At 50.0% G+C, this 70,985-nt stretch overlaps 2 protein-coding genes and 3 long non-coding RNA genes across 7 annotated transcripts; 3 read left to right on the forward strand and 2 right to left on the reverse strand.

The window, feature by feature from the left end:
• The first annotated feature begins 11,733 nt into the window (after positions 1-11,733).
• On the forward strand, positions 11,734-15,037 carry LOC146180705 (uncharacterized). Its single transcript, XM_084576107.1, has 2 exons — positions 11,734-13,109; positions 13,794-15,037. The coding sequence occupies exons 1-2, from the start codon at positions 11,985-11,987 to the stop codon at positions 15,003-15,005; spliced, it is 2,337 nt and encodes a 778-aa protein (XP_084432233.1). The 5' UTR covers positions 11,734-11,984; the 3' UTR covers positions 15,006-15,037.
• Positions 15,038-15,219: 182 nt separating this feature from the next.
• LOC146180706 (uncharacterized) lies at positions 15,220-20,270 on the forward strand. Of its 2 annotated transcripts, XM_084576106.1 has the most exons (5): positions 15,220-15,461; positions 16,296-18,463; positions 18,530-18,890; positions 18,960-19,449; positions 19,518-20,270. In XM_084576106.1, exons 2-5 carry the CDS (start codon positions 16,634-16,636, stop codon positions 20,146-20,148), a joined length of 3,312 nt encoding a protein of 1,103 aa, XP_084432232.1. In that variant the 5' UTR covers positions 15,220-15,461; positions 16,296-16,633; the 3' UTR covers positions 20,149-20,270. The 2 variants fall into 2 exon arrangements, with proteins under 2 accessions (XP_084432232.1, XP_084432231.1); XM_084576105.1 differs by lacking the exon at positions 15,220-15,461 and having other exon boundaries at positions 15,618-18,463.
• A 4,071-nt stretch (positions 20,271-24,341) lies between these two features.
• On the reverse strand, positions 24,342-27,747 carry LOC146180707 (uncharacterized). Its single transcript, XR_014700107.1, has 3 exons — positions 26,816-27,747; positions 24,797-24,877; positions 24,342-24,727 (listed from the first exon to the last, which is right to left on the reverse strand). It is a non-coding gene; the product is annotated as an uncharacterized LOC146180707 (long non-coding RNA).
• Positions 27,748-31,386: 3,639 nt separating this feature from the next.
• On the reverse strand, positions 31,387-34,875 carry LOC146180708 (uncharacterized). 2 transcript variants are annotated; one of them, XR_014700109.1, is made up of 4 exons: positions 34,380-34,875; positions 33,177-33,545; positions 32,526-32,603; positions 31,387-32,433 (listed from the first exon to the last, which is right to left on the reverse strand). It is a non-coding gene; the product is annotated as an uncharacterized LOC146180708 (long non-coding RNA). The 2 variants fall into 2 exon arrangements; XR_014700108.1 differs by lacking the exon at positions 34,380-34,875 and having other exon boundaries at positions 33,177-34,367.
• Positions 34,876-66,518: 31,643 nt separating this feature from the next.
• LOC146180709 (uncharacterized) lies at positions 66,519-69,143 on the forward strand. The gene is made up of 3 exons (XR_014700393.1): positions 66,519-66,901; positions 67,822-67,906; positions 68,520-69,143. It is a non-coding gene; the product is annotated as an uncharacterized LOC146180709 (long non-coding RNA).
• The last annotated feature ends 1,842 nt before the right edge of the window (positions 69,144-70,985 follow it).

Consider the following 70,985-nt stretch of genomic DNA (forward strand, 5'->3'; position numbering starts at 1 on the left):
ATATCGCATCCTATACCGCTGCGGACCTCCTAACACGCTTGTGCCAGTGCGCCGGGCCAAAGCGGCGGATCCCTATCGTTAATGCGTGGCCTCGCACATTTCTATTTTCTGGGCGATTTCCCGTACGCCCTTACGTTAACCTACTCTAGGCAACGCCGGCGACTTGCTGCTGGCACAAACGTTTCCCCGCGCATAATCCTCAATCTATGCCTAACTACCGCACGCGCTATCTGGATGTCTTTGTGGTCCGAGATGAGATCCGCACTGCAAGACTCGTCGTACATCAACCAACCAGACTGCCAGTCGTGTTGACTGTCCCACAACAGGGCCATCACACACTTCAGGTTCAACCAAGCAACTATCCATCCCGCTACCCATTAGTGTACACGGTGCAAGTGTACACGTGCGCAATTATAATTACAGCTATCAACCACGGGGAAACAATTCATCTAGGCATCTGCTAATAGGGGGCTGCGAACCTTACATAGCACCACGTATTGCGAGCGAGCTCGCCCGACTTCTAAGCGTTACAGCTAAGGGGGTGTTTCCAACATCTCTATATATCCTAACCTTAAGGATCTCTACCCTTTCACCCACCAAGGCTGACACAACTGAACGTGTGAGGAATCTGGCCGTTTCATGTACGACGAGAAATGCATTTCGCATCTTAACTAGCACCGGGGAGGCTGCTCACCGACATCTCTCGTGAGCAACCCAACGCGTTCGCGCGCGCGATCATAACAATCTCAGCGACGACGCCGAACCTAATACTTACCGACGGGCGTCCCGAGGCAGCCATGGCACACGACCAGCATACACAGTGTACTAGATGAGTTACCTCTATCGCAGCACGACCGATGGTAGGCATGAGATGATGACGATGCAAGTAGGACAGAATGCAAGCAGCGCAGCGCAGCATGCAAAGGGGGGATAGAGAAAAGATAGTAGAGAAAGATGTTCCTGTACTGTGACATTCGTCGCGTAGCTCGAACGAAAGGGGGGTAGGGGTAGGGGAGACAGAGAGAAAGATGTTCCTGTACTGTGACATACGTCGCGTAGCTCGGAACGAAAGAAGAGATAGAAGAGAGGTGGGAGCGCGCGCAGGGACAAACACAGACACACACATGCAAGCAAGCAACATGCAAAGCAGGGCAGCATGCAAAGGGGGGATAGAGAAAAGATAGTAGAGAAAGATGTTCCTGTACTGTGACATTCGTCGCGTAGCTCGGAACGAAAGGGGGGTAGGGGTAGGGGAGACAGAGAGAAAGATGTTCCTGTACTGTGACATACGTCGCGTAGCTCGGAACGAAAGAAGAGATAGAAGAGAGGTGGGAGCGCGCGCAGGGACAAACACAGACACACACATGCAAGCAAGCAACATGCAAAGCAGGGCAGCATGCAAAGGGGGGATAGAGAAAAGATAGTAGAGAAAGATGTTCCTGTACTGTGACATTCGTCGCGTAGCTCGGAACGAAAGGGGGGTAGGGGTAGGGGAGACAGAGAGAAAGATGTTCCTGTACTGTGACATACGTCGCGTAGCTCGGAACGAAAGAAGAGATAGAAGAGAGGTGGGAGCGCGCGCAGGGACAAACACAGACACACACATGCAAGCAAGCAACATGCAAAGCAGGGCAGCATGCAAAGGGGGGATAGAGAAAAGATAGTAGAGAAAGATGTTCCTGTACTGTGACATTCGTCGCGTAGCTCGGAACGAAAGGGGGGTAGGGGTAGGGGAGACAGAGAGAAAGATGTTCCTGTACTGTGACATACGTCGCGTAGCTCGGAACGAAAGAAGAGATAGAAGAGAGGTGGGAGCGCGCGCAGGGACAAACACAGACACACACATGCAAGCAAGCAACATGCAAAGCAGGGCAGCATGCAAAGGGGGGATAGAGAAAAGATAGTAGAGAAAGATGTTCCTGTACTGTGACATTCGTCGCGTAGCTCGGAACGAAAGGGGGGTAGGGGTAGGGGAGACAGAGAGAAAGATGTTCCTGTACTGTGACATACGTCGCGTAGCTCGGAACGAAAGAAGAGATAGAAGAGAGGTGGGAGCGCGCGCAGGGACAAACACAGTCACACACATGCAAGCAAGCAACATGCAAAGCAGGGCAGCATGCAAAGGGGGGATAGAGAAAAGATAGTAGAGAAAGATGTTCCTGTACTGTGACATTCGTCGCGTAGCTCGGAACGAAAGGGGGGTAGGGGTAGGGGAGACAGAGAGAAAGATGTTCCTGTACTGTGACATACGTCGCGTAGCTCGGAACGAAAGAAGAGATAGAAGAGAGGTGGGAGCGCGCGCAGGGACAAACACAGTCACACACATGCAAGCAAGCAACATGCAAAGCAGGGCAGCATGCAAAGGGGGGATAGAGAAAAGATAGTAGAGAAAGATGTTCCTGTACTGTGACATTCGTCGCGTAGCTCGGAACGAAAGGGGGGTAGGGGTAGGGGAGACAGAGAGAAAGATGTTCCTGTACTGTGACATACGTCGCGTAGCTCGGAACGAAAGAAGAGATAGAAGAGAGGTGGGAGCGCGCGCAGGGACAAACACAGTCACACACATGCAAGCAAGCAACATGCAAAGCAGGGCAGCATGCAAAGGGGGGATAGAGAAAAGATAGTAGAGAAAGATGTTCCTGTACTGTGACATTCGTCGCGTAGCTCGGAACGAAAGGGGGGTAGGGGTAGGGGAGACAGAGAGAAAGATGTTCCTGTACTGTGACATACGTCGCGTAGCTCGGAACGAAAGAAGAGATAGAAGAGAGGTGGGAGCGCGCGCAGGGACAAACACAGTCACACACATGCAAGCAAGCAACATGCAAAGCAGGGCAGCATGCAAAGGGGGGATAGAGAAAAGATAGTAGAGAAAGATGTTCCTGTACTGTGACATTCGTCGCGTAGCTCGGAACGAAAGGGGGGTAGGGGTAGGGGAGACAGAGAGAAAGATGTTCCTGTACTGTGACATACGTCGCGTAGCTCGGAACGAAAGAAGAGATAGAAGAGAGGTGGGAGCGCGCGCAGGACAACACACAGGAGAAGTGCAATGTGCAAGAAATAGAGGTTAAGGAAGTGAGCAGGTAGGATGAGGTGAAAATGCATGCAGGGTGGGTGCTGGAGTAGAGGTAACAATGATAACACTCACCATATATGATGCCCGTATGCGATGACCACCCGTAGGAACGCCGTCGGTAAGCCAGCTGGTAGGTGAAAGAGACGAGTATGGACCTAGCGAACGAGTACGGACCTAGCTAACAAGTACGGACCTAGCGAACGAGTACGGACCTAGCTAACGAGTACGGACCTAGCGAACGAGTACGGACCTAGCGAACGAGTACGGACCTAGCGAACGAGTACGGACCTAGCGAACGAGTACGGACCTAGCTAACGAGTACGGACCTAGCGAACGAGTACGGACCTAGCGAACGAGTACGAACCTAGCGAACGAGTACGAACCTAGCTAACGAGTACGGATGCCGAGGAACCAGCGAACGACGAGACCGGGCGGTACCGCCCGGAGATGCCGGAGGCGTGGTGGCCGTCAACGGAGCAGTGGTCCGGGCGCACGCGGCGCAGCGAGTGGCGACACGGGGCTTGAACTCCTTTTTATATAGGCAAATGTCTTTCACCCTCCCCCTAGACACCTGTGTCTTCAACATTGCAAGACTACGCAGCGGCGACCCCTCCTCCGCATGTGGCAGCTGCACCGACACGCCCACTGCGCAACCTTATAAGAGCGCGCGCTTGCCTCAACAATGCATTGTCCAACCTCCGGAATTCGAGCTCGCCGAAACGTTCCCGCCCCCTCGTACTATGGATCCACCGGAGTCATCGACTTTGCCAAATCTATCGGACACGAAACGTCGCCGTACCATGGATCCACCGAAGTCCTCGACTTCGGCAAATCTATCGGACACGAAGCGTCGCCGTACCATGGAATCACCGGAGTCCTCGACGACTTCGGCACATACATCGGACACGAAACCTCGCCGTCCAAACACAGCGGGTTCACCGAGCAAGAAGCGCCGTCATAAGGCCGTCGCCGAGCTTTCGCCAACTATCGCATCCACGGGCAAGATCAAGAAACGCCGCTCTTCTACGGAGTCGTCTAAAAACAAGAAACGCCGCTCTCCCACAGACTCGTCGAAAAGCAAGACCAAGCGTCATAAGGCAGCGGCCGATGGGTCCTGTGCTAGGATTCGGCCATACAAAGAGCCAGCTACCGCGTCGGCTAACCACGACTACGGCGCTTCAGCAGCGGCAAAGGACACGCCCGACTTCGCGAGCCCAACATCCTCTGGCTCGAATGCTCAGCCTGCGAACGACCCTGCAGAGCCTAGCCACGGCGCACACGAGATCTACGACGCCGAAGGGCCTAGCCACGGCGCACACGAGATCGACATAGCCCACAGGCCAGCGAGCTCCTCTACGACGGCCGCGAAAGCCTCTTGTCAATGGGTGCAATACGACGAGCTGAGAACGACTGCGCAGCAACAAGACGATCCGTGCCCATTACTGAGTGACTTCTTTCCGTCATCGCAAACGTACTCGGCCACGCAAGCGACAACGGCTTCACAGAAATCCGGGGAACCGCCGAGCACCAGAACTAAGGTATCCGACGGCGACGACTGGCAAGTGTTTTCAGCATTAGCCGAAATGATCGGCGCTGTTTTCGACGACGTCGGCGGCAGCGCCGAGTCGTCTTATTCCACCATCGCACCCGTCGTCTTCGAGCCCGAAGCAACGGCAGCTGTCGTCCAACCTGCGAGGAGCCCCTCCGCAACAGCTGCCGCGCAACCTGCGGCCCGTCGGCTTTCGCAATCTAGCAGAAGGTTTCGACCCGTTCCCATTGATTTGACTACTACTACCTTGCCCATGTGTGTATTTCCGTCCCCAGTGGAAGCTGCTCCGCCAGTAGGTGAGGAAAGTGCGGAATCGAAGGCAACAAATTGGAACTTTAAAAGGTTAGCCCGCAAAATAGCTTCGCAAAATCCTGACGCGCGACGCGGCTACCAAGCTTTAGTGACGAAGTGCACTAACGAGAGGTGCTGCCTAGTTTCCTCGTGGGAGGTTGTATCGTCCGTGAATACCATCTTAAAGGACGCGGCGTGCATACAGGGCACCGGCCCGCTCTCGAATAGGGTGGAACCACTCCAAAATTCCAGCTTCCAAAGTGTTTCTCTCGCGCTCGTGTTTTACGACGTGAAAAGGGGCCCACAAGACGCGAACCGTAATCGGGCGGAGAGAGCGGTGATTTCTCTAGTGCAAAATCACGCGCACTGCTTCGATGCAGTGAAAATTTTGTACAGGAACCCCTCAAATAGGCTCCAGTCATCGGCACTGAAAACATTCATATACAGCAAATGTATGCACATTCAAGCACTGCACGTTGAACTTGGCGACGGCATGATCGACGAAATGCCGGTGGACGTTTCTCTCGAATGGGCAAAGTGGGACCATTTGTTCGTAACCAGCCCGGGCGTGATGCGCGTGAACAATGTCCTCGCGTACTTTGTGCACCACGCGCAAAAGACGTATACCGTGCAGATGGGCGAGGCGGAATTTGTCGGCCGCGTTCTCCCGCGACCCCGCACATTTAGCAGCAAAGCGCTGCTTAAGCAGATGCACTACGAAGTCAAAGCTGTCAAAGTCCCCCTATATTCTGACAGCATTCGCGAATGTCTCGGGGGCGTTACGCTTGAGCGTATATGTTCAGTAGAATTTGTAATGCCCGGCGAAGATCCTACGTGCATTCATGCGCTCGCCGCTAACGACAGAATACGCGATTTGTGCGGCAATTACACCGCCTGTATAGAACGCGTAATTCTAACAGGAATCATCCGCACCGAATATGGAGCCTACACCCCCAAGTACGAAAATGTACACTTGTACTCCTTGCATTTCAACAACTTCATCTATCGTTTTCTCAAGTCCCTAACTAACCTGTTCACCTCGCGTATGCGACCTACCCCTCTGCCAACCACTAGAGACGAGTACAAGGATGGCTATAAGCAATTTGCCGAAAGCGAGGTTAAGGCTGTTTTAGCCACAAGGCGGGAATTCTACGGGCCGTTCTTCTACCGTTCCCGCAATCCGCTCTTAGACAACGAGAGATCTCCGAAACAAGAATGGCAGAAAGGCGTGCTACTGCGCGAACTGTTTGTGGGCGAGGAAAAGTGTTATGCTGTACTGGAGTTTCGGGGGGAGTGTGGCGCACCGTTTTCTTATACGTTGCAAATGGAGCAGCCCAACTACAACACCATGCAGAAGGCTGGCATGATCAGCGTTGCATACATGGTGCGTCATTTTTCTCCTCCGGGCTTCGCAACAGTAACAATAGAGCTACCTTGTTCCAACGCCAAGGAGTCGCATAGGGCCTGCCTGATGCTAGCTAAAATGTGCGGGGAGCTGTACGTTAAACACAGTTCGTTTGCGTACAGCGACGGCGAGCAGTCTTTGTATTATGCGGCGAGCAGAAATGCAAAGTTGTGCGGCTGGCAATTCCCGTCCATTGGCAGAGTACCCACGAGTTTCGTTGAACATGTGCATCTCACCAGAGCCCACTTCGAGGAGCAACATTTGTTGTTAAGAAACTCTACCGTCATTTAGTCCGACAACGTAGAGAATGATTTGGTAAAGGATCATCTCCGAGCAAACACAGAGAAAATGGAATCATTGATATCTCTATATTTAAAGTGTCTTGTGAGATCGCCACTACATTTCAACTTTGAAAACATGTTTATACATTACAAAAAAAAAAGACTACATATGGAGTTGTATCGTAAGAACCTCTTAACTATTGTTGGCAAACTTGTGCCCTGGGCAACTTTTGATGACCACGCAACGGCGCTCTATGACCTAAAGTCATTTTTGTCGTAATCATTTTTGTATTGTGCGTTGCTTCTGACTATGCAATAAAGACATTGATTTCTGACCAACTGCCGAGTGCTGCCATTCATTAGGAGAGCAAATGAGTTCTCTTCCGCGGAGTAATAATAAGGTTCGTGATCCGATATCCGGGATATTAGTTACAGGCCTAATGAGATAGGTCAAGGATAGTAGAACCACTGACGCGGGGTAGACGCTCTTTTCCTGACATGGATCCGGTTTGGAATTTCTTCCTCGCCTTATTACATAACCAGTATAGGATAAAGACACGCCACAGAAGGACATGGGACGGCACGGCAAAGCTCCAGAAAAGGTTGCCATGGGAGCGCGGCACTACTGCTGACAGTTAATTCGCCTTCACAGCGGTGGATTGCAGAGCAAACTATTACGATGCGGGAAGTCGACGCCAGTAAAGCACTGCACACACAGCGCACAAAGGATCAAACGTAAACTAATGCTAAATAGCACATTAACGCCACGGTCTTGCCGCGTGTCGGTTGCAATATCCCGTACCGAACATGTAATCCGACAATTAAACACGGAGACACAGCACGCGAGCGGTAGACACAACACACACGCGCGCGCGCACGTTGGACACAAGACGCATTTTCTTTTTAGTTGTTTGGTAGGAAGCAGTGCTGGACGGATGTGGTTTGCTCGAGCAAACTGGGAAGGGCCCTTGGGGGCGGGTTATTTACGCACCCCCAGATGATGTCCGCCTGAGTGGCGGGTCCTCCGTTGTTAAAATTTGGACATGCGGGGCCGTATTCCCTGTTAGGAATTAGTGATAGAGCAAACTGGGAAAGTGGCAAAACCACCACTGCTTTCTATGGGCGGAGTCGTCACTTACGGAGTCGTGCTTACTGTCAATGACTGCAACATGTCCGACATGCGTACGTGCGGCTATACCATCGTTGCCCCTTTCAGTCCCGCTTTGCTGTTTAGCTACCTCCTGACCATTTACTTCGCGTGCTTCAGATTCAAAGTCGTCCACAGCTCGCCCTCCTCCTCTTCTTCTTCTTGAGCTTGCGGCACTTGCGCGCATGCTTGCGGCACCTGGTACAACGGCAATCATATTCCTCGTCCGAAGAGGATGAGCTACTGCTGCTACTACTACTACTACTACTCGAGGAAGACGGCGTGAACGAGGCCGTAGATTCGGTCGAAGCCGACGCGTCCGATTCGTAGCTCAGGTAGTCATCGGGCACGACAAATTCTTCGTCCTCCGTGTTCCAGTCGGAAAGCTCGGCAGCGTCCTCGTCGCGCCAACGCTTGGCCGGTGGACTTTCCACGTCGTCCTCGTCGCGCCAACGCTTGGCCGGTGGACTTTCCACGTCGTCCTCGTCGCGCCAACGCTTGGCTGGTGAGTCGTCGCGCCTAGCCGGTTCCTCCTCGTCCTCGTCCTCTTCGTCGTCTATGCGATACACCCCACGCCAACGCTTGGGGCGCTTGTCGCGCAACCCGTACGGATCATCGTCATCGCCTGCTTCGTCCCGGTGCTCTTCTCCGTCGCCAGAAACTTCGGCTTCGAAACTAATAAAGTCTCGACCTCGCATGTTCACCGCAATCTCCTCATGTTTTGATTCCGAGGCTGACTGGTCTTTCGCGTAACTCATTACCCGACAAAGTAATGGTAAATGTACGTCACAACAGATATGAACGTGGACACGACTAGGGCACCGACTGCAATGCGTTCCTTATTTCTTTGCAATATTTCGCACAGCCCACAAAAGTGCTGGCGGAGCGAGGCGAGGGTAGAAGACGAACCACTCTCTTTTCGGGCGGCAACAGCGGAAGCTACGGCTGCTGCCAAGGAATGACTGCGACCGCCCTGCGCGGTCCCGCCTCCCAGTGACGGGCGGCCACCGTAATGACTGTAAATGTAGGTGGAAGCCGGCAAAGTATTGGGATAGGAGATTACGGTAGGCATGGGCGTATTCGTAAAGTTCGCCTCCACGCAGCCACCACCCGACGCGGCACCGGTACCGGGCGGAGGCCAAGTGTATAGCCTGTGACGCGTCATTTTGCCCTGCGACGGCTAAAAGAATACAACGCAAATGCAACAAACATATTTCTTTATTCTATCTCTTGTGCGAACTTGTTGATGCGAATCTGGTGTTGGTCCGACAAATTCTCTGCCGGGTGTTTGGCGTCAAGTACGCCAAAGAGACAGCACATCCCTCTTGTAACTTCCTCTTTAAGTTCTGTCAGGTGTTTCCTTTTGTGTCTCGATTTATGTTTTAATATTATCGATAAAAATATTGAGTTTAGTAATTAAGTGAAAATTTTTCTCATTCAAGCTTCATGAGGAGTTCACCGCAATGACAGGCATAAATTTCGTATCGAAGTTGTTGACATTTATAAATAACTACGAAGCACGGTGCTTGGAGCTGGCCAAGGGCCGACGGTGTGCCAAAGAAACAGCCTCCGAGATAGGAGCACGTCTCGAAAAATTGGAAGGAGGCACAAAAAATGTATTTATAACTTTTTCATGTTCATAGTCTTGCTCAGTGCTATAACAGAATTTTGGTTGACTGATTGCTTCGCAGTTGGTGCTCTACGCATATTGCCGATGCTTCCGAAGGAGCAGCCCAGATTTCTGAAAGGGCCGATAAGTGTACTGTTTCATTTCCCTTCGATAGTTTACTCATAAAATTGGCACTAATGTTGACTCATGGTATTTGCGCAGGACACCTACGCCGCTCTTTCTTTGGAGACTTCGCAGCTGCATGAAGCAAAAGAAATCGTCGCCACTTTTGAGGCACTCAATATGGATGCCATTGACCAGACGGTATTGCAGCTGTTAAAGAAATATATTGGATTTTTGATATTAAGTACAGCAGCCACAACAATAACACATTTGCTGTTTTATAACATTTTTGTGGCCTTTAAACATCCACCAGGACCCTGTCAGTACTGCGCCCCATATCGTGCATTGAAGAGGGCTTGAAGAAGACTGCATAATGTAGATTTGGAGGGAAAATAAAAGTTCAGTCCGTTCTGCGCTATTTGAGTATATTTTTTCCTGGCTTTTAAACAGTGCAAATGTTAGTTCCTGATCAACATCCATGAACCAAACTTCTGGCCCCCTGTTCTTATGACAATGAGCAATAATTTGATGACAGTTGATTGGAGTCTCTTGTGTAAAAGAAGGCAACTTTTTTTAATTTTTCAGTTTGCGTGACGTGAAAACACCTTCTGCAGATACCACATCCATGGCATTTCAGCTAGGGCTATATAGGAGTGCAAATTTCCCTTTTCTGTTTAGAATATCACATGGGGATATTTAGCAAAAATGTCATGAATAATGTTTTTACGTGTAAAATTAATACGCATGTTGTGCTTGCGAAATAGAAGCCCGGGATGAGATGATGAAATATTTTATGCGAACAAAATTTATATGTACAGCCGCTGGAGATGCACCTATTAAGAAGTGTGCGCATAAATTGATTCGTGAGCGTGCTGCATTTATCCAGCAGTGCGAAATAGAGCAAGACATTTGCTCCTCACCAAGTGCAAAGCACCGAATATGAATATATTGTAGTTATAAGTTTGGCTTGGTACAAAATGTGCATCAGCAGACTTGTTTGTGCATATTAATGGGCTACAATTACATGACTCTGGCTTAAATTCAAAATGTAATACTGATTTTACCGATTTTAAACATATTCATTGTTATTACTTGCAGAGCAAAAGGTGCCCTCCCTGTCCATGTAGTTCAGCTCAAGAGGCAGTTCTGACGTGAGCAGCAGGAATTTTCAAAGTTTTATATGTATACATATTACTAGCTCAATGAGTTACTGCCCTTTTAGCAACTGCAGTTAGTAACGACAGGGTTAGTAACTTTTACTAACTTACCCGTTACTAACTGCACTTACTAACTCAATCGGTTGCTACCCTGTTAGTAACTGAAGTTAGCAACGGGAAGGTTAGTAACAGTTACTAACCTTCCCATTGCTAACTGCACTTAGTAACAAGGTAGTAACATATGTGACAAGCAGTTGCTACCCTAAAGTTAGTAAAAATACTACATTTTTTCTAAGAGTGTTGGATCCGGTTTGGAATTTCTTCCTCGCCTTATTACATAACCAGTATAGGATAAAGACACGCCACAGAAGGACATGGGACGGCACGGCAAAGCTCCAGAAAAGGTTGCCATGGGAGCGCGGCACTACTGCTGACAGTTAATCCGCCTTCACAGCGGTGGAGCAAACTATTACGATGCGGGAAGTCGACGCCAGTAAAGCACTGCACACACAGCGCACAAAGGATCAAACGTAAACTAATGCTAAATAGCACATTAACACCACGGTCTTGCCGCGTGTCGGTTGCAATATCCAGTACCGAACATGTAATCCGACAATTAAACACGGAGACACAGCACGCGAGCGGTAGACACAACACACACGCGCGCGCGCACGTTGGACACAAGACGCATTTTCTTTTAAGTTGTGTGGTATGAAGCAGTGCTGGACGGATGTGGTTTGCTCGAGCAAACTGGGAAGGGCCCTTGGGGGGCGGGTTATTTACTCACCCCCAGATGATGTGCGCCTTAGTGGCGGGTCCTCCGTTGTTAAATTTTCGACATGCGGGGCCGTATTCCCTGTTAGGAATTAGTGATAGAGCAAACTGGGAAAGTGGCAAAACCACCACTGCTTTGGGTGGGCGGAGTCGTGTCCGCAGTCCCGCCTACATGCTCATGGTTACACTGTCGGAAAGTTTCTGATACATGGCAGCTGTGTTTACTGCAACCCCCTCTCCACCAACAACTTCGCTGTATACTACGGAGAGGAGAATCCCTCTAGAAGTTATCTATGTCGCGTCGCAGAAATGGGACAGTGACGGAGGAGTGAATTGCGTGGAGGTGAAAAGGACAGTGAGTGGTGAGGAGGGCGCTCACCTTTATAAGCTGGCGCATCAATGCGTTCGCCGGCCGCAGTTTGATTCCGTATAACAGACGCGATAAGACGGGTACCACAGTTTCACTTTTTCGAACCACGTCACCCAACGCATACTTATTGCCGTAGTGGTACACGCGGAGTGGATATAAGAAGGCACTCGTCGTCGCGTAGGGAGTTGCTGCTTGTCGCCCGAGCATGGCCGACGACTCGCAACCCCTTGGGAACTATTCGGTAATGTTCGATTATTCACTGCCATGCTCTGTGTCCGAAACTTTGAAAGTTCCGGAGCCGTTTTACGCTGTGAGCAATTTGCCCCCGACCACCAGCCAAGAATGTAGCCACAATAATGTATTTCACGCACCCCCGACCGCCTACACCCCCCTTAATAATATGTCTTGTGCAACAGTAGTGTCCCCGACCGCCGACACCTCCCTTAATAATATGTTTTGTGCAACAGTAGTGTCCCCGACCGACAACCAAATTTCTGCGCCCGGTGCGCAATATGGAACATTCGTATACCACTCGGGCGGCGGCGTGTTCACGGCCGTTCACGGCGTTCTAATGACGCCACAACTGGGTCAGCAGTTGCAGCAAGCGGCTTGTGCACCACCACCATCGCACGCCCCGGAGACATCGGCGCCGCAGCAAGCGGCGCAGGCCCCGGAGACGACGACCGCGCCCGAAGTTTCGGCGCAGCAGCCAGGCGAGCTCGATATACAGAGTCTGTTGCGGCAGCAAAAAGAGATGCAGGCTCTGATGTTGCAGCAGCAGTGCCAGATACAGGCGCTGTTGCAGCAGCAGGCGCTGTATCAACCTCAAATCGAAATTTTTGCCGCCCAACAGCCTCAGTATTTCGTCCAACCCGAGCTGTCGTCGCAAGCCCTACCCGCGTCTCTGGGGGAGCCGATGTCGCAACCCACCACGCCCGAGGAGCCGCTGTCGCAGTCCACGCAGCCTATGGACCCGCTGCCCATCGCTATGCCGCACGCCGACCTTGCCACGGACCCGCTGATGCTGCAAGCTGAGCAGGACCGGCTGATGGTGCAAGCTGAGCAGGACCCGCTGCCCATCGCTATGCCGCACGCCGACCTTGCCACGGACCCGCTGATGCTGCAAGCTGAGCAGGACCGGCTGATGGTGCAAGCTGAGCAGGACCCGCTGCCCATCGCTATGCCGTACGCCGAGCATCCCACGGACCCGCTGATGCTGCAAGATAAGCAGGACCCGCTGGTGTCGTACGGTGAGTTCCAGAATTCGCTGCCGCAGCAGCACCAGCAGCTAGAGCCACTACACTGGCAAACGGAGGAGATCATGATGCGGGTGAGCGCTCTTTTTATTCGTTCCTTTGGGATTGCGCGAATCCCATGTTTATTCAGGAGCACTACATCTTTATTGTTTCCACATGACAAGTGTGTATGTGTTTCATTTCAATATATATTTCCATGTGATGTGTTTCATTTCCATATTTATTTCCTTGTCAATATATATTTCCATGTGATGTGTTTCATTTCCATATGTATTTCCATGTGATGTGTTTCGTTTCCATATTTATTTCCTTGTGGTGTGTTCTATTTCAATATTTATTTCCATGTGATGTGTTTTATTTCAATATTTATTCCATGTGTGTGTGCAATTGAGGCGCGGATAGCCTTGCTCTTAGCATCGATGCAGGCGACCCTTGTAGGTAGCACGTATCGCCGTTGTCTTGTAGGAGATAGCAATTCCTTATAGATATTGAAGTGCAGGACAGATTTGTTGCCGTTGTTGCCTTGTATTCACGTAGGCATGACTTGTGGGAATGGAATAGACGCTGGCTCTTGCCTTGTATTGCTTAGACACTGGCCGTAGTCTTGGACAGATGCTGTTGCTTTGTGGGAATGGACGATGGCTCGCGGGAGACATAGACGTGGGCTCTTGCCACGTAGGATTGTTGTCTTGTACTATCCATGGGCGTCCTGACGTGCTTTCAGCATAGTCACCGATACATGGTATTGTTGCTTGCAGTGTCTGCAGAGCGGCAATTTGCTGGACTTCGTTGAATACATCTTCGGGATGTCTCCAGAACAGCAACGCGATGACAATAATGGCGGCCAACGCAGCCCGGCTTCCCCGCCGTCGCCGACAGGAAGGGAGGCCGACGTGATAGCACTGGAGCGCTTGGTGGCTGCTGCGGATGCCCCTAGCGGTTCGACGGACCAATCACGGGCGACGGGCACCGAGCTCTCCGGTAGGACACGAACGGCCCTCGCCACTATCTGCATACAAGCCGACGCCGCCGCTTCCAGCGCCGCAAAGCCCGTTTCATCTCCGCTTGAACAGCCGGCAGCCGCTGCAGACGTCGTCGCTGGTAACCATGGGCCTGTCGCCTGGGGAAAATTTCGTGCCGATTGCCAGCACGGCAGGGGAAACGCGTCGCCGACGTTTGAAGGAATCTTCCCTGGCGGGGGACCATTTGCCGATAAAGAAACGGAAAGTGAGGTACGTTTCCCATTTTCCGGAGGGCTCGCGGACTTTCGTCCCAGACTTGGAGATTCCAGGGGTTCCGCTTTGCCCAGAAACGCCTCTTTCATCTGTTCCCCATCGGTAAGGGCGGCCAGGGATGTCCTGTGCAACTCCGACTACGAAAACGTCACTGACGACGAACTATTTGTCGAATGCCACAGTGTCGCAGCAGCAGCTTCGGACACTACGAACAGCATCTGCAGTGACAGCGGCAGTGGTAGCACCCGAAATGCACCTGCAAAAGACGGCAGCTCCCGTGCCGCCTCGCCTAACAGTACAGAGGTATGTTCCCCCCCAAGCAGTACAAGTCATAGCAATGGTGCCAGTCGCAATATTCGTGGCACCGGATCATTTACTGGGCGTTCTAAACACCCCGGCCATCTCAAGAATCTCAAGCGCAGCAGCCATCCCAAGGAAAACGGGTCTTCCAGGCACAGCGGGTCTTCCAAGCACAGCAGGTCTTCCAAGCACAGCGGGTCTTCCAAGCACAGCGGGTCTTCCAGGCACAGCGGGTATTCCAGGCACAGCGGGTCTTATAAGCACAGCGGGTCTTCCAGGCACAGCGGGTCTTCCAGGCACAGCGGGTCTTCCAGGCACAGCGGGTCTTCCAGGCACAGCGGGTCTTCCAGGCACAGCGGGTCTTCCAGGCACAGCGGGTCTTCCAGGCACAGCGGGTCTTCCAAGCACAGCAAGTCTTCCAAGCACGGCGGCTAATCAGATAGACACAAGAACAGGAATAGACTAATAGAATCAGGACAACCTTAGACTGCAATCAAGCAAAGGATCTACACCGGCCATCCCAAGCGCGGCGGCTCCCCCGGCCATCGCAAGAATCTCAAGCGCCCCCCAAGCAGTACAAGTCATGGCAATGGTGCCAGTCGCAATATTCGTGGCACCGCATCATTTACCGGGCATTCTAAGCACCCGGGCATCTCAAGCACATTTCCAGGCGCAGCCGCTACACCGGCCATCCCAAGCGCGGCGGCTCCTCCGGCCATCGCAAGAATCTCAAGCGCAGCAGCCATCCCAAAGACACCGGGTGTTCCAAGAACAGCGGGTCTTCCAAGCACGGCGGCGAATCAGACAGACACAAGAATAGGAATAGACTAATAGCATCAGGACAACCGTAGACTGCAATCAAGCAAAGGATCAAGCAGGGTTTCGGAAACGGTACTCTACTATCGATCATATCCATACCATCAATCAGGTGATAGAGAAATGCTCGGTATATAACCAGCCCTTATACATAGCATTCATTGATTACGAAAAAGCATTTGACTCAGTTGAAACCTCGGTGGTGATGCAGGCATTGCGATATAAGGGGGTAGACGAGCTGTACGTGAAATTGTTGGAAGATATATATAGTGGCTGCACAGCAACCATAGTTCTCTGCATAAAGAAAGTAACCAAATTCCCATTAAAGAAAGGTGTTAGGCAAGAAGACACAATCTCCCCAGTACTATTCACAGCTTGTTTAGAGGACATTGCCTTGCTAAGCAACTCGGGAGATGAACTGCAAATAATGATTGATGACCTAGACAGAAAAAGTAGAAAGGTAGGCTTGAAAATCAATATGCAGAAGACTAAGGTAATGTTCAACAGCCTCGAGAAGGAACAGCAGTTTACATTAGGTAGCGCAATAATGGAATTAGTAGGCGAATATGTCTACTTAGGACAGGTAGTAACCGCTGATCCGGACCATGAAAAAGAAATAACAAGAATAAGATTGGGATGGAGCGTATTGGCAAGCACTCGCAGGTTATGACTAGCAGCTTACCGGTATGGCTCAAGAGGAATGTATACAACAGTTGCATCTTGCCTGTACTCACCTATGGGGCTGAAACGTGGAGGCTAACCAAGAGAGTTCTACTTAGGTTGAGGACAACCCAGACAGCTACGGAACAAAAAATGGTAGGGGTAACATTAAGAGACAGTGTACATAGTAAAGTATAAGTTATGTTTGAAACAATGTGTCTTCCATTTTGTTTGCTCGCTTCCCTACAGCTGCTCCCGCAGAGTTGGGTACCGACCAGCGGCAAGTGGCGAGCGAGTGGCCCTCTTTTTATTGGGTACCGACCAGCGGCAAGCGGCGAGCGAGTGGCCCTCTTTCTAGGGAACATCCCCGCCAGAAAATCCAATTGCGCACTCTCGGTCGAAGGGGAGGAGGGTGTAGTTGTGTTAGCCAGTCGCAGCGGCTGCTCGAACAGGGGGAAGATTGTGAGAGCGAGAAGAGCGGTGGCGCACGGAGGCTGCAACAATTCTCCGGTGCGTAGTAGTCGGCTGCTCGACGCAGCTTGGATGGGTGTTTGTGTGTGCGCGTGTGTGGCTGCCTGAACGACGCCATGGAAAGGATGGAAATTGAGCGACTAGTGGGTGAGCAACTGTTGGCTATAAGCACGCAAAAACAACAGCACGCGAAAAGTGTCCGTGACAGTAAAAACGGGGGTGATGCTCCCGGAAGAAATGGCGTCGGTAACAGCGCCGCCCCTGGCTGTAGCAATTTTGCTGGCGCCGCTGCCGCCGCCACTGCCGCCATGAGTACTCGTGACGGGGCCGAGCAACGGCAGCAGCAGCGCGAGCAGAAACGAGAAAACGAGAAAGGGCGCGCTAGCGGCGCTGTGGCGGCGGCGGATGGCATGCTTCTAACCTCGCTAGGACTGCGCGCCACCGCCACCGAAGAAATACTCTTCGACGAGGACATTGTATCGTTAGGCGAAGAAACTACGAGTGCCGCTACTGCCATTGCCATGACGCCAGACGAGGAGCCGTGTGACAGTATTACTGAACGCGCCGCAGTATCCGAAGGCAAACAGCTCGTCGTGCGAATTAACGACATTGGACAGACGCCCCCCAAGCAGTCGTGTCGCGTATCTAGCCTTAAGCGCACATCCATGAGCATGAACAGAGTACCGCTGGTGACGCCGCCACGACAAGGAAACGCGGACCTACGCGGAGTATTAGTAACTACTTCTCCTGAAAAGAGAAGGACTCGCCTAATGCGGACGATAGACGCGGTAGCGCGAGGCAAGATCGGCGCCCAACAACACAAAGGCGACGCAACGGCGAGCGCCATAATCGATCCGGTTGTTCTGCCTTTCAAGAAACAGCGCATTGCACGCTTGTCACCTTCGAAGCAGCTGCCGCAGCAACGCTTCCAAGTGCACAAGATATTGACTATGTCGACAGCTCGGCGGCGGCCTTCGCCGTCCCCGCCGTCAGAGGAGTTGGTCGAGAAAGCATCCGCACTGGAAGAGCAACGCCAGGAACAGCAAGCCGAGCAGCAACAGCAACAACCTCGGCAGCAGCAGCAGCAGCAGCAGCAGCAGCCGCAACAATCTCAGCGACAGCAGCAGCAGCAGCAGCAGCAGCAGCAGCAGCAGCAGCAGCAGCAGCAGCAGCAGCAGCAGTCACAACAGCAACAACCTCGTCAGCAGCAGCAGTCACAACAATCTCAGCGACAGCCTCAGCCCCGACAGCCCGAGCCCGCACAATTCACCCAAGATGACATTTGTTGCGGTCAAGTCATACCGCCTACACCACCCATCAATAATACAAGCGACGAGCTGCCCGCGGCACCCGAGCCGTCGTCGCCCCCAAAAGCACGGCGGCCCGAACGCCCGGCGCGTAAACGACGGTTGCTCGGGGTGGGAACGCCGGAGGCGATAGATGAATATTTTCGCACTGATGAATTGGAATCCATGTCGTCACAAGACGACGAGGAGGACTACGAAGCGGTCACTACTACAACCACGAGCGACGACGGCAGTGCAGCTAGCGACGGTTCCGGGATCGGCGCGGGGAAACGGAGACGCAGAGCTAGAATGCTTTCCCAGAGACGACGAAAGAAGCTCGAGCAACAGAGGCAACGGGTCCGGTTCGCCGATGCTTCCACATCCCACGCCGACAAAGCCATGACGCAAGCTCTGCGCTCAATGATGAGTCACAGCTGGCGCGACGCGTACACGGGCGAGCTGCGCGACATGTTGCCGCAACCCAAAGTGTGCGCCCTAGGCGAATATGTGAATCCTGACACACAGCGCAGCGTGCCTGTGCCGCCTCACGACACCATGCTGGCGCTTCTCGTGTTTGCCACCAGCATGCTTTCCTGTGCCAACGTCAACATCGAGGGATCCGGCCCCGAATTGTACGAACACATATTTGCCTACGCCGTGGTAAGTTTGGTGTTTGCGCTTTCAACCAACGATCATTGTTATATATATGTGTGTTTGTATTTCCAGAGCCGGGGAATCAGGAACAGACGAGCCGCCATGGATGCACTGCGTAACTGGTTCGACGGAGCTTTTGCACATGGCGAACCGGGATACACGTTTCTCGACCCACACAACGCTCACCCCATTGTGCAGGCCAACCATCGTACTCCCACCTTGCTCGTGGCAAACCAGTTTCCTGGCGAGCACTGGAGATACGTGTATGCTTTGCGCGTGCGGCAGGACATGGGCTTTGCCTTGGGCCGTGTCTTACTGCTCCCCTTTCTGACGGGAGACGCGTGCGTGGCGTCTCTCGTCGGGGACATGGATGCCAAGTGGATGCCCGGCGTCTCGAGGGCTTTGCACTATGGGCTGCGCATGTGGCTTGCCTGTAAGAAGGGAGCCGAGTGCATGTACTATTTGATGCGCACCTGTATCGAGCAGCGCGCCTACCAAGCAGTGGAACCGGCGTCGGTGGTGCTCGACGACGGCACGGTGCTGAGGCCTACCCAGGCAGAGGAGCCCCAGCAGCAGATCGGTCGGGACGGACCTTTGCCCACGTTTGCAGAGGCACCCTATTACGACTTGCACCCGAGCGATTGCGTTGCCTGGCACGAGCTCTTCAATACCAACGACTTTGCTGCTACCAACGAACGTTGCAACACTCGCTTCATGAACCCCGCACTATTTCTACCTGCATGCAGCACTGGCGTGGGGACCAGCGGCCTGCCGGGACTGCAGCGGATCCTGGTTTCGGTCTTCTACAGCGCCATCGAATACTTTGCCACGGCGGCGTCGGTGGGAGACACTCGCTGCTGCTTCGTATTCTGGGGCGCGCGACACCAAGTACGAGCGCTGCACGATTCGTGCCGGATCTTGCTGCGCTACCACACCTTGGCAGAATCGAGCACGGGAGCTACCCCTGCCACGGCACATCATCAACCAAAGCGGTAAGTAGGTGAGCGTGTGCGGCATTGATAACTGTAGTGATACCTCTCTCTCTTTCTGTCCCGCACAGTTTCAAGATCACCATGATCGACACCGCAACATCACCCGGCAGTGCACCGTCGTCCCCAGCTCAACAATCCCAGCAGCAGCCGCAGCAACAGCAGCAGCAGCACCTCAATCACCGACAGTCACAGCAATTTCAGCAGCAGACACACGACGCCGAGTCCGTGCTATTGTCAAGTGGCGGACATCACCAGCGTGGCAAAATGCACATTGTGTTCTGCGTAGCGCCCGTGGTCGAGGTGACAAGTGACACGCAAATCCAAGTAGAACCAAAGCTCCCGAAAGGAGTAGAGCCCATGTTTGTCTTTCGCATATTGGATGGGAGTCCAGATGCACACACGGACGTCGTAACCAACAGTATATGTCCCCGTTCACTGTCTAATGCCATAATTTCATGTGAGGCAACACATTTCAAGCGCGGCCTCAACGCGGGCCTTCGCTGTCTCAGTACCCTCTTCCGTCCCGCCACAACTGTCGAAGGCAGTAGCGGGAGTGGTAGTGGAAACGGTCAGGAAGCTCTCTGGGCTGTTGAATGGCTCGAGTCTGTCTGTTCGCAACGAAATGAGGATCCAACATCCTATAGTCGTAAATCCTCACCTAAACCCTCACATAAAAAGTCACGAAAGCCACTTTCGTGAAGTAGCAGCATCGGGAACCACAGCCAGGTCAGTGTACAAATGTTCTCGTCAATAATTTATCACCAGTATAGTGTCCTGCATCCTCGCGACTGCCAATATGACCAATAAAGATTGTATGTGTCCCCTACATTGCCGTTGTTTGCCACGTTGCGCGGTAGCGAAACTTGCATGTACACATAACACGTATATAGAGTAATGTAACGTCTTTATTCAATAACACCATATATTTACACTTTCAATAAGATCACAGAAAGCTTGTATAAGGCGCCTAAAAGGATCTTAAACAATGAAGCTTGTATAAGGAGCTCCTTGTGAACGTAGGCCGCTGTATAATCACCTTAAACAATGCCAAACCGAAGCTTGTATAGGAGCTCTCTGTCGACGTAATGAAAGAAACAGCTTGTATAAGAATGACATTCCCTTCGTACAAGCTGTTCCGAGACACATTGGTGGCATACATACTTTGAGACACTTGGACTACAGCACGTACTTCCAAACTATACTATGAGACACTGGAGTACAGCACATAATTCCAAAATATACTTTGAGACACTGGAATACAGCACATAATTCCAAACTATACTTTGAGACACTGCAATACATGACATAATTGCAAACTATACTTTGAGACACGTGGAATACAGCACCTATGTCCAACTATTGAGCCCAAGTGGTTCTACTGATTTTCTTTTAACGTAAACATAATACTGAAATCGGCATTTTCATCGTCGACTAGTGGGCTAAACGCTTCGTCTTGGTTTACAATATCATACCGAATAGTTTCAAAGTTTCAAAGGTCCACATCCCAATTTTCTTTCATAATATCCATAATAAAGGATTCGCTTATATCTTTCATTACAAACTCTGCGACTTCAGGGGTTTCAAATAGTGGTTCCAAATTGTCAGATTCTGCCAATTTAGATAATGGGTTGCCGCTGCTGCCAAGGCACCAGAACGTAAATGCAGATTGCATATTCGGCAAGGCAACTTCAGTGCAGCCGCGCTCTGGCTTGAACACAAAGGAACGCTCTTTGAAATATACAAGCGTCCACTGAGTGCCAACCAGATCACGCTCAGCATCTGTAATTGCCAGATTGTCGAATACGTCCCAGCACACAGAGCAGACGCCAGCGTCGAACACAGCCGGCGACGCAAAGCAGGCAGCGAGCACATCCTGGACATCGTCGTCGTTGCAGCACGACGGGTTGCCCACTATTCGCTCCAGCGTCGCTTGAGGACTCCCAGCACGTCGTCCAAGGTGGTTTAACATTACGGGCCCATACCGTAGACACAGGGTAGGCGATAACCACTCCTGAAGTCGCAGCGTTCCAAACGGGGTCTTCCGCTGTGACAAGGCATCCCGCAAAAGCTTGTGTGCGCGGGCGGTAGCCACCACAGCTCCCGTAAAAGAATTGCACGTGTCTCGAAGCAATGGCACGAGATACGGTAGGCTGCGGCTCCAGGAAGCCCGTAACAGTTTCAGGGAGTCTTCACCGACGATGCCGACAAAGTCCATTTTGTGTTGTCGCGTTCCAAGGTTCTCGAGTAGGTCCGTGAGACCCCCGGCGGCCAGACACCCGGCGAGTTCAAAGACGCGAAGGTTAGGCTGGGCATCGAGCACGTCGCAAAGGCGAGATACGTGATTTGCCGTCAGCCGCATGTCGCCGAGCCTAACCTCGCTGATGTTTCTCGAGCCGGAGGCTGTCTGGATGGCTTCTAGGCTGCAGATGGTGTTGCAGCCGTCGGGAATCTCACTTTCCATGGCCACGGAGATGGAAATGGCGTAAGACACTTGGGCGCGGCAACGAAGTTCACAGTCGACTGCGTCTCTTGAGATTGAAATGCCCATGAGAGATCCGACGCAGTGCACGGTTTTCCATTCGCCAGAGTGTTTGCAGCTAGGACGGATGATATAGCTATCTTCCTCCTTGCCGTCCGGCCAGATACCGATGTTCTTGGCCGACTGCTGGAAGGTGTATATGGTAGAATATAAGGCCCTGTATACATCCCACGAGAAGCGGAGAGGCGTTCGGTGGGCAACCTCCAACGAGACGAGCGGTGGCGCGATGGAAATAACGCCTCGCTCTTCGAAGTTGTTGCGATGCTCCTCGTTGAAGTTGGCCAAGCTTTCGCATAAGGCCTCGATCTGGCCAGACGGCGTGGTGTTGATGACAGTAATGCGCAAACACTCGGTGCGAGACGAACAGGCTGTCAAAAGACGCGCCCAGTGATCTGGATTGAACCGTGCACTGTCGATGGAGAAGTGTCGCAAGGCTGGCAGGTCCTCTCCGCGGGCAATCCTCTCCACAAGAGCTGGATCTAGCGCGGGTTTTACTTGCAGTTCCAAACTCTCCAACGACAGCAGTCGCGGCAGTGTGTGTTTCCCCGGAGAGAATTACACGCCTTTCAGCCGCAGGGTCTTAATGCAGCCGCTGGAAAGATGGGCTACCGGTGTCTCTTCTAGGTCGGGGACACCGGCCAACTCAAGGCACTGGAGAGAGCCGATAACCCGGAGGTCTTGGGCAATTATGTGATCCAGTGCTCTCGCTAGTGCCTCACTCCCCGCCAGATCCGCGCAGAATCTGTGCAGTCTTCTTTGTCGGCACGCGAATAGATAGCGCCACATTGATGTCAGGCGATCTTCGGTTGTAGGGGAACCTTTACTGGTGGTGCAGTCTTTGAAGACCTGGAGAACGCGGCTCCATGGAGCTTGATTATCACCCAGTTCGAAGGTGTCACAGCAGTGGTGATATCCCACGATGCTTTGCAGCAAGTCTGTGGGCACTTCTAGCTGGTCACCTTCGTTCTCCCACACCATCTTCGACGACGAGCCGCAGATGTAGGTGTCGAAGTATTTGGAAGTGGCATACAGTCCAACGGTGCCACGTTCCGGGTGACAGCGTACTTCCAGGCCTCCAAAGTACAGCAAGTGGTCCACAATTGTTCTGTTCCAGTCCGACGTTACTAACCAGCACCTGTACGGTCCGCCGCACATCACAAAATCGGTAGATTTGACGAATGCAGTTAATCGCTCAAAGAGCAACTTGTCTGCTTTTTGCCCAACCATTGCTGTGGGTGGCGCTAGTACGACGACAGAAGCAGAATTGTACCGTTGTCAGATTAGCCTTCATTATATGTGCTAGTCCTTGCGCTAACGCATCCGACTAATGCAACGCCTCCCGTGACGCCTCCCCGGGAAACTGAATCCTGTGCTTATAGCGAAGGCTCCATAGATGCCCATTGGTCCAAAAAAAAGGCGGCTAATTGGCACCGCCATATTGGGGAGCAACTACGTATGGGTGACGTTGAATGACGTCACGCTACGTATGTTTTTAGCGCGAATTTTAAAGTGGTCTTTTTGTAGAACCCGCATTTTCAAGCCGGTATCTCATGAAGGTTGCCTTTCAGTGCGCACCAACCTTTGCCAGTCAAATGTGCTCGAAGTCCTGCTAGTTATGACCTTGCTAATGTGCAATTCGGAACCCAATGAAAGTGACTCGCAAAGAAGGCAGCATAGAAAGGCAGCAACACTTTCAGACGCTGGCTTACCTTGGCTGGCTAAGAATGCAATCATGCATCATTCGTAGTGGAAACCTTGGTGTACACTCTTAAAAAAAAGGTTGGTGAATTCACTAAGTTACTACTAACCTTTCACTTGTCACATAGATCACTACCTTCTTAGTAACTCGAGGTCGTAAAAATACAGCTAGTGAAATTTACTATCTCAGGAAGGTAGTGAACAGTACTAGCGGCAGTTAGTAGTAGGTTAGTGAACACCAACACCTTCGTGCATTATAGTTTGCCATTGATGGGTAGTGGAATATGCTACCTTCTAGGTAGTACGCACTACTACCGCACCTAGAGATTCTTACTACATAGGACGTAGTGCTTATTACAACATATACCTAGTTCTTATTATGGGTTACCATTGAAAAGGTAGTATAATGTGCAACCTTTTCTTTAGTATAAAATACTACCTGGCCTAGAGGTTCTCACTACATAGGTACTAGTGCTTACTGCGGCAGAAACCTGGTATCAGTTGCTACCTGTATGGAGCCAATATATGCATCGATAGGTAACTTATTTCTGAAAATATTGAATACCGTAATAAAGATTTGGTAAATAAAAATAATTGTATTATTCGTAATATGGGGTGAATTGTAATTGGCTTCAAGTTCGGTGCAACATTGAGCTGATCTACAAACAAGATGCTAACTAATTTTACCTTGTTCGCACCAGTCTTCAAGCAATGATGACGACAAAATTTCGGGACAACAAATACTAACTTTATTCGTATTTAAAGACAGTGTGGCTATGCCCTTTTTAATGGCAGAAATCGCCCTGAGAGCTAATGGGCATAGTGGCGATGAGCTTCTTAGGCTGCATAAATGCTCTAGCACTGCGCAAACGTTTTCGTTGCGCGTTGAATGCTTGACATTTAATATCCAGTAGCTCTCAATGGCATGCGTGAGTCCCACGATGACGTCCAACATTCGATCTTGATATCTTCAAACCCAGCATATATTGCGTCAGCGTCATCAGGGTTCATCCGGACGAGCTCAAAAGCTGGGTAGATGACCTAAATTGGAACATTGAAAGTAATGAAATTAGAACTTCATAAATTAATTTATAACAAATTTATACTTACTGGCCTCACCCGGAAATGTGGCTTTCAATTCTTTCACAACCATGCAGAGGCAAAAGTTCCACCATTCAGTAGCAAAGTGATCTGCAAGTATTACACAATTCACATATATTAAAATCACTTCTTCAATGACAATAAAAGGGAGCAATAAAGACTTAGAACTTATGAAAATCATTTTTTGTTTCTCTCAAATAATGAAGTGCGCAGTTTATTGAACACGCCTAAATTCCACTGAAAAATATTACCTTTATTTCATATATTCCTGTGTTTTCAGATTTACAGGTTGTTTTGTTTTTGCTGAACACAAAACAACATTTATAGAATTATGATACCACACACAGATAAATATTTTTGGGATGGGTATTTTATACAATCATTTCCAGAAAACAACAGATTTTCAGCGCTGACAAATACACATACATAGGACAGGCACTGAATATCTTGTTTTTTTCGAAACACCACAATGAAACTTCTTTCAAAAAAAAAGCATTTTATATGCAGTTCAAAACATTGCTACACCTTGACGTGAACTGGAAATGATTTAGTCATGTAAAAACAATTGCTACGCTAGTTGGTTCATTTCACAAAATGTAATTAAAAAACAATAAATATAGATTCGCAGATATACATTTTGGGATGGATATTTTATAGAATAATTTCCAGAGAAGGAGAGATTCACAGCGCTAACAAATAGACACTCACAAATACACACACATAAGAAAGGCGCTGACTCCATCTTCTGTTTCGAAAGGACACCAAAATGAAACGTCTTAAAAAAAAGAAAAGGTCTGTATGCAGTTCAAAAACTTCCTACAACCTTGTCGCAAACTGGAAATTATTTAGTCAAGTAACACCAGATGCTAAGCTAGTAAGTGCCTTTCACCAAAACAAAGCTTCTCTCAAAAAGATAGATATAAACACACAGATATAAATTTTGGGATGGATATTTTATGCAATCATTTCCAGAAAAGGGAAGGTTCACAGCGCTAAAAAATACATACTCACAAATAGACACACACAGGACAGGCGCTGACTCCAAACTTCTTTTAAAAAACAAAACAAAAATACATACGTTTCATTTTGCTGTCGTTTTGAAAATAAAAAAAGAAAGTTGGAGTCGGCGTCTATTCTTTGTGTGTCTATTAGTGCGTACTTGCTAGCGCTGTGAATCTTTCCTTTTCTGTGAAATGCACAAACTAGCCCAGCAATTGGTTTCACTTGACACACTTGACTAAATCATTTCCAGTTTGTGAGAAGGCTGTAGGAATTTTTTGGACTGCGTACAGATTACAGAAACATATTTCTAAATACCCGCGTAGCTCGAGCAGATGCACTAGGATCCAATAATTATACGCAAAACAAAGCAGAAAAACTCTGCTTTTACGGTCTTGAAGTAAGTTTGTGACCAAGTTATATGTTCCCGACAAATAACAAAAATGTCAGCAAAAGTTTGAATTTACTACAAACCTACAGTTTGCTACAAAAACTTCTAGGACTGCGGGTGCCAAAAAATAACAAAAATGTCCACAAGATTTGGGTTTACTACAAACCTACAAATTACTACAAAAACACGATGGAACTGCGATGTAATCACGTGCGAAAAAACATGATTTAGTTAGACTTGTGCAAACCTTATTCCCAAAAATAAAAAAAAAAGGACACATTGCTTCCTTCGCACGAGGCATAGTTTTTACTGTGTTAGGTTCGTTTTACTTTCAGCGGCGTTTATGCTCAACAAAAACAGCATGTTCACGGGACAAAGAAAGGCGACAACAGAACATGTGCTACTGTCCTCTTAAAACATGTCGTTTTCGTTGAGCTTAATGTTTGTAGCAAATGGCACTACAGCTTACTCTGTTCAATTTCACTTCAACAGAGGTGGCATTATTTCAACGGCATTTACTTCTTGTCAGGATCAGGAAACACTCGGCCACAATTTATTAACAATGGCGATAAATAATTACTTTTGCAATACACAGGTCTTTGCATTCCAAACAGTGAAGGTGAAAACGGGCAACTTACCTCGAAGCGCACGTTTTCTGCACCATCCCTAAATCGCCATCCAGCAAAGCATTTATCAGATCTTCCTGCCGATGCTGCCCGCTGGCTTGAATAACTCTTTCGGTCTTTCCAAATCACTAGACATGGGCGACGAACACAGCGCTTCGGCGTCACTCTTCCCGCCAAAATCAGTATCGGTGGCAGACGGCGAACACGAGTCGAAGCAGAACGAATGAAAATATGCCAGTCTGACAAGTCAATGCTGGCCCAATGCGCGGCAAACGAGCGGCGGCGCTGCTGTCAAAAACGATGGGATCCTGGAGTCGATGTCTGCAAGAGCAACATTTACGTGGTGCTTGATGTGTGGACTTTCCGATGGTGCTCATGAACTTTGATATGTGGACCAGGACACGCAGACATTTACGAAAGTGCGAGACTCGACAACCAATATTCCAGCAGCACAACGATGACGCTCCCGTCCACAGCGCGCAGTTTCGCACAGCGGAAAGCATGCGTAAAGTGAGAGAAGAATATGCCCGAGTATTAGCCATCGCCCCACTGTTCTTTTTATAGCCGCGCGTGAAACCGTTTCATATTTCGGCGTCTACCGTCCGCCGAACTTCGGCCACCTGCAGCGCCGGCACGTTTGGATGCCTGGATCAAATGTCGACGGTACAGCCCCTGCCAGCCGTCCAGCCCACGCGCATTCCTCCCGGCACCTTTTTTTCTTTTTTTTGTGTGTGTGTGCGTGTGTGTGTGCGTGTGTGTCTGTGTGTGCGTGTGTGCGTGTGCGTGCATGTGTGTGCGTGCGTGCGTGCGCGCGCGTGTGTGTGTGTGTGTGTGTTTGTGTGTGTGTGTGTTTACAGGATGTTGATGCTTGGACCATACGTAGAGAAAATGGAATAAATGTTGTTTGCAGGCAACTACATGCGAGGTGGAATGGTATTGATTTCTGGCCGTTGTGCATTTCTGTTGCACTGGTGGAAAGCACAATGTTAAGATGAACAAAACAACATCAGTAGACGCAAAAACCTTGTGCTATGCAACGTGAATACAAATTATTTTCAATTTTGTTAAAAAAAGTGTTGCTTCTAAAATGACGCCATCCGCACTTGAGCGTTTGTCCGTGACTGACTGCAGGTCGTTCCCACAAAGCATCCCAGTTCACTATGCTGCAGGCTTTTCCTGAAAGAGCTAAGTGTCGCTCTGACTTTTTTCGTCACCGCATTACGCTGTCAGGAGCTCGCATGGGGCAAGAAAACTCCAATTCTGTAATGTTTTTTCTTTAGCTTGAAGAGTGCACAAAAACTAGACTTAAAAAAAATAAAACGAACGCCATTAAATGATTGAAAGTAATGTATCTCGTTAATTCCGGAATAAGTTTTAATGTATGACTGGCAAGAACAGCCAAAGCATGACTTTCTGAAAATATTGGTAAAGTTACGCTAGCAAGATACTATGGTAAAGTTGCCCAGGGATTCTAGCACTTAACTCGTCAAAACTACTAACAGAAACTCACTTGTTAGTAATGGGAGCCGTTACTACCTAAAAAAGTTGCGAGTTAGTTCAAGGTTAGTAAAAAGGTAGTACAACCTATTCGAAGTTAGTAACTGCTGCATTTACTAGCTTCTTACTAAACTTTTTTCTAAGAGTGTACGGCAAGTATGGTTTTCATATTCATGGTTTATTACAGCAAACAAACAAATACAGTGATAAAGCACACCAACAACAAATACGCGTCACAGGCAGCTCAAGCAGTAGTTTCTTTAAGCTGACTATTCATCTTAATGGTCACAGTGCGGATAGAAAAAAGCCCTGCAGTTCCACGAACGTTGCCAGGTAGGAAATTGAAAAGCATAGAAGACAGTGCTAGGACAGCTTCAATTGAGGCAAACATAACATGACATAAGTAGGCGCATCAACATGGGTCGCATTCTTTTTGACGACAGATACGCAGACGGTTTGAAGTGCTTGGAACAAACCCACAAGTCTCGCAGCTGCCATGGTGTCTTCTTCTCCAGGCTCATCTTGAAATAAAGCGCTAAGCACTTCAAAAGAACAGCGCGAAGCGTGCAAAGACGGAAAAAGACTTCGCACTGGCCGCACGTCGTAGGAAACGACAAAACCGAGAGAACTGCCGCAGCGGTGCCGCGGGGTGCAAATTTTACAAAACGGTGACAGAGAAGCGACGCGCAAGGGCGACGAAAACTTCGCAATAGGGGCATTTCGAGACTGGCGATAAGAAACCTCTTCGTGAGCTCCCGCGGCCACTGTGGCCGGGTGCCGAAACAAGCCCTGCAAAGTCAAGCTGCAAAAATGATCCGCACACTCATCAACAGGGGGCGTAACAAGAACGTTGAAAAAAATTAAAAATGCGGCGTAATGTTTTGCTGAAATATTTTAGTTCAGTCGTTCAGTCTTGTCCGACTCTTCGTGACCCTGTTTTATAAAACGTGGCATTAAATATTTATTTCTTTACGTTGTTTTATAGCGTTTTTATTTATGTTCTTGAATTTCATCATCTAAATGCTTCGCCCCCCCCCCCCCCCCTAAAGTGGCTGTGCTGCTGTCGCGCTAGACCGTTTTTGGGCCAAGCCTTCGCCACCATCCGCCTTGTGTTCAGCGACGCAGCACGACGAACGCGCTCGGCCTTCTAGTCTTCCGCTAACACAATCTGACTAATGCAAGGCCTCCCCGGAAACTTAATCCTGTTCTCAAGGCGCGCGCTCGGCCCGATAAGTCCACACACTTGGTGGGGGGGGGGGGGGAATATTCGCGTGATCCATAACGATCTGTAAAAGAAACATTGTAACAAGCGTCAGGCGGCACACGTGCGCACACACACACTAATCGCATCCGCAACGATTTGTCTAAATCTGAGCCGTGCATCTACGCACGACGAGCGCGCTCGGCCTTCTAGTCTTCCGGTAACGCAATCTGACTAATGCAACCCCTCCCCGAAAACTTAATCCTGTTCTCAAGGCGCCCTCTCGGCCCGACAAGTCCAAACACGTAGTCGGGGGGCAATATTTGCGTGCTCCATAACGATCTGTAAAAGAAACATTGTAACAAACATCAGGCGGCACACGTGCGCGCACACACACTAATCGCTTCCGCAACGATTTGTCGAAATCTGAGCCGTGCATCTACGCACGACGAACGCGCTCGGCCTTCTAGTCTTCCGGTAACGCAATCTGACTAATGCAACGCCATCCCCGGAAACTTAATCCTGTTCTCAAGGCGCCCTTATTCGCGTGCTCCATAACGATCTGTAAAAGAAACATTGTAACAAGCGTCAGGCGGCACACGTTCGCACACACACACTAATCGCTTCCGCAACGATTTGTCGAAATCTGAGCCGTGCATCTACGCACGACGAGCGCGCTCGGCCTTCTAGTCTTCCGCTAACCCAATCTGACTAATGCAACGCCTGCCCGAAAACTGATTCCTGTTCTCAAGGCGCCCTTATTCGCGTGCTCCATAACGATCTGTAAAAGAAACATGTGGACGCAGCAGAATACGGGAATAAGAGAGCCTATGCCCTGGCACTAGTCGATCACAAGTATCGCTTACAAAATTCAGCGACGATAAACGAAGTACGAACGCCAGAGGAGGCAGAAGAGGTGGCTGTAGCTCTGGCGATTGTCACGACGGACTCTAAATACATTTTTAGCGACTCAAAAACAGCCATTAGAAATTTCGCAAAAGGTAGAATCCATCAACCAGCAGCCAAAATTTTGAATTTTTTTGATTACTCTAAAAACGCACGTTCGATTAAAATTTTGTGGGTCCCCGCACACGCGAGTCATCCTGGAAACGAGGCGGCGCACCAGTATGCCCGAGGATTCGTCGTAGGCCGGGAGGTGCGTTACCCCGAACTAAGATCGGCTCGCGAGAGAGACCCTACTTACAGAGGAATTACGACTTGGTATAAAAACAACAGACTGAAATATCCGGAGCCCCACTATACACTCAACAAATCACAATAAACACTACTTAGAAAACTTCAAACAAATATGTGCTTTAATCCGTATAAGCTAGCACAATGGTATCCAGGCGAATACAGCCCCTCATGTTCACTTTGCGGTGACCAGAGGGCAGATCTCGAACACATCATGTTTAAATGTGAAAGCATGCATCCGCCGGAGGGGCTGCAGATTACCAATTCGGAACAGTGGGAGGCCGCATTGCTTAGCTCTGATCCAAGCCGGCAAAACGCAATCACGGCTTGGGCCAAGGAGGTCGTCGAGCGCCATCGAGCGAAAGACCACCCCTGGGGCGGCTTGAGGAGAAGCGAACTCCCACGAAGAAAGAACTCTCCAAATTCTCCTCAATAAAGTTGTCTCCTCCTCCTCCTCTGCAATAGCGCGCCTGGTAAAGCTTATAAATTTAGCTCGCCGGTCTCGAAATGGCCCTTTTGAGAAGTGTTCGTCGTCCTTGCTACCTTGGTACTTGCGCGTGGCTTCTGTTTAACCGTTGTGTAAAATTTGCACCCCGCCGCACCGCTGCGGCAGTTCTCTCGGTTTTGTCGTTTCCTTCGACGTGCGGCCAGTGCGAAGTCTTTTTCCGTGCTTGCACGCTTTGCGCTGTTCTTTTGAAGCGCTTAGCGCTTTATTTCAAGATGAGCTTGCGGCATGTGAAGAAACGATGCGCCGTGGCACATTGCGACAGCACGGACAGTACCGTCGGTGTCAAGCTGCACCGCTTCCCGCTGGACTTTCACAGGTGAGCTCTTGTCAGTGTCGTCTGCTACAAGGCGTCTGCTCTAGGTATAACTCCGAATGCTTTCGTTGGCCTGTTCGCTGCTGTTTCTGTAACCAGTTTGTGCGCACGTGGCTTCATTTGTTCGGGTATATTTATGTACTACACTACTGGGCACACACTTTAAATGCTGAGCTGTGCCAAAGAGGCCCACCATTTGTCTGATTTATGGTGAGTTTCATGCAGCCGCCTATCACCAGCAATAACTTGATACCGGGCTCTCAGGAGCAACCACGCGCATGCTACTGACCGGAAGGCCAATTTAAAACCAATTGTGCTCCCTGACAAGTCTGAGCACAAAACTGTTTAGTTTTCCAACACTGCGAAGCCAATTTGACCCTCGCAACTGGTAGTATTAAAGTATGGAGCCAATATATGCATCGATAGGTAAATTATTTCTGAAAATATTGAATACCTTAATAAAGATTTGGTAAATAAAAATAATTGTATTATTCGTAATATGGGGTGAATTGTAATTGGCTTCAAGTTCGGTGCAACATTGAGCTGATCTACAAACAAAATGCTAACTAATTTTACCTTGTTCGCACCCGTCTTCAAGCAATGATGACGACAAAATTTCCGGACAACAAATACTCACTTTATTCGTATTTAATGACAGTGTGGCTATGCCCTTTTGAATGGCAGAAATCGCCCTGAGAGCTAATGGACATAGTGGCGATGAGCTTCTTAGGCTGCATAAATGCTCTAGCACTGCGCAAACGTTTTCGTTGCGCGTTGAATGCCTGACATTAAATATCCAGTAGCTCTCAATGGCATGTGTGAGTCCCACGATGACGTCCAGCATTCGACCTTGATATCTTCAACCCCGGCATATATTGCGTCGGCGTCATCAGGGGTCATTCGGACGCGCTCCAATGCTGGGTAGATGTCCAAAAATGCAACATTGAAAGTAACGAAATTAGAACTTCATAAATGAATTTATAACAAATTTTGCACTTACTGGCCTCACCTGGAAATGTGGCTTTCAATTTTGTCACAACCATGCAGAGGCAAAAGTTCCACCATTCAGTAACAAAGTGATCTGCAACTATTACAGAATTGACATATTTTCAAACTACTTCTTCAATGACAATAAAAGGGAGCAATAAAGACTTAGAACTTATGAAATTGATTTTTTGTCTTTCAAATAATGAAGTCCGCAGTTTATTGAACCCGCCTAAATTCCACTGAAAATTATTAGCTTTATTTCATATATTCAGGTGCTTTCAGATTTACAGGCTGTTTTGTTTTTGCTAAACACAAAGCAACATTCATAGAATTATGATACCACACACAGATAAAAATTTTTGGGATGGGTATTTTATACAATCATTTCGAGAAAAGAAGAGATTTACAGCGCTGACAAATACACACACATAGGACAGGCACTGAATATCTTTTTTTTCGAAACACCACAATGATACTTCTTTGAAATGCTCGGCCCCGTCACGAGTACTCATGGCGGCAGTGGCGGCGGCAGCGGCGCCAGCAAAATTGCTACAGCCAGGGGCGGCGCTGTTACCGACGCCATTTCTTCCGGGAGCATCACCCCCGTTTTTACTGTCACGGACACTTTTCGCGTGCTGTTGTTTTTGCGTGCTTATAGCCAACAGTTGCTCACCCACTAGTCGCTCAATTTCCATCCTTTCCATGGCGTCGTTCAGGCAGCCACACACGCGCACACACAAACACCCATCCAAGCTGCGTCGAGCAGCCGACTACTACGCACCGGAGAATTGTTGCAGCCTCCGTGCGCCACCGCTCTTCTCGCTCTCACAATCTTCCCCCTCTTCGAGCAGCCGCTGCGACTGGCTAACACAACTACCCCCTCCTCCCCTTCGACCGAGAGTGCGCAATTGGATTTTCTGGCGGGGATGTTCCCTAGAAAGAGGGCCACTCGCTCGCCGCTTGCCGCTGGTCGGTACCCAATAAAAAGAGGGCCACTCGCTCGCCACTTGCCGCTGGTCGGTACCCAACTCTGCGGGAGCAGCTGTAGGGAAGCGAGCAAACAAAATGGAAGACACATTGTTTCAAACATAACTTATACTTTACTATGTACACTGTCTCTTAATGTTACCCCTACCATTTTTTGTTCCGTAGCTGTCTGGGTTGTCCTCAACCTAAGTAGAACTCTCTTGGTTAGCCTCCACGTTTCAGCCCCATAGGTGAGTACAGGCAAGATGCAACTGTTGTATACATTCCTCTTGAGCCATACCGGTAAGCTGCTAGTCATAACCTGCGAGTGCTTGCCAATACGCTCCATCCCAATCTTATTCTTGTTATTTCTTTTTCATGGTCCGGATCAGCGGTTACTACCTGTCCTAAGTAGACATATTCGCCTACTAATTCCATTATTGCGCTACCTAATGTAAACTGCTGTTCCTTCTCGAGGCTGTTGAACATTACCTTAGTCCTCTGCATATTGATTTTCCAGCCTACCTTTCTACTTTTTCTGTCTAGGTCATCAATCATTATTTGCAGTTCATCTCCCGAGTTGCTTAGCAAGGCAATGTCCTCTAAACAAGCTGTGAATAGTACTGGGGAGATTGTGTCTTCTTGCCTAACACCTTTCTTTAATGGGAATTTGGTTACTTTCTTTATGCAGAGAACTATGGTTGCTGTGCAGCCACTATATATATATTCCAACAATTTCACGTACAGCTCGTCTACCCCCTTATATCGCAATGCCTGCATCACCGCCGAGGTTTCAACTGAGTCAAATGCTTTTTCGTAATCAATGAATGCTATGTATAAGGGCTGGTTATATACCGAGCATTTCTCTATCACCTGATTGATGGTATGGATATGATCGATAGTAGAGTACCGTTTCCGAAACCCTGCTTGATCCTTTGCTTGATTGCAGTCTACGGTTGTCCTGATGCTATTAGTCTATTCCTATTCTTGTGTCTGTCTGATTCGCCGCCGTGCTTGGAAGACCCGCTGTTCTTGGAACACCCGGTGTCTTTGGGATGGCTGCTGCGCTTGAGATTCTTGCGATGGCCGGAGGAGCCGCCGCGCTTGGGATGGCCGGTGTAGCGGCTGCGCCTGGAAATGTGCTTGAGATGCCCGGGTGCTTAGAATGCCCGGTAAATGATGCGGTGCCACGAATATTGCGACTGGCACCATTGCCATGACTTGTACTGCTTGGGGGGCGCTTGAGATTCTTGCGATGGCCGGGGGAGCCGCCGCGCTTGGGATGGCCGGTGTAGATCCTTTGCTTGATTGCAGTCTAAGGTTGTCCTGATTCTATTAGTCTATTCCTGTTCTTGTGTCTATCTGATTAGCCGCCGTGCTTGGAAGACTTGCTGTGCTTGGAAGACCCGCTGTGAATGGAAGACCCGCTGTGCCTGGAAGACCCGCTGTGCCTGGTAGACCCGCTGTGCCTGGAAGACCCGCTGTGCCTGGAAGACCCGCTGTGCCTGGAAGACCCGCTGTGCTTATAAGACCCGCTGTGCCTGGAATACCCGCTGTGCCTGGAAGACCCGCTGTGCTTGGAAGACCCGCTGTGCTTGGAAGACCCGCTGTGCTTGGAAGACCCGCTGTGCCTGGAAGACCCGTTTTCCTTGGGATGGCTGCTGCGCTTGAGATTCTTGAGATGGCCGGGGTGTTTAGAACGCCCGGTAAATGATCCGGTGCCACGAATATTGCGACTGGCACCATTGCTATGACTTGTACTGCTTGGGGGGGAACATACCTCTGTACTGTTAGGCGAGGCGGCACGGGAGCTGCCGTCTTTTGCAGGTGCATTTCGGGTGCTACCACTGCCGCTGTCACTGCAGATGCTGTTCGTAGTGTCCGAAGCTGCTGCTGCGACACTGTGGCATTCGACAAATAGTTCGTCGTCAGTGACGTTTTCGTAGTCGGAGTTGCACAGGACATCCCTGGCCGCCCTTGCCGATGGGGAACAGATGAAAGAGGCGTTTCTGGGCAAAGCGGAACCCCTGGAATCTCCAAGTCTGGGACGAAAGTCCGCGAGCCCTCCGGAAAATGGGAAACGTACCTCACTTTCCGTTTCTTTATCGGCAAATGGTCCCCCGCCAGGCAAGATTCCTTCAAACGTCGGCGACGCGTTTCCCCTGCCGTGCTGGCAATCGGCACGAAATTTTCCCCAGGCGACAGGCCCATGGTTACCAGCGACGACGTCTGCAGCGGCTGCCGGCTGTTCAAGCGGAGATGAAACGGGCTTTGCGGCGCTGGAAGCGGCGGCGTCGGCTTGTATGCAGATAGTGGCGAGGGCCGTTCGTGTCCTACCGGAGAGCTCGGTGCCCGTCGCCCGTGATTGGTCCGTCGAACCGCTAGGGGCATCCGCAGCAGCCACCAAGCGCTCCAGTGCTATCACGTCGGCCTCCCTTCCTGTCGGCGACGGCGGGGAAGCCGGGCTGCGTTGGCCGCCATTATTGTCATCGCGTTGCTGTTCTGGAGACATCCCGAAGATGTATTCAACGAAGTCCAGCAAATTGCCGCTCTGCAGACACTGCAAGCAACAATACCATGTATCGGTGACTATGCTGAAAGCACGTCAGGACGCCCATGGATAGTACAAGACAACAATCCTACGTGGCAAGAGCCCACGTCTATGTCTCCCGCGAGCCATCGTCCATTCCCACAAAGCAACAGCATCTGTCCAAGACTACGGCCAGTGTCTAAGCAATACAAGGCAAGAGCCAGCGTCTATTCCATTCCCACAAGTCATGCCTACGTGAATACAAGGCAACAACGGCAACAAATCTGTCCTGCACTTCAATATCTATAAGGAATTGCTATCTCCTACAAGACAACGGCGATACGTGCTACCTACAAGGGTCGCCTGCATCGATGCTAAGAGCAAGGCTATCCGCGCCTCAATTGCACACACACATGGAATAAATATTGAAATAAAACACATCACATGGAAATAAATATTGAAATAGAACACACCACAAGGAAATAAATATGGAAATGAAACACATCACATGGAAATACATATGGAAATGAAACACATCACATGGAAATATATATTGACAAGGAAATAAATATGGAAATGAAACACATCACATGGAAATATATATTGAAATGAAACACATACACACTTGTCATGTGGAAACAATAAAGATGTAGTGCTCCTGAATAAACATGGGATTCGCGCAATCCCAAAGGAACGAATAAAAAGAGCGCTCACCCGCATCATGATCTCCTCCGTTTGCCAGTGTAGTGGCTCTAGCTGCTGGTGCTGCTGCGGCAGCGAATTCTGGAACTCACCGTACGACACCAGCGGGTCCTGCTTATCTTGCAGCATCAGCGGGTCCGTGGGATGCTCGGCGTACGGCATAGCGATGGGCAGCGGGTCCTGCTCAGCTTGCACCATCAGCCGGTCCTGCTCAGCTTGCAGCATCAGCGGGTCCGTGGCAAGGTCGGCGTGCGGCATAGCGATGGGCAGCGGGTCCTGCTCAGCTTGCACCATCAGCCGGTCCTGCTCAGCTTGCAGCATCAGCGGGTCCGTGGCAAGGTCGGCGTGCGGCATAGCGATGGGCAGCGGGTCCATGGGCTGCGTGGACTGCGACAGCGGCTCCTCGGGCGTGGTGGGTTGCGACATCGGCTCCCCCAGAGACGCGGGTAGGGCTTGCGACGACAGCTCGGGTTGGACGAAATACTGAGGCTGTTGGGCGGCAAAAATTTCGATTTGAGGTTGATACAGCGCCTGCTGCTGCAACAGCGCCTGTATCTGGCACTGCTGCTGCAACATCAGAGCCTGCATCTCTTTTTGCTGCCGCAACAGACTCTGTATATCGAGCTCGCCTGGCTGCTGCGCCGAAACTTCGGGCGCGGTCGTCGTCTCCGGGGCCTGCGCCGCTTGCTGCGGCGCCGATGTCTCCGGGGCGTGCGATGGTGGTGGTGCACAAGCCGCTTGCTGCAACTGCTGACCCAGTTGTGGCGTCATTAGAACGCCGTGAACGGCCGTGAACACGCCGCCGCCCGAGTGGTATACGAATGTTCCATATTGCGCACCGGGCGCAGAAATTTGGTTGTCGGTCGGGGACACTACTGTTGCACAAAACATATTATTAAGGGAGGTGTCGGCGGTCGGGGACACTACTGTTGCACAAGACATATTATTAAGGGGGGTGTAGGCGGTCGGGGGTGCGTGAAATACATTATTGTGGCTACATTCTTGGCTGGTGGTCGGGGGCAAATTGCTCACAGCGTAAAACGGCTCCGGAACTTTCAAAGTTTCGGACACAGAGCATGGCAGTGAATAATCGAACATTACCGAATAGTTCCCAAGGGGTTGCGAGTCGTCGGCCATGCTCGGGCGACAAGCAGCAACTCCCTACGCGACGACGAGTGCCTTCTTATATCCACTCCGCGTGTACCACTACGGCAATAAGTATGCGTTGGGTGACGTGGTTCGAAAAAGTGAAACTGTGGTACCCGTCTTATCGCGTCTGTTATACGGAATCAAACTGCGGCCGGCGAACGCATTGATGCGCCAGCTTATAAAGGTGAGCGCCCTCCTCACCACTCACTGTCCTTTTCACCTCCACGCAATTCACTCCTCCGTCACTGTCCCATTTCTGCGACGCGACATAGATAACTTCTAGAGGGATTCTCCTCTCCGTAGTATACAGCGAAGTTGTTGGTGGAGAGGGGGTTGCAGTAAACACAGCTGCCATGTATCAGAAACTTTCCGACAGTGTAACCATGAGCATGTAGGCGGGACTGCGGACACGACTCCGCCCACCCAAAGCAGTGGTGGTTTTGCCACTTTCCCAGTTTGCTCTATCACTAATTCCTAACAGGGAATACGGCCCCGCATGTCCAAAATTTAACAACGGAGGACCCGCCACTAAGGCGCACATCATCTGGGGGTGAGTAAATAACCCGCCCCCCAAGGGCCCTTCCCAGTTTGCTCGAGCAAACCACATCCGTCCAGCACTGCTTCATACCACACAACTTAAAAGAAAATGCGTCTTGTGTCAAACGTGCGCGCGCGCGTGTGTGTTGTGTCTACCGCTCGCGTGCTGTGTCTCCGTGTTTAATTGTCGGATTACATGTTCGGTACTGGATATTGCAACCGACACGCGGCAAGACCGTGGCGTTAATGTGCTATTTAGCATTAGTTTACGTTTGATCCTTTGTGCGCTGTGTGTGCAGTGCTTTACTGGCGTCGACTTCCCGCATCGTAATAGTTTGCTCTGCAATCCACCGCTGTGAAGGCGAATTAACTGTCAGCAGTAGTGCCGCGCTCCCATGGCAACCTTTTCTGGAGCTTTGCCGTGCCGTCCCATGTCCTTCTGTGGCGTGTCTTTATCCTATACTGGTTATGTAATAAGGCGAGGAAGAAATTCCAAACCGGATCCAACACTCTTAGAAAAAATGTAGTATTTTTACTAACTTTAGGGTAGCAACTGCTTGTCACATATGTTACTACCTTGTTACTAAGTGCAGTTAGCAATGGGAAGGTTAGTAACTGTTACTAACCTTCCCGTTGCTAACTTCAGTTACTAACAGGGTAGCAACCGATTGAGTTAGTAAGTGCAGTTAGTAACGGGTAAGTTAGTAAAAGTTACTAACCCTGTCGTTACTAACTGCAGTTGCTAAAAGGGCAGTAACTCATTGAGCTAGTAATATGTATACATATAAAACTTTTAAAATTCCTGCTGCTCACGTCAGAACTGCCTCTTGAGCTGAACTACATGGACAGGGAGGGCACCTTTTGCTCTGCAAGTAATAACAATGAATATGTTTAAAATCGGTAAAATCAGTATTACATTTTGAATTTAAGCCAGAGTCATGTAATTGTAGCCCATTAATATGCACAAACAAGTCTGCTGATGCACATTTTGTACCAAGCCAAACTTATAACTACAATATATTCATATTCGGTGCTTTGCACTTGGTGAGGAGCAAATGTCTTGCTCTATTTCGCACTGCTGGATAAATGCAGCATGCTCACGAATCAATTTATGCGCACACTTCTTAATAGGTGCATCTCCAGCGGCTGTACATATAAATTTTGTTCGCATAAAATATTTCATCATCTCATCCCGGGCTTCTATTTCGCAAGCACAACATGCGTATTAATTTTACACGTAAAACATTATTCATGACATTTTTGCTAAATATCCCCATGTGATATTCTAAACAGAAAAGGGAAATTTGCACTCCTATATAGCCCTAGCTGAAATGCCATGGATGTGGTATCTGCAGAAGGTGTTTTCACGTCACGCAAACTGAAAAATTAAAAAAAGTTGCCTTCTTTTACACAAGAGACTCCAATCAACTGTCATCAAATTATTGCTCATTGTCATAAGAACAGGGGGCCAGAAGTTTGGTTCATGGATGTTGATCAGGAACTAACATTTGCACTGTTTAAAAGCCAGGAAAAAATATACTCAAATAGCGCAGAACGGACTGAACTTTTATTTTCCCTCCAAATCTACATTATGCAGTCTTCTTCAAGCCCTCTTCAATACACGATATGGGGTGCAGTACTGACAGGGTCCTGGTGGATGTTTGAAGGCCACAAAACTGTTATAAAACAGCAAATGTGTTATTGTTGTGGCTGCTGTACTTAATATCAAAAATCCAATATATTTCTTTAACAGCTGCAATACCGTCTGGTCAATGGCATCCATATTGAGTGCCTCAAAAGTGGCGACGATTTCTTTTGCTTCATGCAGCTGCGAAGTCTCCAAAGAAAGAGCGGCGTAGGTGTCCTGCGCAAATACCATGAGTCAACATTAGTGCCAATTTTATGAGTAAACTATCGAAGGGAAATGAAACAGTACACTTATCGGCCCTTTCAGAAATCTGGGCTGCTCCTTCGGAAGCATCGGCAATATGCGTAGAGCACCAACTGCGAAGCAATCAGTCAACCAAAATTCTGTTATAGCACTGAGCAAGACTATGAACATGAAAAAGTTATAAATACATTTTTTGTGCCTCCTTCCAATTTTTCGAGACGTGCTCCTATCTCGGAGGCTGTTTCTTTGGCACACCGTCGGCCCTTGGCCAGCTCCAAGCACCGTGCTTCGTAGTGATTTATAAATGTCAACAACTTCGATACGAAATTTATGCCTGTCATTGCGGTGAACTCCTCATGAAGCTTGAATGAGAAAAATTTTCACTTAATTACTAAACTCAATATTTTTATCGATAATATTAAAACATAAATCGAGACACAAAAGGAAACACCTGACAGAACTTAAAGAGGAAGTTACAAGAGGGATGTGCTGTCTCTTTGGCGTACTTGACGCCAAACACCCGGCAGAGAATTTGTCGGACCAACACCAGATTCGCATCAACAAGTTCGCACAAGAGATAGAATAAAGAAATATGTTTGTTGCATTTGCGTTGTATTCTTTTAGCCGTCGCAGGGCAAAATGACGCGTCACAGGCTATACACTTGGCCTCCGCCCGGTACCGGTGCCGCGTCGGGTGGTGGCTGCGTGGAGGCGAACTTTACGAATACGCCCATGCCTACCGTAATCTCCTATCCCAATACTTTGCCGGCTTCCACCTACATTTACAGTCATTACGGTGGCCACCCGTCACTGGGAGGCGGGACCGCGCAGGGCGGTCGCAGTCATTCCTTGGCAGCAGCCGTAGCTTCCGCTGTTGCCGCCCGAAAAGAGAGTGGTTCGTCTTCTACCCTCGCCTCGCTCCGCCAGCACTTTTGTGGGCTGTGCGAAATATTGCAAAGAAATAAGGAACGCATTGCAGTCGGTGCCCTAGTCGTGTCCACGTTCATATCTGTTGTGACGTACATTTACCATTACTTTGTCGGGTAATGAGTTACGCGAAAGACCAGTCAGCCTCGGAATCAAAACATGAGGAGATTGCGGTGAACATGCGAGGTCGAGACTTTATTAGTTTCGAAGCCGAAGTTTCTGGCGACGGAGAAGAGCACCGGGACGAAGCAGGCGATGACGATGATCCGTACGGGTTGCGCGACAAGCGCCCCAAGCGTTGGCGTGGGGTGTATCGCATAGACGACGAAGAGGACGAGGACGAGGAGGAACCGGCTAGGCGCGACGACTCACCAGCCAAGCGTTGGCGCGACGAGGACGACGTGGAAAGTCCACCGGCCAAGCGTTGGCGCGACGAGGACGACGTGGAAAGTCCACCGGCCAAGCGTTGGCGCGACGAGGACGCTGCCGAGCTTTCCGACTGGAACACGGAGGACGAAGAATTTGTCGTGCCCGATGACTACCTGAGCTACGAATCGGACGCGTCGGCTTCGACCGAATCTACGGCCTCGTTCACGCCGTCTTCCTCGAGTAGTAGTAGTAGTAGTAGCAGCAGTAGCTCATCCTCTTCGGACGAGGAATATGATTGCCGTTGTACCAGGTGCCGCAAGCATGCGCGCAAGTGCCGCAAGCTCAAGAAGAAGAAGAGGAGGAGGGCGAGCTGTCGCGGCAAGTCATATGGGCAGCAGAGCACGTCGGCGGCGAAAATCGTTGGCTGTGCGAATGTGGTGCATGCGCCAGATTCGCTTGTGTGTCATTCGCGACCAGTCGTGGACGACTTTGAATCTGAAGCACGCGAAGTAAATGGTCAGGAGGTAGCTAAACAGCAAAGCGGGACTGAAAGGGGCAACGATGGTATAGCCGCACGTACGCATGTCGGACATGTTGCAGTCATTGACAGTAAGCACGACTCCGTAAGTGACGACTCCGCCCATAGAAAGTAGTGGTGGTTTTGCCACTTTCCCAGTTTGCTCTATCACTAATTCCTAACAGGGAATACGGCCCCGCATGTCCAAATTTTAACAACGGAGGACCCGCCACTCAGGCGGACATCATCTGGGGGTGCGTAAATAACCCGCCCCCAAGGGCCCTTCCCAGTTTGCTCGAGCAAACCACATCCGTCCAGCACTGCTTCCTACCAAACAACTAAAAAGAAAATGCGTCTTGTGTCCAACGTGCGCGCGCGCGTGTGTGTTGTGTCTACCGCTCGCGTGCTGTGTCTCCGTGTTTAATTGTCGGATTACATGTTCGGTACGGGATATTGCAACCGACACGCGGCAAGACCGTGGCGTTAATGTGCTATTTAGCATTAGTTTACGTTTGATCCTTTGTGCGCTGTGTGTGCAGTGCTTTACTGGCGTCGACTTCCCGCATCGTAATAGTTTGCTCTGTAATCCACCGCTGTGAAGGCGAATTAACTGTCAGCAGTAGTGCCGCGCTCCCATGGCAACCTTTTCTGGAGCTTTGCCGTGCCGTCCCATGTCCTTCTGTGGCGTGTCTTTATCCTATACTGGTTATGTAATAAGGCGAGGAAGAAATTCCAAACCGGATCCATGTCAGGAAAAGAGCGTCTACCCCGCGTCAGTGGTTCTACTATCCTTGACCTATCTCATTAGGCCTGTAACTAATATCCCGGATATCGGATCACGAACCTTATTATTACTCCGCGGAAGAGAACTCATTTGCTCTCCTAATGAATGGCAGCACTCGGCAGTTGGTCAGAAATCAATGTCTTTATTGCATAGTCAGAAGCAACGCACAATACAAAAATGATTACGACAAAAATGACTTTAGGTCATAGAGCGCCGTTGCGTGGTCATCAAAAGTTGCCCAGGGCACAAGTTTGCCAACAATAGTTAAGAGGTTCTTACGATACAACTCCATATGTAGTCTTTTTTTTTTTTGTAATGTATAAACATGTTTTCAAAGTTGAAATGTAGTGGCGATCTCACAAGACACTTTAAATATAGAGATATCAATGATTCCATTTTCTCTGTGTTTGCTCGGAGATGATCCTTTACCAAATCATTCTCTACGTTGTCGGACGAAATGACGGTAGAGTTTCTTAACAACAAATGTTGCTCCTCGAAGTGGGCTCTGGTGAGATGCACATGTTCAACGAAACTCGTGGGTACTCTGCCAATGGACGGGAATTGCCAGCCGCACAACTTTGCATTTCTGCTCGCCGCATAATACAAAGACTGCTCGCCGTCGCTGTACGCAAACGAACTGTGTTTAACGTACAGCTCCCCGCACATTTTAGCTAGCATCAGGCAGGCCCTATGCGACTCCTTGGCGTTGGAACAAGGTAGCTCTATTGTTACTGTTGCGAAGCCCGGAGGAGAAAAATGACGCACCATGTATGCAACGCTGATCATGCCAGCCTTCTGCATGGTGTTGTAGTTGGGCTGCTCCATTTGCAACGTATAAGAAAACGGTGCGCCACACTCCCCCCGAAACTCCAGTACAGCATAACACTTTTCCTCGCCCACAAACAGTTCGCGCAGTAGCACGCCTTTCTGCCATTCTTGTTTCGGAGATCTCTCGTTGTCTAAGAGCGGATTGCGGGAACGGTAGAAGAACGGCCCGTAGAATTCCCGCCTTGTGGCTAAAACAGCCTTAACCTCGCTTTCGGCAAATTGCTTATAGCCATCCTTGTACTCGTCTCTAGTGGTTGGCAGAGGGGTAGGTCGCATACGCGAGGTGAACAGGTTAGTTAGGGACTTGAGAAAACGATAGATGAAGTTGTTGAAATGCAAGGAGTACAAGTGTACATTTTCGTACTTGGGGGTGTAGGCTCCATATTCGGTGCGGATGATTCCTGTTAGAATTACGCGTTCTATACAGGCGGTGTAATTGCCGCACAAATCGCGTATTCTGTCGTTAGCGGCGAGCGCATGAATGCACGTAGGATCTTCGCCGGGCATTACAAATTCTACTGAACATATACGCTCAAGCGTAACGCCCCCGAGACATTCGCGAATGCTGTCAGAATATAGGGGGACTTTGACAGCTTTGACTTCGTAGCGCATCTGCTTAAGCAGCGCTTTGCTGCTAAATGTGCGGGGTCGCGGGAGAACGCGGCCGACAAATTCCGCCTCGCCCATCTGCACGGTATACGTCTTTTGCGCGTGGTGCACAAAGTACGCGAGGACATTGTTCACGCGCATCACGCCCGGGCTGGTTACGAACAAATGGTCCCACTTTGCCCATTCGAGAGAAACGTCCACCGGCATTTCGTCGATCATGCCGTCGCCAAGTTCAACGTGCAGTGCTTGAATGTGCATACATTTGCTGTATATGAATGTTTTCAGTGCCGATGACTGGAGCCTATTTGAGGGGTTCCTGTACAAAATTTTCACTGCATCGAAGCAGTGCGCGTGATTTTGCACTAGAGAAATCACCGCTCTCTCCGCCCGATTACGGTTCGCGTCTTGTGGGCCCCTTTTCACGTCGTAAAACACGAGCGCGAGAGAAACACTTTGGAAGCTGGAATTTTGGAGTGGTTCCACCCTATTCGAGAGCGGGCCGGTGCCCTGTATGCACGCCGCGTCCTTTAAGATGGTATTCACGGACGATACAACCTCCCACGAGGAAACTAGGCAGCACCTCTCGTTAGTGCACTTCGTCACTAAAGCTTGGTAGCCGCGTCGCGCGTCAGGATTTTGCGAAGCTATTTTGCGGGCTAACCTTTTAAAGTTCCAATTTGTTGCCTTCGATTCCGCACTTTCCTCACCTACTGGCGGAGCAGCTTCCACTGGGGACGGAAATACACACATGGGCAAGGTAGTAGTAGTCAAATCAATGGGAACGGGTCGAAACCTTCTGCTAGATTGCGAAAGCCGACGGGCCGCAGGTTGCGCGGCAGCTATTGCGGAGGGGCTCCTCGCAGGTTGGACGACAGCTGCCGTTGCTTCGGGCTCGAAGACGACGGGTGCGATGGTGGAATAAGACGACTCGGCGCTGCCGCCGACGTCGTCGAAAACAGCGCCGATCATTTCGGCTAATGCTGAAAACACTTGCCAGTCGTCGCCGTCGGATACCTTAGTTCTGGTGCTCGGCGGTTCCCCGGATTTCTGTGAAGCCGTTGTCGCTTGCGTGGCCGAGTACGTTTGCGATGACGGAAAGAAGTCACTCAGTAATGGGCACGGATCGTCTTGTTGCTGCGCAGTCGTTCTCAGCTCGTCGTATTGCACCCATTGACAAGAGGCTTTCGCGGCCGTCGTAGAAGAGCTCGCTGGCCTGTGGGCTATGTCGATCTCGTGTGCGCCGTGGCTAGGCCCTTCGGCGTCGTAGATCTCGTGTGCGCCGTGGCTAGGCTCTGCAGGGTCGTTCGCAGGCTGAGCATTCGAGCCAGAGGATGTTGGGCTCGCGAAGTCGGGCGTGTCCTTTGCCGCTGCTGAAGCGCCGTAGTCGTGGTTAGCCGACGCGGTAGCTGGCTCTTTGTATGGCCGAATCCTAGCACAGGACCCATCGGCCGCTGCCTTATGACGCTTGGTCTTGCTTTTCGACGAGTCTGTGGGAGAGCGGCGTTTCTTGTTTTTAGACGACTCCGTAGAAGAGCGGCGTTTCTTGATCTTGCCCGTGGATGCGATAGTTGGCGAAAGCTCGGCGACGGCCTTATGACGGCGCTTCTTGCTCGGTGAACCCGCTGTGTTTGGACGGCGAGGTTTCGTGTCCGATGTATGTGCCGAAGTCGTCGAGGACTCCGGTGATTCCATGGTACGGCGACGCTTCGTGTCCGATAGATTTGCCGAAGTCGAGGACTTCGGTGGATCCATGGTACGGCGACGTTTCGTGTCCGATAGATTTGGCAAAGTCGATGACTCCGGTGGATCCATAGTACGAGGGGGCGGGAACGTTTCGGCGAGCTCGAATTCCGGAGGTTGGACAATGCATTGTTGAGGCAAGCGCGCGCTCTTATAAGGTTGCGCAGTGGGCGTGTCGGTGCAGCTGCCACATGCGGAGGAGGGGTCGCCGCTGCGTAGTCTTGCAATGTTGAAGACACAGGTGTCTAGGGGGAGGGTGAAAGACATTTGCCTATATAAAAAGGAGTTCAAGCCCCGTGTCGCCACTCGCTGCGCCGCGTGCGCCCGGACCACTGCTCCGCTGACGGCCACCACGCCTCCGGCATCTCCGGGCGGTACCGCCCGGTCTCGTCGTTCGCTGGTTCCTCGGTATCCGTACTCGTTAGCTAGGTTCGTACTCGTTCGCTAGGTTCGTACTCGTTCGCTAGGTCCGTACTCGTTCGCTAGGTCCGTACTCGTTAGCTAGGTCCGTACTCGTTCGCTAGGTCCGTACTCGTTCGCTAGGTCCGTACTCGTTCGCTAGGTCCGTACTCGTTCGCTAGGTCCGTACTCGTTAGCTAGGTCCGTACTCGTTCGCTAGGTCCGTACTCGTTAGCTAGGTCCGTACTCGTTCGCTAGGTCCATACTCGTCTCTTTCACCTACCAGCTGGCTTACCGACGGCGTTCCTACGGGTGGTCATCGCATACGGGCATCATATATGGTGAGTGTTATCATTGTTACCTCTACTCCAGCACCCACCCTGCATGCATTTTCACCTCATCCTACCTGCTCACTTCCTTAACCTCTATTCCTTGCACATTGCACTTCTCCTGTGTGTTGTCCTGCGCGCGCTCCCACCTTTCTTCTATCTCTTCTTTCGTTCCGAGCTACGCGACGTATGTCACAGTACAGGAACATCTTTCTCTCTGTCTCCCCTACCCCTACCCCCCTTTCGTTCCGAGCTACGCGACGAATGTCACAGTACAGGAACATCTTTCTCTACTATCTTTTCTCTATCCCCCCTTTGCATGCTGCCCTGCTTTGCATGTTGCTTGCTTGCATGTGTGTGACTGTGTTTGTCCCTGCGCGCGCTCCCACCTCTCTTCTATCTCTTCTTTCGTTCCGAGCTACGCGACGTATGTCACAGTACAGGAACATCTTTCTCTCTGTCTCCCCTACCCCTACCCCCCTTTCGTTCCGAGCTACGCGACGAATGTCACAGTACAGGAACATCTTTCTCTACTATCTTTTCTCTATCCCCCCTTTGCATGCTGCCCTGCTTTGCATGTTGCTTGCTTGCATGTGTGTGACTGTGTTTGTCCCTGCGCGCGCTCCCACCTCTCTTCTATCTCTTCTTTCGTTCCGAGCTAGGCGACGTATGTCACAGTACAGGAACATCTTTCTCTCTGTCTCCCCTACCCCTACCCCCCTTTCGTTCCGAGCTACGCGACGAATGTCACAGTACAGGAACATCTTTCTCTACTATCTTTTCTCTATCCCCCCTTTGCATGCTGCCCTGCTTTGCATGTTGCTTGCTTGCATGTGTGTGACTGTGTTTGTCCCTGCGCGCGCTCCCACCTCTCTTCTATCTCTTCTTTCGTTCCGAGCTACGCGACGTATGTCACAGTACAGGAACATCTTTCTCTCTGTCTCCCCTACCCCTACCCCCCTTTCGTTCCGAGCTACGCGACGAATGTCACAGTACAGGAACATCTTTCTCTACTATCTTTTCTCTATCCCCCCTTTGCATGCTGCCCTGCTTTGCATGTTGCTTGCTTGCATGTGTGTGACTGTGTTTGTCCCTGCGCGCGCTCCCACCTCTCTTCTATCTCTTCTTTCGTTCCGAGCTACGCGACGTATGTCACAGTACAGGAACATCTTTCTCTCTGTCTCCCCTACCCCTACCCCCCTTTCGTTCCGAGCTACGCGACGAATGTCACAGTACAGGAACATCTTTCTCTACTATCTTTTCTCTATCCCCCCTTTGCATGCTGCCCTGCTTTGCATGTTGCTTGCTTGCATGTGTGTGTCTGTGTTTGTCCCTGCGCGCGCTCCCACCTCTCCTCTATCTCTTCTTTCGTTCCGAGCTACGCGACGTATGTCACAGTACAGGAACATCTTTCTCTCTGTCTCCCCTACCCCTACCCCCCTTTCGTTCCGAGCTACGCGACGAATGTCACAGTACAGGAACATCTTTCTCTACTATCTTTTCTCTATCCCCCCTTTGCATGCTGCCCTGCTTTGCATGTTGCTTGCTTGCATGTGTGTGTCTGTGTTTGTCCCTGCGCGCGCTCCCACCTCTCTTCTATCTCTTCTTTCGTTCCGAGCTACGCGACGTATGTCACAGTACAGGAACATCTTTCTCTCTGTCTCCCCTACCCCTACCCCCCTTTCGTTCCGAGCTACGCGACGAATGTCACAGTACAGGAACATCTTTCTCTACTATCTTTTCTCTATCCCCCCTTTGCATGCTGCCCTGCTTTGCATGTTGCTTGCTTGCATGTGTGTGTCTGTGTTTGTCCCTGCGCGCGCTCCCACCTCTCTTCTATCTCTTCTTTCGTTCCGAGCTACGCGACGTATGTCACAGTACAGGAACATCTTTCTCTCTGTCTCCCCTACCCCTACCCCCCTTTCGTTCCGAGCTACGCGACAAATGTCACAGTACAGGAACATCTTTCTCTACTATCTTTTCTCTATCCCCCCTTTGCATGCTGCCCTGCTTTGCATGTTGCTTGCTTGCATGTGTGTGTCTGTGTTTGTCCCTGCGCGCGCTCCCACCTCTCTTCTATCTCTTCTTTCGTTCCGAGCTACGCGACGTATGTCACAGTACAGGAACATCTTTCTCTCTGTCTCCCCTACCCCTACCCCCCTTTCGTTCCGAGCTACGCGACGAATGTCACAGTACAGGAACATCTTTCTCTACTATCTTTTCTCTATCCCCCCTTTGCATGCTGCGCTGCGCTGCTTGCATTCTGTCCTACTTGCATCGTCATCATCTCATGCCTACCATCGGTCGTGCTGCGATAGAGGTAACTCATCTAGTACACTGTGTATGCTGGTCGTGTGCCATGGCTGCCTCGGGACGCCCGTCGGTAAGTATTAGGTTCGGCGTCGTCGCTGAGATTGTTATGATCGCGCGCGCGAACGCGTTGGGTTGCTCACGAGAGATGTCGGTGAGCAGCCTCCCCGGTGCTAGTTAAGATGCGAAATGCATTTCTCGTCGTACATGAAACGGCCAGATTCCTCACACGTTCAGTTGTGTCAGCCTTGGTGGGTGAAAGGGTAGAGATCCTTAAGGTTAGGATATATAGAGATGTTGGAAACACCCCCTTAGCTGTAACGCTTAGAAGTCGGGCGAGCTCGCTCGCAATACGTGGTGCTATGTAAGGTTCGCAGCCCCCTATTAGCAGATGCCTAGATGAATTGTTTCCCCGTGGTTGATAGCTGTAATTATAATTGCGCACGTGTACACTTGCACCGTGTACACTAATGGGTAGCGGGATGGATAGTTGCTTGGTTGAACCTGAAGTGTGTGATGGCCCTGTTGTGGGACAGTCAACACGACTGGCAGTCTGGTTGGTTGATGTACGACGAGTCTTGCAGTGCGGATCTCATCTCGGACCACAAAGACATCCAGATAGCGCGTGCGGTAGTTAGGCATAGATTGAGGATTATGCGCGGGGAAACGTTTGTGCCAGCAGCAAGTCGCCGGCATTGCCTAGAGTAGGTTAACGTAAGGGCGTACGGGAAATCGCCCAGAAAATAGAAATGTGCGAGGCCACGCATTAACGATAGGGATCCGCCGCTTTGGCCCGGCGCACTGGCACAAGCGTGTTAGGAGGTCCGCAGCGGTATAGGACGCGTTATTATAGCTTGCAATAGTGGACCGTCCTCAGGTGTGGGTTGGGCTTTTAGGAATACGCTGTAGCATGTGGTGTCTCCAGCCACGGGGAATAATTGAAGGGGGTGGTGTAGCTGCCGCAGAATTCGCATTGCTCGGCGTGCTATTTGGGGAACCATCTCAATTCACGGTGGAACGACGTCCATCCATTGGCAAATTATGGGCAGTCTTTCCCAGCACGTAAAGCCGGGCAGTGCGGATTGTTAGAGACCTCGCGAGTCGTTTGTGGTCATCGAGGCGACAAACGTCCCGACCGCTCCGGTCGTGCTCGTGTGAAGGGATCTGCGCCCCTTTCACTCTGGCACCTAGGGAGCGGAATATGGATTGGCATTTAATTCGGCACACGTGCGCCTTGCACGCCACAAAATTATTCCAAAGGTAAAGTGAACGTGCGGTGGGACTGTGGTTGTGGACGTTCACTTTACACCCCCTTAAAGGGACACTAAAGACAGCCAAAGATGGTATGAAAATCTAATAAACTACATTTGGTGACACTGTCGCCGCATATTCGGCAGCAAAAAATCGAATATTTGCTGAGATATTGCGATAAGAAGTTGAGGTTTTTTTCTTGTTCCCGCCGATCGAATTCAAACTGTGGCCTCCAACTACGTAGTTGGAGTTGCGTGACGCACACTATGACGTAAGCGGAGACTCCGTGATAGCTAACGAGCCGGCGCGGCCCGCGGCGTCGCATCCCTCAAGGGCTAACTTGGCAACAGCGTACTCGCAATGACGGCTTCAGCCGAAATAAATATAACGATGAAGAGAGTAATTTACCGAGCGATGGGCCCATAAAGGAAAAAAAACATATAGCGCTTGTAATGCACAATACTTTACATGTTTCTCAAGCTTTTGCGCTCCTTCTTGCACTGTGTATAAACAAACCGAGCTCTCGGTCATCGCAACGCTTCGTGACATGTTTACATACAAATAAGATTCAGTTACCAGAAAAATAGTGTCCTCGCTGCTGCGCTTGTCAGTTTTGAAGCTTCGTCGCACTTTTTTCCTTCAAGGTTTGTGCTACAGCTCCGCGTTCAGCGAAAATTACGTCCACGGTAGCAGAACATGACCGAAGTGCCGGCGCCACTACATTTGCCAGCGCTGTGAAATTCCACATGTTAAAATGGATCCAGTGCACAATATAGTGCGCATAGGCATCCAGAACATTAGTTGCAAGACGTGAGAGCAGGCAGCATGCGCCGATGATCAAGAAGTTGTAATATTTAGACCGGCAGCAGAAACACTTTATTGTAAACGCGGTCATGACATAAAAACTAGAAATATTTTCACGATTCTTGTGGCGCGGCGTAGCCGAGCGCTTTTTTTTAATTGTTCTTTGTAGCACGTCCCAATGAAATACTGCATCCCAGCAGTCTAAGAATATGTGTTCAATTGTCTCTGGCTTCTTGCAAAGCAGGCAGTTTGTCGCCCAAGGGACATAGATTCCTTTTTCGTGAAGCCAGGTTTTGACGGGTAGAGTGTTCCAGTGCAACTTAAAAAAGAACGTTTTGGCAGCCAGTCGAACTGGCATCCTCTTCACTCGGTTTAAAATATCCTTGTAAGATGGAACTACCTCGCGCAAATATCCTGTGACAGCACCACGCATGTTTTCACTTGAGGAGACAACAAATCCGGGTAACAGCCTTTGCAGCCGCACTTGCATGACTGTTCTTAAAAAGGTGTCATTTTGGTCGCGAAGAAAAAAAAAAGCGCGATACCACTTGGCGCAGAAACAAATGAATCAAACCGACTCCTCCGCTTTTTAAAGAAAAAAATAAATTCGTTCGCCTCGTCTTTTCCGGTTTTTACCGGTGGAGAACGAAGACGTACCCTATGATTTAATAATGCTTCTGGGTCTCCACAGCTTGTGGAAAACACGGATGCAAGTAAGGCATGAAGACATTAACATTCGCAGTGTACGTGAAAATGTTGTTGAAAGTGCTGTTTATCTACGGGAATGTATCTGCGCGCTCCCCGACCCACCACAGTGGCCAGAAGTTTTGGACGACCTGGTAAAATTGAAGAAATTTTAACCTCACACGCGTCAGCTCAAGGGCAGCTGAAGTGTTTTATTAAGTGTGACAATTTGTTGTTCATGTATACCTCGGAAATAAAGAAAAAAAAAGCGGCGTAGCCGAGCGGTTAGCGCCGAACGTTACAGAGCAAGCAGTAGCGAGTTCGAGTCTTGCCGCTTCTGGCGGATTCCTCGGAAATAAAGAAAAAAAAAAAGCGGCGTAGCCGAGCGGTTAGCGCCGAACGTTACAGAGCAAGCAGTAGCGAGTTCGAGTCTTGCCGCTTCTGGCGGATTCCTCGGAAATAAAGAAAAAAAAAAGCGGCGTAGCCGAGCGGTTAGCGCCGAACGTTACAGAGCAAGCAGTAGCGAGTTCGAGTCTTGCCGCTTCTGGCGGATTCCTCGGAAATAAAGAAAAAAAAAAGCGGCGTAGCCGAGCGGTTAGCGCCGAACGTTACAGAGCAAGCGGTAGCGAGTTCGAGTCTTGCCGCTTCTGGCGGATTTTTTTTTTTTTTTTTTTTACAAAGCAATGTTTTTTAACCTTTTGTAATGTATTTCTGGTGCTTCGTTATGTTTAGTTTTTACTTTTTACCCGAGGCCCTTGTAAGATGGAACTACCTCGCGCAAATATCCTGTGACAGCACCACGCATGTTTTCACTTGAGGAGACAACAGATCCGGGTAACAGCCTTTGCAGCCGCACTTGCATGACTGTTCTTAAAAAGGTGTCATTTTGGTCGCGAAGAAAAAAAAAAGCGCGATACCACTTGGCGCAGAAACAAATGAATCAAACCGACTCCTCCGCTTTTTAAAGAAAAAAATAAATTCGTTCGCCTCGTCTTTTCCGGTTTTTACTGGTGGAGAACGAAGACGTACCCTATGATTTAATAATGCTTCTGGGTCTCCACAGCTTGTGGAAAACACGGATGCAAGTAAGGCATGAAGATATTAACATTCGCAGTGTACGTGAAAATTTTGTTGGAAAGTGCTGTTTATCTATACGGGAATGTATCTGCGCGCTCCCCGACCCACCACAGTGGCCAGAAGTTTTGGATGACCTGGTAAAATTGAAGAAATTTTAACCTCACACGCTTCAGCTCAAGGGCAGCTGAAGTGTTTTATTAAGTGTGACAATTTGTTGTTCATGTATACCTCGGAAATAAAGAAAAAAAGAAAGCGGCGTAGCAGAGCGGTTAGCGCCGAACGTTACAGAGCAAGCAGTAGCGAGTTCGAGTCTTGCCGCTTCTGGCAGATTTTTTTTTTTTTTTTACAAAGCAATGTTTTTTAACCTTTTGTAATGTATTTCTGGTGCTTCGTTATTTTTAGTTTTTACGTTTTACCCGAGGCCCTTGTAAGATGGAACTACCTCGCGCAAATATCCTGTGACAGCACCACCCATGTTTTCACTTGAGGAGACAACAAATCCGGGTAACAGCCTTTGCAGCCGCACTTGCATGACTGTTCTTAAAAAGGTGTCATTTTGGTCGCGAAGAAAAAAAAAAGCGCGATACCACTTGGCGCAGAAACAAATGAATCAAACCGACTCCTCCGCTTTTTAAAGAAAAAAATAAATTCGTTCGCCTCGTCTTTTCCGGTTTTTACCGGTGGAGAACGAAGACGTACCCTATGATTTAATAATGCTTCTGGGTCTCCACAGCTTGTGGAAAACACGGATGCAAGTAAGGCATGAAGATATTAACATTCGCAGTGTACGTGAAAATTTTGTTGGAAAGTGCTGTTTATCTACGGGAATGTATCTGCGCGCTCCCCGACCCACCACAGTGGCCAGAAGTTTTGGATGACCTGGTAAAATTGAAGAAATTTTAACCTCACACGCGTGAGCTCAAGGGCAGCTGAAGTGTTTTATTAAGTGTGACAATTTGTTGTTCATGTATACCTCGGAAATAAAGAAAAAAAAAAAAGCGGCGTAGCCGAGCGGTTAGCGCCGAACGTTACAGAGCAAGCAGTAGCGAGTTCGAGTCTTGCCGCTTCTGGCGGATTCTTTTTTTTTTTTTACAAAGCAATGTTTTTTAACCTTTTGTAATGTATTTCTGGTGCTTCGTTATTTTTAGTTTTTACGTTTTACCCGAGGCCCTTGTAAGATGGAACTACCTCGCGCAAATATCCTGTGACAGCACCACGCATGTTTTCACTTGAGGAGACAACAAATCCGGGTAACAGCCTTTGCAGCCGCACTTGCATGACTGTTCTTAAAAAGGTGTCATTTTGGTCGCGAAGAAAAAAAAAAAGCGCGATACCACTTGGCGCAGAAACAAATGAATCAAACCGACTCCTCCGCTTTTTAAAGAAAAAAATAAATTCGTTCGCCTCGTCTTTTCCGGTTTTTACCGGTGGAGAACGAAGACGTACCCTATGATTTAATAATGCTTCTGGGTCTCCACAGCTTGTGGAAAACACGGATGCAAGTAAGGCATGAAGATATTAACATTCGCAGTGTACGTGAAAATTTTGTTGGAAAGTGCTGTTTATCTACGGGAATGTATCTGCGCGCTCCCCGACCCACCACAGTGGCCAGAAGTTTTGGATGACCTGGTAAAATTGAAGAAATTTTAACCTCACACGCGTGAGCTCAAGGGCAGCTGAAGTGTTTTATTAAGTGTGACAATTTGTTGTTCATGTATACCTCGGAAATAAAGAAAAAAAAAAAAGCGGCGTAGCCGAGCGGTTAGCGCCGAACGTTACAGAGCAAGCAGTAGCGAGTTCGAGTCTTGCCGCTTCTGGCGGATTTTTTTTTTTTTTTTACAAAGCAATGTTTTTTAACCTTTTGTAATGTATTTCTGGTGCTTCGTTATTTTTAGTTTTTACGTTTTACCCGAGGCCCTTTTTTTCGCCGGGCGACGAGCGCAATATATCGACGCTCTCCTTGGTATGAGCGGCAAGTATGCCCCTTTTGTTTACGACGCCTGCAAATTGCACGTTGAAGGTCTTGTTGACGCAGTATATGTTGGTCAGGTGTGCCATGATTTAGTGAACAATTGAACGATAATGCGTTTCTCCTTCGGTACTTAGCATATGTATGCTTTTCGTGGCGTACGTAGCTGCAGTCAAGCGGTCAGGCCGCAGTCGAAGCGGCAACGGCGGCGATATGTTGGCGCAGAAGTGTGAACGAAGAAGTGTGTCGGCGGTAGCGGATTTCGCTCGCTCGTGCCTCCGAATGCTAAAATGGGAACCATCAAGGCGCATCTGCTGCTCCTAGCTCGTAATTCAGGCGCTGCAGGTTCAAACAAACTATCCTAGTGCGCACGAAATGCCTGAGCCGAAACATAACCAAAACTGAAGTGGGCGCCTGTAGCGCCTTCAAGTATATTTTTGTATTTGCCTTGCAACGTTTACGTTGTATTTTCGCCGTCGATTACGTATGATAGAAGCGTGTTATCATCTTTGAGAAAAAACGTACTACCGCATTCAAACATGCAACGTAATTCGCATTTGTCAGCCTCCGGGATCCCTAGCGCGTCACGTGATTTGTAGTTGCGAGCCTCGGCCGTTTGGCTGTGGTGGCGATACCTGTATTTCTGTTATTCTTCTTTACTACCTTATAACAGCTCTGTTTTCAGTAAGAGTGGTCTTTTTGTAATCAGGAACTGGCATTCTATCGATGCAAACCCACTTCCTTTCTCTCTTTAGTGTCCCTTTAAGGATGTTTGAATAAAGAGATTGAAAATTGAACACCTGGTGTCGTTTCTGGACGAGATGCCACAACTTGACGCGCTAAACAATAGCGGCAGCATGTCAGCCTCCGGGGACGTTAGAGCGCCAGACGCTCATTTGTGACAATGATTCCTCCAGACGAAGTGCTGCGGCTTTGTTCGGCCGAGCGCCGAATCACGTTTGGCAGCGAATGGAGCTCGCACTTGGCAGACGCACTCTCAATGTGTGGCTTCTATCACACGGGCAACGGCGGCGGCGTGCGCTGTTCGTTCTGTAATTTGACTCTTGCCGAATGACTGGACGGGATGAACCCCGTTCGCGAATACGCACTGCGCCGCCCGTATTGTCCCGTGGTTACCGGGAGCGTGAGCAGCATGGAAAACGCCATGTGTAAACGTTGGCGTCACATTGCTAGCAAGAGGGCATTTGTGGATCCCGAGATGCGGCGCCGAAGCTTTGGCTCCGTACAATTGTGGAGGGCCTCGCGGACGATCGCACCGTCAAGCTGGAGCGCATGGTGTCGGCGGGATTCTATTACTACGGCTTCCGCAACCACGTGCGTTGCTACAGGTGTGACTTGGACCTAAACGACTGGCGTTCCGAAGAGGACCCGCTCGAGCGGCACGCCCGGCGAAGACGCGGATGCTCGCACGTGCAATCGCACCCGCGCTGGCCGGCACTGCGAGAGGCGCTATATTACAAGCAAAGGGAAGACGACGACGACGAAGAGAACGGAGGCACCCCGCTGCTCGACAACAGCTGGGAGCTGGAACCTCGCGTATCGGGCGCCTGCGAATCGTTGCCCTTGTCCCTGTTGTGTAAAAATTGCATGGATGGCTCGATGGACATGTTATTTCTATCGTGCGCGCACTTGGTTGCCTGTAGTTACTGCGCGTCTAAATTGGGCAGGAGATGTCCGGTGTGCAGGGGAAAAGTGCAGAGTTGCCTGCGAGTATACATTCGTAATGCTGGGAATAAAGAGAGTGACTAGGAAGGGGAATTGCATTACTCTTTATTGAATCTCATAGTGGTGTGGTTGGCTAATCGTCCGACAAGATCTTTCGATTCCTGGAAGGAGCGGAGATGACGGCTTCCTCGTCTTCGTCTTTTTCGCTGTCGCTTGGCACGGAGGACTCAGGTAAGGCGATGCTGCGCTGCTTCTTTGCGGCCGCGGAAGTACCGCTCTTGGCTCGCTTGGCAGTAGCTGCGCCAGAAGAATGCCGTTTGGGCTGGTCGCCAAGCAGGACGGGCGAATGGGCATACACGGTGAAAGCGCGGGCAGTTCTGAAAGTTCCGCGTACGGCCGGGCACGCTGGATCGACGAATGCGCCGTTGCGATAGCATCTCGCGACATAGAGCAGAAGTTGCCTAAACTTGTCGACAACCTCGACCGAGACCCTGGGGCCTATTCCGGGAACCTCGTGCATGTGCCTGGTGTCGGGCATGTCCATGCTTCCGTCGGGGCGCAGCGCGGCTGCCACCTGCTGAACAAAGGCTTGCTGCCACTGGCGCACGATTCTTGCAGTGGGCACGGCATTGTGGGCGGTAACGTAGATGACGGCGTTCCAGACAACGTGTTGGAAGAGCGCTTTGACGAAAGGGTTGTAGAGGTAGCCAGAACAGAGGGAAATCGTGTTCGTAAACAGATCGCGCTCGAACGCGCCCTCGACGTCGCTCTCGGCAACCGCCGCAACATGAGCCGCCGCCGCAACCAGATGCGTGAAAGCCGGCTGTTTGGAAACCGGAACGATGGGCGAAAGGGCGAGTTCTGGCTTGGGCGTTATGTCTGGGTACTCGTTCAGCGGCATCGAGTTGCGCGGCTGCTGTTTACGATGATGAGTCTGTTGTGTCTGCCGCTGCTGCAGTGGCGGTTTGCTCTCGGGTGACATTCCCTGCAGACGCGACATGTTGTGGCTGGTAGCAAACGGCAACGATGGCTCCCCGAGTTAAAAAAACGCCCGCTTAGGGTAAGGTAAAGCGGTATTAGGCAAACAATAGCTGGCTAATGGCGCTGGAAATGGATACCTCGGCGGCCGCCACCTCTCACTGGGCCGTCCGTTGCGACGACTCGGTCGTGCACCTGGACGCAATAGTAGATTTCATTCAAGGCCAGAGCACACTGAGCGAGGCCGAGGCAGCCTTTGCGACGCAAAACGTGTCCATGTCTACGGGCAAGGCGCCCAAAGAGCTGCCCGGTCGCAATTGGTGGTACTCACTAGCGTCGGTGAATTTCGATGCCATCATTTACGGGTGGGAGCGCAAGGGCTGGCAAGAGGTGCAGCGACGGTTGGCCGCCCAATATCCCGAAGACTGGCTGCCGCGCGCCATGCGAATCGTCATCACCACGATGGCCCCCCGCGAACTGTGCACGCGCCTTCTCGCGCCCGGGGAGTCGGCCACCGACAAGGAAACGGAGGCCTTCAAGGCGTTGGCCGACGCGGCTCATCAGGCAGCGCCCGAGTCGCTGTTTTACGTGGTGGACAAAGCAAATGCCTGGACGGCGAACGCCAAGAAAGTGGCGTACGCGTATCTCGTGGACGCAGACGAGCCCACGAACGTGCTCTGCTCGGTGGATTGGCTGATCGCGCGCTCGGGTAACAACCCCGTCTCATTGTCCTCGCCGTTCGCGGTGCACGCGACGCACCTGCAGCACGGGCCGGCCAACTGGTACGAGAACAACGTGGCCGAATTTTGCGCGCGCGCGCTAGCGCCGTACCACAAGAGTTTGGACGGCAACAACACGGACCCTCTGCCCGTCGGAGGCAACAATCCGAGACCTCCGCCCCTGGCGTTTTCCGAGCAGTTGCGTCTCGAACTTTTTCGGGGCGCGCTGCAGCGGGGGCTCGAACTCAACATGGAGCCAACGGAATGCGTGGCGTTTGGCGAAGCGGTGCTCGACCTGCTCGAGGCCGCGGCGCTGTACGCCTCGGCAGCCGCTCGCGCGTCGATAATCGAGTGCGCTAGCGGTGCCGCCAAACAACACGCGGAACAGGCAATGCCGGCGATCCCTTCGCCGATGGGCCGCTTCCGCGGGACCGCCGACAATTGGATGGCGGGGATCGAGGAGCTGATACCGTTCGACGGATTGGGCGCCGTAACGGATCGAGAGGCTGCTCGGTTCCTGGCCGAACGCACGTCGCACCTGTCTGCGCTGCGCTACGTGACCACGAGCGTGGACCTGGTGACCGAGGTTCTGCTCTGGGCGATTGGCGCCGAGGGCGCGTGGTGCGTGTTGGAGGCGAAACACAGGGCAGCGCGCGGCGCCCCCGAGATATCGGTGCCCACCCTGACGGCCGTGGCGCCGGGGTGCGACGTTTGGCTGTTTGTGCAGCGCTTTGCGCCTTACTCGACCACCAAGGACAACACGAGTAAGAACATTATCGAGCCCTGGACGCATACCGTGGCCGCGGCCCAGCAGAGCTCGCCCAAGCGCGTTATGGAATTGCCGACCGCGGTGTTGGACGACGTCAAGAAGTACGTTTCGAACGACGAGTTGACGGCGTTTCAGGGCTGCCGCGACGCGTACGATAAGCTGGTGGAAGAGCTTCGGGCGCTGTGCTTGGACGACCACTTTAAGAAAGAATTCCAAGTGAGCACGGCCACTCACGTGAACGTTGCGGAGCTGAAGGTGGAGGCCGCCGCACAGTTGGTCGTCGGAACGCTCGGCTACAAGAGTCGCGGCAACGCGATAGCCGCGATCCCGCCGACGCCCGGGCCGACGCCGGTGACCGCGCTCTCGGAAATGCTGAGTCCGGACGCGGGCGCTACGCTGGCGTGGCTGTACGTGTCCGCGACGACACCGCCGAATAAGGTGGCGTGCACGTGGCACTTTCGCGCGTCTTGTTTGGGGGGCGTGGTGCTCAAGAAATTGCTGGACGCTCACTTGCAACAGGCCGCAACGCAGCCCGCGGCGCCCCCGACGGGCGTGTGGGACGACGCGCACGAGTGGATGGACGTGGCGCTGCAGCACCTGGCGGATTCGATGGACAACGCGCTGCTCGTGCTGCTGACGGGCAACGTGCAGCCGAACGTGCCGCACGGGCTCGAACAATCGAAGCACCCGGCGGCGCCGTTTCTGCGCGACACCCTATACGCGCGATTGCCCGGACCCATCCTCGAGACCCTGCTAAACGCCCGACTAACGGTGGTATCGCACGTGAGCGACCGCTCGCATTCCGACCCGCGCGGAACCGTGGCGGCCAACTGGAACACGATGATTACCTCGCTGGCAAACGGGCCGGCCGCCTACGACGTGACTTCCGACACGAACAGCGAGTTCAGGCATTCGGCCGCGGCATCGGGGATGGGTCGCGTGCGCAACACAATTAGCGGCGGCGTCGGGGCGGGCTCCAGATGGGAGCAGGCCCGCGCGCGCTACCACGCCGAAAGCGACTCGCTGATTCTGCTCGTTCGACAAGAGAAGCCGCCCGCGTACGTGGTTGTGCGCGACTACGCGCCGGGACAGGGCACGGCCGCGGTGTGCTACCTGGACCGCCACCCCAACGACTACGCAATGCTGGAGCGCGCGTTCAATCGCTGGGAGAAGGACTGGAACGGCGCGGCCGCATCCGCGTGTCATCGCTGGAACCTGCGGCAGTCGAACCGGGGGAACGCGGCAAAGGAAATGCGCGACCAGTTTGCGGATTCCATGGGCATAACGCAGGAAGACCGGCAGCTGTTGGCCATGTACGAGAATGCCGACGGCATGCCGGGCGGGCAGGCGCAAGCGCAGCGGGTGCTTCAATTCCTCGCGGACGCGGTGGTGCTCATCAACAAGAACGTGTGGAACGACAACGGCCCCGAGCTCGTGGCCGTGACAGACCCGATGTGCGAGGGCTCGGCCATAGAGTACAATTTCGGCTCGGGGGGAAGCGACGAGGGCGCCGAAGAAGACGTTGTGCGGCGCGCCGGCGACATGGTGTTCACGGGCCGCGAGGGCAAGCCGCAGGAGTGCGACGAAAACGAGCAGGTCCGGCGCTGGCTGCAGTCGCGCGATCTTTTCGAAGGAGGCAACCGCAACGACGATACGGCGATGCGTTACTGCACGCTCTACTCGTTCGGCTTCAGCGACGGCAACCGGCACCGGCGCCGCACGCGCAATCCCAACGCACCGCCGGCGCCGCGCAATTTCGCCGAGGTTGCGCGGGCGCTGAACGTCAACGAGATCGAAGTCGGGCTGCGCTACGAGCTGCTAACGCGAGCGTTCACTTGCCTCTGGGAGAACGAACACGAGAAAGCTGCGGGCGCCCGAATTCTGAACATGCAGGCGATGATGGCCGGGCTTGTGTCCAACAACGCGGCTTCGACGGAAACGCGAGACAAGTGTGGCGAGCTCTTGTTTGGCGCCGAATGGTGGCGGCGGTGGAACGACCGGCGCGAGCAGAGGCATCGGCACCAGAGCGCGGTGGAAGTGGAAGACGAAGAAGAAGAAGAACGGGGCAAAAGAGGTGGCGCGCGCAAGCGGCCGCGCGACGACTGTGACGGCGGCGACGACGACGACGATGAAGAACGCGCGGTGGCCGAACTCGAGGCCTCGCTGAGCGACCACGAACCCATGACTGCCAGCGAGACGACCGTGTGCAAAGTCAACTCGCTATGGAAGTACATGTGGGGTCTCGGCATAAAAGACGATGAATAAATATCAATAAATATAAACAAATAAAATTCGGTGTATAAAATAAAAAATAAATCTTTGTACCGTAAAAAGTGAAAAAAAAAACAACAACCGTGTGTGTGAACCGCAATTGAGCCATTGTTTTAACGGAGGAGTCTCGCAGTTTTGCATCGAATGCTAACAAGTTCCGCTGAACGCGCACAGGGACTCGTCAAGTTTCAAGAGGCGGCATCAAAGTTTACTGGTGATATTATTGCCCGGCAGGCTATAAGGAAACCAATAAAAGCAAATGCGCACGCATGTTTAAGTTATTATTCTTGTCTTTTGAAGTTTCCTGAGCAGCAGAGAACACAAATCTGTTGAGTTCACCGGTTTATGTGTGCACCGAGCGCGGCTTCATGAGTACGCGGTATACGCTAGAAAGAGTGTCACGCGTCGTCTGCTAGCGCTGCTCCTGGACCCCTCGAGAGGGCGCTGGTTTTCCCTCTGAATTTAATCCTAGCGCCAGCGGAAATTATCTGAGCGCCGACTGATATAATCTAAGCGCCATGTAATTTATTTCGAATGCCAAGCATTTAATCATAACGCCAGCATATTTATTCCAAGCGCCAACTCGAATAATGTCAACGCCAACCAATTTACTCCGGGTGCCAACGCAATTAATACAAGCGCCAGCGAATTTAATTCGGGTGCCAACCAATTTAATCCACATGTGAAATATGAATGTGGTGGAGGGCTCCAAAGCACGAAACATGAATTCCAGAAATAAATAAAAATTGAGATCACATTCCAGACCATGCGACGAGTAAGCGTCACATCTGCATGCACTATTTCGCTTTGTTCTTATATTTTTGCAAAAACCAAGAACCGCGTGCAGCTGAAAAAATATGCAGTTTATGACACGTCTCTTGCAGTCTTAGCTTAGACGCATGACAAGTGAATAAATATACCTGTCATCTTCTAATTGTTTGGTTAGGCAATGCTTATCATGGGTTGTCATATGCACTGAATCTGCATGCTGATGGCAGTGCGGCCTTCACACAACAGCCAGCTTTTTTAAAAATTGCAACCGGTGCAACTCCGACCACCCGCGCCCGCTTCGGCGGCCGCCACAGACGTGGGGGCAATCTCGGCTGCTCACGCGCTCTACAACAACTGCTCAACGACGCCAACTATATCATCGGCGCTCAGGACGAGGCCCGCAGGCTGCTGACGGCGGCGCAGGGAACCCCACCAGGCAGAACCCCCAATGTCAACACGGAGGGGCAGCACGCAGACGCTGCCACTTCTACGCCGCTCGCCCGAGAGCCGCCATCACCACAGCGCACCGGCGCAACCGCCCTTCAGTCCGCCAGCCAGCACCGCGCGGAAACGGCCGCACTGCCGCCGCAGACACCACCAACGGTCTTCACCACCATAGCGATCGAGGCGGGGGAGATGAGTTCAATCCTCTTCCACAGGGCCTTTAAGGAAAATAAATGAAATGAAATGTGCCTGTGTAATGTTCAGTATGTTAAATATCTGATTCCTTTTTCTGAATAGGCAGTACTGCTGTTTTATATTTTGTTGCAAGTTTCTGCAATTAATAATTTACTAAAGTGCCATGTTTGTAAAACTCAACTTGAGGGACATGCACATTTTAAAGCTATGTTGATGAGCTTAGTATCTGTAGACATTATTTGTGCTTCCTGTTCTTGAGTAGCCAAATCGGCTGTGTGCTATGTATGATTGTTGCAAGTTTCTGCATAAAACGATTGTCTTGAAGTAAATGTCTTACATCTGTGAAACTAGCTCCTGTATGTTAAGCTAATGAGTATACTGGAATCAAGCTTGCTGTTAGGCTAATTGAATAAATTCTTGACAAATAAAATAGCGCTAAAAAACAAATGAGGGTAATTTGTAATCCACATGCATATATATAAATCATTCTAATTGCCAGAATAACCACTTTCAGTGCCATTTTCAGGTCACAGCAGCTTATAGCATCTAAATGAGCACTGGTACAGAGCTGATGAATATTACATTTAAGGTCTCATTCAGAGCAAGCGGCTTGAAAAGTGGGAAAAAACTGTGTTGTCCAGTGCAGCCTTTTAGGTATTCGTACTTCTCTGCACCGCACTGCCCTGTGGCAACGAGTAATGTTCAATTTCTCAGTCTTGTGACCTTAAGCTACCATAACCTTTGTGGTACGACGATACCATTGCACATGGTTTAGCCTTTCACAAGATAAATTTATTGAACAGCAAGCATCGATAGCTAGTGGCCATCAATGCGGCGGAATATTTCAGTACTTTGAATGCTGCCTGAAAGTTTCTGAAACATTACAGTAGCTTTGCAGCAATATTGCACTAATGTTGTTATGGGAATGTTGCCTGTGTGCAAATAAAAAGTTGTACCAATATTAAGCAAAGGTTGCAGCCATGTTGCATTAATATCGTCTTCAGAGGTGGCTTAAACATTGACTAAAGGTTGTTGTAACATTGGTGCAATGTTGCTTCAATGTTGTCTTATGCATGTTGCATCAACGTGGCAAAAAGAGGACACTAGCCACGTTAAGGCAATGTTGAAAGCAAACATTGCGGCCATATTGAGGCAACAAAGTGTGCTACTAGGGCGGCCCGGGTTCCTACGGGTACGGCCGCTAGACGTGTACGGCTGGCGCGTTGTGTACGGCCCGGGGTTCTACGAGCACGGCTATTTACGATGGCCGCGTGTATACGGCCTGGGTTCCTACGGGTACGGCCATTCTCCGTTGTTACAACGTGTGTTACGCCGCAAAAAACCATACTGTACACTGCGTAGCGCTCGTCCATTCAGGTATGGGGACCGTTCGGAAATTACGGCTGGCGCGCTGTGTACGGCTCGGGGTTCCTACGAGTACGGCCACTTGAGATTCTCCATTGTTACAATGTGTGTTACGCCGCAAAAAAACCATACTGTACACTGCGCGAGCGCTCGTCCATTCAGCCATGGGACCGTTCGGAATTCGAGTACGGCTATTTACGCTTGCGCACTGTGTACGGCCTGGGGTAGTACGGCCGCTAGACGAGTACGGCTATTAACGATGACCGCGTGTATACGGCCTGGGGTTCCTACGAATACGGCCACTCGATACTCTTAGTTACGCCGCAAAAAAATCAGATTGTACAATGCGCGAGCGCGCATCCATTCAGACACGGGGACCGTTCAGAAATTTATTGTACGAGCGCACTCATCCATTCACGGTCAGAAATTATTTATTGTACGAGCGCTCGTCCATTCAGCGCTAGACTTTCTCTTGTCAGGTGCTAGCGAATTGGGTCATGCAACGCGCAACGGAGTACAAGCTAGCTGGAGTAGGACAGTGGCATCTACTAGCGTGCGCTCTCAACAACAGAAAGAAATGCGACGAGATGCGCGTGCTGCCGCTCGCGAGAGGAGCAGGCTCTAAGAGTGGTATGCGGCGCTAAGGCTCCTCTATTTTTTAAAAGTAGCGATAGGTCTTGATCCAGCCACCCCTCCCTCCGATAGGCCGTTTGGCTGCACGTGACCTCTTCTCCGCCAAGCTCCGCGCAAAGGGTCCAGCGGTGCTCGCTGCGCCGCTGAAATGCATGGCGGCCTGCGCTTGTCAGCGTGATATTGGCCGATAAGTTAAGCAAAAAGTACTTCGCATGCCTCTATCGCATCATTAGGAGTCTATATGCAGTACTTAATGTTTAAGCGGACGCAAGAATTACATCTCTGAACTCTTGAGGCGTGCGCGTGACATGCGGCTGCGTCAGGCTGCTGTGCTTTCAGCTGCCGGTACAGTGCGGAAGACGCAAAAAGTCATTTTCCATTCTTCGCGGTGACGATAATAGCAACAGAAGGAAGCTATCGCATCAAGAAATCGGGCGTAAGATTTTCATGGCCACGGAAAACACCCGACTATGCGAAGTGATTTCTGTCTGCTTAAAAAGCCGTTCGCGTACCTGGGATGGCCTTTGTTGGGGCATGTGCTATTTCACGTGCAAAATATCAAGAACGCTATGACTACGTAGTCATTACTTGTACTGTGGATGTCTAGTGAAAAGTCACTGCCTTTTCGAGCCTCCTTACTTTCCCGAACAGATCAGGACTGCAATATTACGCGTGAAATCAATGCTGTCAAAATGCTCATAATGAAAAGCCAATGCTTGATAATGCTTATTACGAAAATTTAGTCCGTACAATTGATCAGTTAATTGATATAAATGAAAAATAAAACATTGGAAAAAGAGGAGGTTGCGAATGTGTCAAAGTGATCGAAATGGAAAGTCAAATTCTTCCTATGCTAAATATCAGTGTATAAAATAAAAACTAAAACTTTGTACCATAAAAAAGTGAAAAAAAAACAACAACCGTGTGTGTGAAACGCAATTGAGCCATTGTTTTAACGGAGGAGTCTCGCAGTTTTGCATCGAATGCTAACAAGTTCCGCTGAACGCGCACAGGGACTCGTCAAGTTTCAAGAGGCGGCATCAAAGTTTACTGGTGATATTATTGCCCGGCAGGCTATAAGGAAACTAATAAAAGCAAATAAATATTAGAAAGGTCAGAAAACATTATCCGTGAGCTTTGTATCACATCATACCCGATTTGTTTTGTATTTGTTGGAAGATATACATGCGTTGTTAATGCACAGCTGCAAGAAAGCTGACTTTTTCTCCAAAATAAAGCTATTGGAATACTGTAAACGAAATAAACTCGAGCCAAAGAAAGAGTTTGTACAACGGAGTATACCCGAACAGTTACAAACGCAATGACTCCCTTATTTCATCAGAGCTCTGTGCACAACGATGTTTCCAAAAGTTGCAGAACACTCGCAGTCTACTTATGTTTTTAGTAAGGAAACGACCCCAATAATTTACTGAAATATCGTTTCTACTTCAAGTGTGCTATTAATTTCAAAGCATAATTAATGAACAGTTTCCTAGCTGTTGTACTGAGTCGAAAATGGTTCAGAAGAATGAGCTTGCTCATTTAACGCACGCGTTTTTTTTACATTTATGCTGCGCACGCATGTTTAAGTTATTATTCTTGTCTTTTGAAGTTTCCTGAGCAGCAGAGAACACAAATCTGTTGAGTTCACCGGTTTATGTGTGCACCGAGCGCGGCTTCATGAATACGCGGTATACGCTAGAAAGAGTGCCACGCGTCGTCTGCTAACGCTGCTCCTGGACCCCTCGAGAGGGCGCTGGTTTTCCCTCTGAATTAGTGTTCCTGTATATGCTCCCTAGGGAGCAGAGTTGCGCGACTGACATCCCTGCGCCGCTCTTGGCGATGACGTCAAACGTTCCATTCGGAGGAGGAGTCAACTTGAGAAGCGCCACAGGAGGAGCCAACTTTACAGGCGAAACATTTTTCTCGCCGCATCAATGCCGTCGGCTGTCGTCGCATCGGTTTCTACAGTGTGTTCCCACCTTTTTTGTGCGCTCTAATGGCATGGCTGTGCAGTGCAGAACGTTCTCTTCAAATATGACGGGGTGCAGTGCGCCGAACTGCACAAACGGCACCGAAAGCGGCAAAGTGTTTTATTCAGTGCCCTGCGGAAGGTTAGTCCTACGTCAGCGACTACAGTGGCTTTTAAGTATGGGCCGCGTGAAACAGCCCCGAAAGGAGCTCGAATATGCAAGGTAAGTTGTTTTTATTTCATCTTAATGCATTCTTTGCGCTTATGGCTTTGTTTATTAACGTTTGGGGGATCCCTACACACGTTAATTTGCTTGCGCATCTGCCGACTTCATCGCTCGAATTCCTCGCGATGCACTTGAGAACTGCTCTTTTTCTCAGTGTAAGACACCAGCTATTGCAGTATAATATGTTGGCGGTATATACTGCTACATCTCCTGCTTTTACTGACTGTCACCTCATCGTTTCGTGAACCACATTATTACTTCCCGTGCAATATTTTACTGGCCTTCCATATATTTCCCCCGAACTTTCCACTAATGTAAGTCTGATTTCACTCTAGCATCGCCGTTTAGTGAAGAGGGTCACGAACGACAGTGAAGTGTAGAATTTAATGCGAAGCTAATGTATGTCTTAAAGTATAACTAAACAACGCGATTCATAACTTGCACGAAAACTATCTGTTGTGCTGGCTTTTTTCTCTGGCTGGCTGTGGTTTTAACAGGTATAAATTGCATCCTTTTCCGTAATTTTAATGTCTCGATTTTCTTACTTGCGGTTCAGTTGCGTGTCGTTGTTGCCGTTCATTCGCCGATGTGTACTATACAGTTAATGTCGCCGCGAAGCTGCGGTTAAAATTCTGATCGTAACTTCACCAGCTGGAACGCTGGAAAATTGCGCGGAATGTGATAATGCATGATTAGTGCTATTTTTTGCACCCTTCCATTGCTGGGGTCATAAAGTATTGTCATGAATTCATGATTGCACTGTCGCGTCTCTCATAACCTGAATTCCTTTGGGACTTAAACCCCACAAACGAACAATGATTGCACTGTGCATCACCTGTTGCACATGGACCTTTTTTAAATACAAATCCAGTCAACAATGTTGGTACATGTTTTCTTCTGCACATAATCCTATGCAGGATCATTTCACAGCCGGCCAGTTAGAGTGGTCCTACTTCAAAGGAAGGAAACTACTCAAGCCAGATGTGCCTACCATCTTTTCGGGTGAGCGAACCACTTGGAATTTCCAAACTTGCATTGCTCTTAACTCTCCGTTCATTGAAATACCAACAGTGTACTCTTGCTCATGCACACATGCCTTTGTAGGCACTGGAAAACAGCATGGCTAATGAGCCGTCCCCACCGACGTTAGGTTAATACATTCAGCTCGATCACGCTGTAGCTTTGTCGTGCATGAAAATTGTGAGGTGGACAGTTTTCATTCTGCCTTTTTCACTTGAACAGCCGTATCTGTGTGCTGCGCCTGTGACTGCCCAGAACATGCATTCAGTATCAGCATATGAGATCTTTTAGTGTCCAGTGCACAATATGAATACTGAACATTAGGATTTTCTTTGTATAATACCAATTCTGTAGGCTTGGAACTCTAACTCTTCATTCATTGCAATGTCAACAATGTACTCGTTTTCATGCAGACATGCCTTTGCAGGCACTGGAAAACAGCATGGCTGTTGAGCCGGCCCCACCGACGTTAGGTTGGGTAGCTGACCCTTATTGTGCCACAGATTCTCCTTCTGTCACTTAAACTATTGCAGTTGTCGCACTGTGGTTAAGCATGAAGTGTGTCTTCAGGCAACACATTTTTATCTGTGTGCAGGAACCTTGAAAGAAGACCGGGTGCTAGAGCTTGAGCGACCGCTCAACCTGGACCTTCTCAAACAGCTCTCAGCTGAAGACACTTAACCATGTTGAATATCATTCCTGGTTTCTCCTTTTCTTTTATAACAGTGCAGCGCCTATGATTTACTCCAGTATTGTACTAAAATGATATTTGTATGGCCGACATTGTGTCTACTTCCCCCTGACGCTGCAACCACCATTTGGCAACTTAGTCTGAAACTGAAAATAGATGCTCTATAATATTAATCAGCCACACACAAACTCCAATGTGGTGACTCATGCTTACCTTTCAGAAATAACCTTTGTCTTTCTACACTATGCATTATCCCAAATAAAAAAAGTCTATGGAAAACTAGTGTCGACCTTTTTATGGTGTTATGGCCTTTAATGACTACTAGTGTTTCTGCACAGGACCTGCATGTCTCTCTGAGTGTTCAGCATTACAGTGAAGTGTACAGTGATTGTCAAGTACAATCTCTTAGCCTCTCTACTTATTTTGCAGTAATAGTGTTACGTAATGTACCTGTTACAGGAGCACTAGTCGGCTGTATACAATAAAGTTCTAAATACCAGCTGTTTGTGAAGTGTTTTTCTAATCCCTATCTCCTGCACAGAAGTAGGTTGTCAGTCTATGTCTGCATGCTAACAAGATTTGCCTACTTTGGGTAACTGTTCTACTTATCAAAAAGCCCTGAAGGACCCTCTGATAACGGTGGTGTTTAGGGGGGGGGGGGGGGCACAGAAATTAAGATGAATATTAAAATACAAATTGGAATGCTACAATAGTAGCATTTTGCGTTACAGTGAATGCAGCCGTTAGATAAAAAACAAATTCATATATTAAAAACGGAATGATGCTTACAAAAAGCACGCGACTGGATAAGGGCAGTTTGAACGATCGCAGCATGGAAAAGTTTCAGTGGACGAATGCAAGTCATATATGGCGCTATGGGTAATATATTGCAAGATAGTGGAGCGCGAGTAAGTCTGCGACCTGTGCTATTGGTTCAATTCGCCTGTCTGTCAATTGCGTTGCTTTAGACTGCCTGGCTTTGCATTGCGTGCAGCGGGGTTTCGTTGTAAGCTTCGTCTAATATTACAGACGATCCCTACAAAATCGTGCATGGTAATGTTCTTTCTGGCGGGGGTTGCAAAACGTTTCCACGCAAAACCTGCGTAGTATTGTCATTACTTGTATTTTTACATCATTAATGTCACAGCTACGAGCTACTGCAACCGTTTTGCCATCTCTGACAGATCATGCTGTGCCAGCATGTTGCGCGAATCACATGTGTTTTCGATGTTATCTTTTCCAGAAAAATGCACGATGCGCTTGGCATCGATGCCTGCGCCTTTATACAGCGCAAGGAAAAAGGATGCCTGTAAATAGAGCGCGATGTACATGGCAATAAAATAAAGCGAACTGCTTTACATCGTCTGCCCCGCCGTGATCACAGCCCCTGTACGCCCAAGGAGTGGCTTTCCCGCAGAGCCCCCTGTAGAAGCGGCTTTCCCGTAGAGCTTGGAACATAATGGCGGACCTTCGCGCGGAATTAATCTGAGCGTCGACTCATATAATCTAAGCGCTATGTAATTTAATTCGAATGCCAAGCATTTAATCATAACGCCAGCATATTTAACCCAAGCGCCAACTCGAATATTGTCAGCGCCAACCAAATTATCCGGGTGCCAACGCAATTAATACAAGCGCCAGCGAATTTATTCCGGCTGCCAAGCAATTTAATCCACATGTGGGAAATTAATGTGGTGGAAGGCTCCAAAGCACGAAACATGAATTCCAGAAATAAATAAAAAATGAGATCACATTCCAGACCATGGGACGTGTAAGCGAAGCGTCAGCTTATGGGATGACTTTCGTCAATATCATGACAAACGCACTTTCTCGGCAGTGAAATACTGAATTGTCCCAGAGCTGTGGCTCTATATTCCAAGAGGACAATTTATCCCACAAATGTGCGCACTGATGATTACAGAATATATACAGAATTACAATGTCTTCGATGAAACACACAATTATTTTATCACACAATAAAAAAACGTTTTAATCAACCGTATCTATTTTAGCTACATGTAATTTCATCAGCCAAACATTACACAGCCAATGCCAAAAAGTTCTAAAGCAGAGGACAAGTTTTCCGCCTCCGTTTACTCGGTGCCGAATTGTCGTCTGTTTTTGCGCTATGTTAGGAGAATGGATGAAAGCACAGACACGTGAATTCACTATTAGAAATAGGTGTACTTTCTTTTGCAAGAAATAGAAATGTTTTCTCAAGAGCATAAAACAAAAACCGCTAGAAACGCAGAAGACAAGAGATTTCAAAGCAGGCGGCAATCTTCGCGCCTCTGTTGTGTGTGCCGCGTTGTTGTCTACATTTGCACGACGGAGTAGAGCCGCACGGTGGTGGTGCATACTCGTATACTA

Source organism: Amblyomma maculatum, chromosome 8 (genome assembly GCF_055883805.1).
Source record: "Amblyomma maculatum isolate TAMU_Amacu chromosome 8, ASM5588380v1, whole genome shotgun sequence".
Taxonomy (NCBI): domain Eukaryota; kingdom Metazoa; phylum Arthropoda; class Arachnida; order Ixodida; family Ixodidae; genus Amblyomma; species Amblyomma maculatum.

Bases quoted from the DNA above. Each gene is read 5' to 3' on its own strand.
- LOC146180706 (XM_084576106.1), top strand. From the start codon at position 16,634: ATGGAAAGGATGGAAATTGAGCGACTAGTGGGTGAGCAACTGTTGGCT. The intron at 18,891-18,959 runs GTAAGAAGGGAG...CCTACCAAGCAG, and splicing joins GCTGCGCATGTGGCTTGCCT to TGGAACCGGCGTCGGTGGTG. The intron at 19,450-19,517 runs GTAAGTAGGTGA...TGTCCCGCACAG, and splicing joins GCACATCATCAACCAAAGCG to TTTCAAGATCACCATGATCG.
- LOC146180705 (XM_084576107.1), top strand. From the start codon at position 11,985: ATGGCCGACGACTCGCAACCCCTTGGGAACTATTCGGTAATGTTCGAT. The intron at 13,110-13,793 runs GTGAGCGCTCTT...TGTTGCTTGCAG, and splicing joins CGGAGGAGATCATGATGCGG to TGTCTGCAGAGCGGCAATTT.